At 49.2% G+C, this 71,734-nt stretch overlaps 1 protein-coding gene and 1 long non-coding RNA gene across 2 annotated transcripts; one reads left to right on the top strand and one right to left on the bottom strand.

Annotated features, from left to right (window-relative positions):
* Nucleotides 1-31,647: 31,647 nt before the first annotated feature.
* On the bottom strand, nucleotides 31,648-53,591 carry GALR1 (galanin receptor 1). The gene is made up of 3 exons (XM_060614119.3): nucleotides 52,034-53,591; nucleotides 47,113-47,178; nucleotides 31,648-39,692 (listed from the first exon to the last, which is right to left on the bottom strand). Exons 1-3 carry the CDS (start codon nucleotides 52,697-52,699, stop codon nucleotides 39,375-39,377), a joined length of 1,050 nt encoding a protein of 349 aa, XP_060470102.2. The 5' UTR covers nucleotides 52,700-53,591; the 3' UTR covers nucleotides 31,648-39,374.
* On the top strand, nucleotides 52,356-58,112 carry LOC132666137 (uncharacterized). The gene is made up of 3 exons (XR_009604517.3): nucleotides 52,356-52,447; nucleotides 53,749-53,888; nucleotides 57,794-58,112. It is a non-coding gene; the product is annotated as an uncharacterized LOC132666137 (long non-coding RNA).
* Nucleotides 58,113-71,734: the final 13,622 nt, after the last annotated feature.

Raw genomic sequence — 71,734 nt, 5'->3', positions numbered from 1 at the left:
AGGCGGAAAGCTGTTTGGAGAAGGGGCTCTGGGATCTCACGGCCGAGCAGACCACCAGGCCTGTCTCCCGGCCGCGCTGCGCTGGGCAGGTCACGGCGGGCCAGGCTGGGGTCTCCCGGCTCCCCTGGGGAAGCAGCTTGAACCCTCGGCCCTGGACGTGGCCTCTGGTCCTTGCTGGAGACTCGGGGATCCCCCATCGCCCACAGGCCACCTCCCTTGGCCCCTGACACCACTCTGAGCCCTTCTGGTCCCGCACACATTCCTCCAACCCCGGGCTGTCCTCCAGCAGGGGCCTGGCCCGTGGGCCCTGCTTGCTTCCTGTGCACCCCTGTTCCCTGGGGTCTGGAGCAGGGGCAACCCCGGGCAGAAAGCTGAGCACTAACCCAGAGCAGGGTGCAGGGGGCATGTTTGGGAATGGGAGCGTTCTGTCACGGACAGTCTGCAGCCTGCAAGTTCAAGCTCTCCAGCCAGGCAAGGCTGACTGCATGTCAAATCCCGAAGTGAGCCCTCACCTGTACCTGGTGCCGGGGAAGCGGGGGAGGCCTGGGAGAAGACCTGGGAGGCACTGGCATGGGCCGTGTGGCCCCGGAGCCTGGGCCAGGCTGAGAAGCCTCTCTCCGCCTGCCTCTCTCCAGCTAGGCCTGGGGATTCCCTGCTCTGACCCCATCCCGGGATGCAAGGTCCTCCCGGCCATCCTGTCCTTCCCTCTGGGGGGCCGCCCGTCTCCGTGGGAGCCACAGCCCCACCGGAAAACCCACTGCCCTCCCACTCTTCTCCCTGTGTGAATGCAGCCACGAATCATCTCTCATTAACAGTTCACTCGGCCAGGAAGTTCTGTTTCTGAACAAACCAGAATGCAAAAGCCCGAAGTATGTTCATGTAGTGCAATGTGCAAAAGCCCGAAGTGTGTTCATGTAGTGCACTGTGCAAGTAGAATGCCAATATTTTACTTTCTTCAAGAACAGAAACTGAAAGTGCAGAATAATGTTATGTACAGTGCTATTTTGTTATGTCCTCAGCATTATTTAAAAACTAAACAACTGGGGCGCCCGGGCGGTTCAGTCAGTTAACTGTCTGACTTTGGGTCAGGTCATGATCTCATGGCTCATCAGTTGGAGCCCTGTGTCAGGCTCTGTGCTGACAGCTCGGAGCCTGGAGCTGCTTCGGATTCTGTGTCTCCTTCTCTCTCTGCTCCTCCCCTGCTCATGCTCTGTCTCTCTCTTTGGTTTATTTATTAAAAATAAAATAAACTTCAAAAAAAATAAAAAAACAAACAATACCTTGTTTTTACTTTTCTGAGCCTTTTCCGAACTTTCCAATTTGTTTCTTATCATTTCCTCTTGTTCTACCCCTGCCTCTTTTATAAAGATTAAAAATCAATTAAATTGGGTCAAATTCCAAAAATTAGATTTCATACAAATAAAATTCCTGTCCCAGCCTTCCACGGGGACTTTTTTCTGTGCATCTGGGGACAGTTCCGGTTTCCCAGTGCACGTCCGCGGTTGGCCACAGCCTTGACACTGAGTCCATTTAATCATGTTTGTCCACAAAGGATGCACACTCCCACTGGGCAGGTGAAACGGTTTCAATCACGCCCGGTCAAACACTCAGACCTTCGCTTAAGGACACGGCGCTCTGGAGTCTGACGTCGGGGCAGTGTAAGCGACGCCCTGTGCCCGCACCGAGCGGTGGGCCGAACGTTGCTGAAATGGCCCTGTGTCTCCTCCGTAGACCTTAGACCACAGAGCACAGGTGGTGCCCCGCACGGGGCTGCAGGAGACACAGGATTTCCGGAGGCACGGACAGCGCCCAGCAGCCCTGCCCGCCTGGCCCCGGAGCGCGTCGTGCATGGAAGTCGTGGTGTCGCCTCCCGGGGCCGCGTCGGCGCCCCTCGGAGGCGCTGTGCTGCGCCCGCCTTTGAAACTCGGAGGCCTCTGCGTCCCCGCTCTTGCAGGGTAAGGCCGAGCCCAGTGTTCCGTTCAGCAGCACGTTTAGTGCGTCTGAGAGTCCCTGACGGGGTCGCTGTGTCCTGAGATGAGCAATCACAGTAGAGCGGAAGGAAAAAGCGCTCAGCAGACGAGAGCACAGGCCGAGGGGCAGCTGCCGGTCTGTCTGTGCTGTCGACTGCAGAGGCCCGGGGCCCGGCGCTGGGCAGGGGCCCTGCTCCCCACCGAGGACGGTCCCCCCAGTGTCTTGTCACGAAGGTCACCTCTCGCCGGCTCGGGGATCGAGGCCTCCGTGCCCCGCGGATGTTCTCTGGCCGCTCTCGCAGAAAACCATGCGCCTCCTCCCCCGAATCTGTGGCCAGTTGCCCCCACGACACAGGAGTGCCATGATCGCGGGCTCAAGTTTACCTCCCCCACGTTTTATATCCCCGGCCTCCAACAATCTTCAGAAGAAAGCTGCTACGGTTTAACCGGCACACGCAGGCGCTCCAGACGTGTCCGGATGGTGACATTCGGGGTCCCGTGGCCGCGGGGACGCCGTGCCCTGGATGCGTTTACACGGCGCAAGGAAATGCTTCGCTATGGGGTTTCCTTAGAGATGTCGGTGGCTTGGAGCCTGGGGACAGACCACCCCGAAGCTTACGTGAATCCAGAGAACCAAAGGACCGTGGACATGCCCTCTATGGTCAAGGTAACAAATCACCCGAAACGAGACGGCTAAGACACCACGAACGTTGCCCCTGAGGACAGTAAAGTACTGAAGTCTGACCCCAGTCCCCCTGAGCCGACGCTGCGGTGTGGACACGGCCGTTCCTGCTGGGGGCTCCAGCCTGCACTGTTTCCTCGCCCTTCCCACCAGTCGAGGGCTGCAGGCACCCGAGGCCCGTGGCTCCCACAGCCCGCGTGGCTTCTGCAAGTCTCTCCCACTCTCCCCATCACCACACCGCCTTTTCTGACTGCCCTCTGGTCCCCCCCTTGAAGTGGGTCCGCAACAGTTATCCAGGGTAATCCTCCCATTTTAAGATATTTAACAGAACCACAAATACAAAGAAACTTCTCCCAGATGAGAAATCGTATTCACAGGCTCCAGAGATTAGGACACGGTTGGATTTGAGGGATATTATCCTGTCCATCCCAGACCGCTTGAGGCAGTGGGTCAAATGAGCACAATAGGTAGAAAATGGCAGTTTGTGTTACAAGAGGCTAAGACGGGTTCAGGGAGAGGGTGCCCCGAAAAATCTCGGACCCAGAGTAGACATAAGAAAGAGGAAGCGGCCAGTGGGGAGAGACAGGAATGGGGGTCCAGGAGGGGTGACACGTGGTACAGTGACAGGCGTTAGGAAGGGGTGTGATGTCATTGACCTGGGCTCGTTAAGGTTTGGATCCAATTGTTGGAATTGGGGGCCTGGAGTCTTACTCGTCAGGGAGTCCCAGAGACCTAAGGCATTGTGGACGATAGGGGCACAAAGGACAAGCAGGGCAGATACTGTCTCAGCATCAGACACGGCTGAACCCACCCCCCCCCCCCCAGGGAGCTCCCTGCACCCAGCCCCCCATGAGGTCTTTCCCAACGTCCTGGAAATACGTTGGCAATGATTTTGGGTGGCCAGACCTGAGCAGAGGGGAACAGCTTGAGGGACATTCCCTTAGCATGTGGGCCGCCTCCTGGGCTGGGGGCTCCCCGTGAATTGAATCGCCAGCAAGGGCTGCTCCGAGCACTGAGGGAATTTTGCCACCAGGGACAGCGGTGGCCTGATGCTCCCGAGATGCCAAGATGGTGGTGGCGAAATTGTTGAAGAGCCCACGCAAAAGTGAGTGACACCACAAGCAAACAGAGAGCCCAACACGTGCGGCACTGCGGGGTGTGGGGGGGGGGGTCTGCCTTGCGGACGCAGGGGCCCAGGCCCAGACTGTTCCCCCAGGTGGACCCAACCAGCCCGTGAAGACCCAAAAGGACAAACAGGGACGTGTGTGCAGCCTGGGAACCGGGAACATCACTCCCATGGGCACCGTGTAGACAGTCGACGAGCCATGGTCCGTGTCCAGGCTGAGCCTCTGGGTGCTGACGCTGTGCCCCTCGGCCGAGCGGTGGCTGGATGCAGTCACAGGCCTGAGGGAGCCCCTGCCATGCTGTGGTCTGGACAGACTCAAGTCCGTCGTAGTGCACGGTCACACCCAGCTTGCCAGCCACGGCCAAACGGGGTTGTTTAACATTTTAAATGAAGAGTAGGTTGCCCCCAGAACCCGAAAAGGCTGAAAGGCACTGGGCCGTGTTAATGTGAGCGTTGGAGTCTCTAGGTAGTGCGGGCGGGGGGAGCAGCCCTGAGCAGACCAGGTGATAGCTGGCTTCTCTGGCAGTAGAACCCAAAGGGCAGTTAAACCCAAAGGAAATCCCATTTGGAGGGTAAGAGTCTGCGGTGTGCACAGTGAGGCCGGGGGCTCACTTCTTGTTCGTATACTTGGGCCATTGTCCGCACACACGAAAAACCGTGCAGGTAAGGACAAAAATCCTTTTCATTTATGTATAAATCATGGGAAGAAAAGCAACATAAAGTCAGATCCAAGATGCCGGTCAATCTTTCCAGATCCTCTGGGGAGAAGTCATGTTTGCTTTTATTATCCAGATGATTTATAGGTGCACGATACGTTCACCTGAGAGGTTTTCTCCTTCACTGTCCTCAAGCAACAAAGGATTTGGTGATGGTCTTTTGCTTCTCTATTGTGTGTGTGTGTGTGTGTGTGTGTGTGTGTGTGTGTGTGTTTTCCACAAAAACATATATAGCACGTTGTTGGAAAACCTATTCAATAGGGTTTGAAAAATTCATTTCTGCTTTTAAAAAATCATGTGAATGATTTTCAGATTCTCATTAAAATACACAAAGTCTTAATAATAAAATCCTTCACTGAAAATGTAACACATGATGACCTAAATATTGTGAAGGAGGCATTTTCCCCCAAAATGGTACAGTCTACAAAACTGGAGTTTTTTGTTTTGTTTTCGCCCGTGAATAACCAACATCTACTAAGATTTTATTGCAGAATGAACAGTAGACTTAGTGCTTTGAAGAGACATGAAAACGTATAAGCACTAAAATATTTAAGAGAGATGGATGGAGTCAAAGAAGAACACAACCTTCGGTGACTAGATTGTTCTTCCATTTCCTGGCAACAAAAGCAAATGGCGATTCGACACTGGTAACCAGGTAAGCGTCCTTTCGCAAATACAGTCTGGATAGCACGCTTTTTCGTGAATTTTGACTTTCACCTATTTGACATCCAACATATCGCTCGCCTGTCTATTGAAGACTGAAGTTTTAAACAAGGAATGAATGAAAACCATATCTCAGAGAAGACTTTTGCCTCCAGCCTTTTTATTTTGGATTCAGTCTTGAGCATTAAAGACACAGATGTTTGCCATCATAAAACAAAATTACCCGATTCCGTGAGTTGATTCTGTAGAACTTTTTGATCCCTAATTACAGAAGGAGACATTCTTTCTGTTCCATCAGGAATTTAAAATCCCACCTGGAGGGAGTCAGATTCTGCTATTTCCTTGAGACTCTAAGTGTGAATCTGAATATGAGATTCTGAAATATTTACTTTCTGGCTGTCAGCTTTCATTAAAAGTATGAAAAGGCACCAATTTTGTTTTGCTTTCAACAGTAATATAAGTCTGTCAGATAAAATGCCAAAGCTTATTTCTTTTGTAGAAGCAACAGTTTTAAGGTTTTCACATCATGATAATTATTTTCTGGAGACACAGCGACCGCAGAAGATATGCAGGGTTTGCCGCATGTGGGGGAATCTGTGGGCCTACTGTGTCCACACGGCGTGCTATGTCGCAGGTGCGTGTACCCAGCCCGCCTCACTGGATGTCACTGTCAGTCACCTGTGCAGGGTGGCAGACTCTATTCCATCTGGGGGCCGGTATGTCCACCGTGAGGTTGAATACCCCACCATCCATTGTCCCAGGTTGTAGGGACTCATTGCATTACTTTATTCTTCCTCGAAGAGGAAATAGGAGGTAATGTAGCTTGAAATGAGAGTTTCCGCAAGCATTTGATGAATCGACATGCTAATTTTCACATCTCATAGCCTCAAAATCTCTGACTCATCAGACAATCGGTAACAAAGTTGAACCTGCTTTAGAAAAGTGATCCCAGTCTCCGCACCAAGCTTTAATCTCCAGAAATCTGACATGAGGAGTCACATGGAAAGAACACATCTGCAATATTCCCTGAGGCATTTACGTAAAACAGCAGCTGCTGTTGGAGCGCAAGATATCCACCCCTCGCCTCTTTCTGCCACTTGAACTTCATGGGACGCATCCTATGAGGGGCTGCTTGAGATCCTGTACGGACCAGAGTGCTGTCTTCTCGGCACCGAGAGTCCCAGTATTCGATGGCAGGTGTCGGGCAGACTTTCCACTGCTGTGCTTCATCGATAATTCTGTGAGCTGTGTCAGCCGACACACCGCTTGCCTTCAAAAACCTGGAGTTACCAACAGCTGTGAATTTTAAAGTCCGTTCGCATCCAGGTTCCACTGAGACTCACAACCACCTTTAAAGATGAGGTTCACCTTGTTCACTTCCTCACGAACGAATGAGAAACGGAGCCTCTGAAGGGTCAGCGGTCCCAGGGTCAGAGCCAAATAACAACCCACATCTGACTCCAAATTCAAAATTCCTTCCACCGTTACCTCATCGAGAAGCTGGCATGCGAGTGTGTAATACAATTTAAGCCAATTGAATTGGTACCGGCCTATGGAAATGACCCAGGCAAAATATGAATCATGGGTAGATGTGAGCTCAGACACAGAATAATCACTGTTTAGAACGCAGGAGTGCCATGATTTAGCAATTGTTGCAACGTCTGTGTTTAGAAATGCGTGATATCCTCAAACTAATGTTTCCCTAGAATTTCTCAGAGCTTGCAATGGTCAGCTGAAAGCCTACTTTCTAAAGGTCAGCACTCTAGCACCACATTTCACAGGAAAATTTCCCGAGGACATAATTCTCCAAAAGAGAGAAAGAAAGAAAGAAAGAAAGAAAGAAAGAAAGAAAGAAAGAAATATAAGAAAAGAAGTTCCTGCAAATATGGTTGAAAAATGCCGAGTTACTCGACTTGCAATGAGGTTCTTAATGACAAGATGGTTCAGGGTTATTGATATTCTGATTGGTTAAGTAGGAAATATAACCAGCACTCTTTTCAAAATGTGTTGAACACAGAGCACTTCCTGGTGACACGTGCTAGGGTTTAGGGCCCACGGAGCACACCTGAGGAGCAAGCATCCAGATGATGGATGACATTGATGTCCCGGGGACAAGGAGGGGCCCAGATGGAAGGATCCTTCCTGTAGACCGGAGCGGAGTTTCCAGGGCGACATCTGAGCTCTAAATCACAATGCGGACTGTTTGTTTTGTGGGCGTCTGAGGTAGGAATGTGCTTGTATGTGCTCTGCTGGGCTGTCCTGGGAACACACCCGGAAAGGATGGGCAGGGCAGGACTGGGCAGTCACAGACGGGCTCGGTGGATCCCGTGGCAGAGCCCCGTGAGTCCAGAGAGGGGTCATCGTGCGTGGGACACAGTTCCTCAGCTGTGAGCCGTGAGCAGCCCCACTTCTGACCCAGCCCTAAACAAAGAATTTTTGTGCACTCCTCTGTGGCTTCGCTTACAAAAGGGAAGAAATCTAGATAGGAGACAACGGGCTGCATTAATTATGGTAAATCCGCATAAAGGATCACTGCAGCATACATCCATTAATGACACAGAAATATGATCGAATGTTACCATTAACTGGAACAGCAGACGGTAAGACGATGATAACGTAATTAGGGATAGTTTTTAATTTTCCCGTGTAAATGTTGCTACCTATATTTGTCTCACTTCCATGATTATGTGAAATCCATCCATACATTTTATTAAGTCAGCAGAAATAATCACAGGAGACGGTAGTATGATTTAATCCTCAGCACACAAAATAGAATGAACTCCATTTGAATAGCATATTTTCAACAGCTGAAATCTTTGAAAGTGACTCATTGACACCGAATGCTGTTTTGATGTAAGACGACGTACACTTCCAAATATAGTCTCAATGCTAAAAATATTCCCGGCAACAAAGAAAGCAATGTGGCATCTAATATGAATGTGACGATTTTCTTTAGACCTTGTCTCTCCAGAGGAATAAACGGAGCTCAGTGCAAAGCTTCAGATGCCAGTGGCCTTGCTGGGACCCACTTCCCAAAATGGCAGGACCAGTTTGTGTGGGGGCGGGAGGGGGTTCTGTGGTCACGTTGGTGGGAGAGGCTGTCACAGTGTCTCTGAGTCTCAACAGAGCGAGAACACACACGGTGGCCTCCAGGGGAGGCCGTACACGTCAGGTGCATGGAAAGTCTTCAGGCTTTGCTTGATTTTTAGTTTTGCTTTTGCTTCTAAACTTGAATGGTTTTTATGACGTAACTCTCACCATTGGTGCCCCGGCAGACGTGCTTTATCAAACTCAGCCCGAAACAAACAATTTAGTCTTCTAGAAGCGCAAAAGGATTTCTGGCAGCTTGACACCAATAAATGCCTTTCTGGGTGGGATGGGCCCGGAGGCCCCAGCCTCTGATAGTTCCATGGATGGGCCTGACGGGAAAGACAGAAAAGCACGGCCGGCAAACAGAGCTGTGGAAGCCTCCATCCCGTGGCCCAGAGCCCGCGGAGCTTTGTGAGGAAGCCAGGCCGTCCCCTCCACTTGCCCCGGAGACGTCACGTTGACTCAGACAAACCCAGTGGTCCCCCGGTTGCTGCCCTTCTGGCGGAGGCCGGGGCACGGACCGCTCCCTCACATCTGCACCGAGACCTTCCTCAGCAAAGACCTGGCACTTCGACTTTTTACGGAGAACAGTGGATGCCAGAGTCAGCAAACTTTTTCTGTAAAGAGCCAAACAGTACACAGTTTAGGTTTTGCGGGTCTTTGGGCTCCGTCACGCAACTCGGCTCTGCCTTGTGGCACCCAGGCACCGACAGACAATGCGCGTGGCCGTGCGCCACGAACACCTCGTGGCCCTGAGACTTGAATTTCACGTGATTTTCTCGCATCACAAAACACCCTTCTTCTGACTTTTCTCAACCGTTTGAAAATGCAAAAATCGTCCCCCGCCCGTGGGTTATACAAGCCAGGCAGAGGGCTCTTGGGCCACGGGCTGGGGTCTGCCAACCTCTGCTGTGTGCTTCTGATGCTGCTTGGAGGCGTCATCTGGTCTCTGATGATAACTTTCCTGCTATTAACTGTGTGTTATTAAGAATCCAACCTGGGGGCGCCTGGGTGGCTCAGTCGGTTAAGCGGCCGACTTCGGCTCAGGTCACGATCTCACAGTCCGTGAGTTTGAGCCCCGCGTCGGGCTCTGTGCTGACAGCTCAGAGCCTGGAGCCTGTTTCAGATTCTGTGTCTCCCTCTCTCTCTCTCTGACCCTCCCCCATTCATGCTTTGTCTCTCTCTGTCTCAAACATAAATAAACGTTAAAAAAAAAAAAAAAGAATCCAACCTGGAGCTCTACTGGTCACTTCTGAGATACTCTTCATGGCGCCTTCCTTGTGTCTTTAATGGATCAGTCTGGACCACAAAGAACTGTTTTCACGAAAATCGTTCCACGTCACATCCCCCGCCTATCTCGAGCTCAGTGTCCATGAAGGAAAAGGGTCATTTTCCTCAATCTCGTGGTGCTCTGCAAGCCGCATCGTGGCAACTCTGGCGGGACATCCGTACGTAAAGTGATAGGAAAATTACAAGGCACAGAAACGTAAAATAAGAAAATATAAAATGCAGTCTTTTCTGGCAGTAGTGCTCCTTTGTGCTATTTTGCCAGCTTTACCGGCTAAGTGTTTTCGGCAGGAGATGGGAAGAGAGATCGTGTTCTCCCAGGTGCTGGGGTCCCAGCCAGGTTCCCTCTGAGATCGCGAGATTCCCACCCGCTGACCTCACGTGCGTGCGGGACCTGAGATCATCGCCTGCCGTGAGCGGCAGGAATTCAGCTAAGGGCTGAATTCCATCGAGTCAGGCTGGTGCACACACTCATCCCATACTGATAAGAATCTGTGCAGTGCACGGGGGACAGGGGGACAGGGCAGTCCCAGGCTCCAGGTCCTTGTGGGAGAAAGAGAAAGCAGGGAGGTAATAAATACGAATCCTAATTCTTTGTTGAGCTTCTTCCTGTTTAGAGGACCACAGATTTGCACGCTGGTCCTGCTTCTGCTGGGAAAGCTGCAAGCTGAGCGCGTCTGAGCATGTCCCACAGACACTGACTGCATGGGGGGAAGGGATTGTCAGTCGTGACACACGCAGCTAAAAACACCCAGGGAAAATTAAAACGCTCTAAAAAGCAACTGGAGACAAACTGATAGTTTACTCACAAATACCTTTGTATTTGTATCACCTGGGTTATTGCATGTTTGTCCACAAAATAAAGCTAATATGTGACAGTGTGCAGAATTCTGAGAAATAGTAGACACAGAAAAGTAATGCCTACCCAAAGCAACAACGAAAACTTAATATGTAAAAAAAAAAAGTGGCAAAATGTATTAGAATTTCACAATTATGCAAACTAACATATCCAAGGGGATCTGGCTGGGGTTTATTTGCATTTTAATTTTGTTTTTATTCATAAAGTAATCAGGTAAGTATATGCCTTATGGGTGCAAGGACAAAGTTCTTAAATGAATAAGGATATAATAAAAAAATACAGACACTCAACAGGGGCTGCTATCAAACTTTTAAACATCTAATAGTGCTGAGTGCTATGGGGAGGCAATTTAGAAGCCCAGTCATGGTTTGTTCTCTTGGTAGAAACCAGGTCCTTCAGGTAATGATTACATGTTAACAGAGAAACTTCCTAGGTTAAAATGCAATGTCAGAAAACGAATGACATAATAAAGCAAGATTTAGGGAACTTTTCTTCTGGGAATTTTAGTTTTATTCCACTAAAAGAGAAGCCATAGAGCCTTCCAATGGTAAGCTGGAGAGAATTTAGGGAACAGCCTCCTGGTTGGCCGAGTGAATCAAAGCCTGAGAGATGCTGTGGGCCCGTGTCACACAAGGAGCTGGCTGCGGGGACAGACAGGCCTGCCTTTTCCTCTAGCTCCCGGGGAAGAGTCCCCCGAGGAAGGGTGACTTCCTGAGATCCTCCCCGACCAGAGCGGGATCTCTGGACTCAGCTTGGCCACGTGCCAAGGTGGCAGAACTCCATCACGTGGCAGTTTCGCTACTGCTCCTGCTGAGGCTGCAAACTCGACAACTTCTCACGGAGCCGTCCGTGCGTCCACGTTGGAGCAGGACGCTTTGATGAACGGATAGGACCCCGTGCGATGCAACTTAGAAAAGGAGCTGCCAGCCCGAGCTGCTCTGTGAAAGTAGTGGGGTTAAAACTAGATTTTAAAGGACGGCCCTACCGTAATTCTAGGCTTGTCACGCTCCACGACCCCACTGCCCACCAGGCAGGCTAACCGTGGAATCCACGTGGCACACGCCCCGGCTGCCCGAAGCGAGCCGGGGACCGACAAGTAGGAACCTGCTCGCAGCCCGAGTCCCACCACACCGTGCATTCTACCTCTGATCATTCCAAGAATTCGATTCAAACTCAGAAAAGTCTCAGGGCGCCTGGTGGCTCAGGCGGTCGAGCGTCCGACTTCGGCCCGGGTCATGATCTCATGGTTCATGAGTTCGAGCCCCGCGTCGGGCTCTGTGCTGACGGCTCGGAGCCTGGAGCCTGCTTCCGATTCGGTGTCTGCCTCTCTCTCTGCCCTTCCTACACTCATGCTCTGTCTGTCTCTGTCTCTCAATAATAAATTAAATGTTAAAAATAAATAAATACATAAATAAATAAATAAACCCATCTGCATAGTCCCAGCGCCATCGCCGGGAGCCATACTACCCCAGAAAAATTGGACAAAACAAGTGACTGGTTGCTGAGACACACACGTGAGGGACGAGGCACAGAGAGAAGAGGGTCGAACGCCTCCTCCTCCCTCCTGTCCACAGCCAGACTAACAGCCTCAGAAAGATGGACCGCTGGCTTAAATCGTGTTACTGTCCAAGAACACAGTGCTCTGTCAGAGACCAAACCCCAATATTGGTTCGAAAACCCTGATGGCTAAAGTTGGAGGACAGTGATTTATCCCTCCAATCAATGTTTCCGTTTTTCTTGTTGTGGAGGCTCCACATGGCCCCTTGCTGACAACGCCTTTATTTAGGGTGGAATATTTCAATGGCTCCTTTGGCAATATAGGATAAACAAAGAGCGTGTTTCGAAATAAAGAGGGCTACAGTCATGAGGGACAACAACAGCGAGATGCCCCCAGACACCTACGAGAAGAGCCAAAATCAGGACCGTGGACAGCACCCGGAGGCGGGGGGGGGGGGGGGGGGCGGGGACGGGGGAGGGTGTGGGAGGAAGTCACAGCCAGGGGACACGCACAGTGGTGCAGGCGTTGAGGAGGACAGTTGGGTGGCTTCTCACAAAATTAAACAGGCTCTTCCTGTACGATCCAGCAATCCCGCTTTCTTGGTGTTTACCCAAATGAACTGAAAACTTATGTCCACACAAAAACCCTCACACAAATGTTTATAGCAGCTTTATTCATAATGGCCCAACTTGGAGGCAAGAGACACTTCCCTCAGTAGGTGATGGATAGTAAACTGTGGTCCATTCAGAAAACGCAATATGATTCAACACTAAGAGGAAGTGAACTACTAAGCCAAGGAAAGATGTAGAAGAATTTTAATTGAATATTACAAAATGAAAGAAGCAATTCTGGAAAGACTACATATTACGATTCCAACTATATGACAGTCTGGAAAAAGCAAAAACAGAGACAGTAAAAGGATCAATGGTTGTCAGGGTTTAGGGAGAGGGAGGGATGAACAGGGGAGCACGGAGGATTTTTAGGGCAGGGAAACTATGATGCTGTAATGGTGGATACATGACTATACATTTGTCCAAACCCAAGGGTGAACCCTAATGTCAAGTATGGACTGTGGGTCATAATGATGTGTCAATGGAGGCCCAGCATAGTAACAGGTGCACAACCCTGGTGGAGATATTGATGATGGGGGGCGGGGGGGGGGGGGGAATGTGCACATGTGGGTTCAGGGGACATGTTGGAAATCTATGTATCTTCCATTCGATTTTGCTGTGAACCTAAAACCACTCTAAAAAATGAAGTTGATTTTTAAAAAGGCATGAGGCGCTAAACTGTCTAGACAATTCAATAGACGGCCATCTTCACTGTAGGGGACGTTGTATCGCTATGGATTACCTTCCACTTCAGAGGTTTTACTTGGTTTCCTGTTAGTGTGCCTCAACTCTGAATACTGGGGGCCATGAGCCAATTTCTCAGCGGGGCTGGAGCCTCAGGTTAAGGAAAGGGATCCCACGGTTCCCAGATCTACATATTCGCTAGATTATGCTCTTATGTTCCGCTCGGCACTCTTACCGTATCCCTGGTCTTCAGTCAAATCCCACTAGGCGGTACAGGCTGGGAGTGCTGTGCTCTGACATTATGAGCACAGGAGTCTCTGTGCACATTCTCTGGGTGAGATCCTGGGCCGGAGGGCAGGAGAGAGGGAATTGTTTGGGTTGGCACAGTCTGGTTGAAGACAGAAGTCATCCCATATCATCTGCCTGACACACTATAACAAAAGCAGGTTTGTGGGGCATTTAAGACTCTCTTGAGAAAATTCCCAGAATTACTTGGTGAAAGAAATCTAGCTAGAATGACAAAAAGAGAGAGAGAGAGAAAGAGAGAGAGAGAAGAAGGGAGGGGGGGAGGGATCTGAGCATCCTAGGATCCAGCAGGATAAGGTTCAACGGATTATTATTTGCTTATTAAATGAACATGTGGTATCTTTATGCTGAAGAAGCTTGGAGCATCTGGGCTACATATCAATGTACATCAATATGTATTCCTTTTCCATTTCTCAAAATTTAAGATGTAGGCAAAGTATTTGCTGACAAATAAATAAAAATTGTGAAGTAACATTATGCAACAACATGAAATTCTTCCAAATTAGCTGGTTTTATCTATCTATCTACCATCTATCTATCTATCTGTCTATCTGTCTTTAGGGAGAGAAAGAGCATGTAAGCAAGGGAAAGGGGCAGAGGGGGAGAGAGAGAGAGAGAGAGAGAGAGAGAGAGAGAGTCTTAAGGAAGCTCCACACTCAGTGCAGAACCCGATGCGGAGTCCGATCTCAATCTCACAGCTGTGAGATCATGACCGGAGTCGAAATTAAGAGTCAGATGCTTAAGCCGACTGAGGCATCCAGGTGCCCCCCACTTCCTGGTTTTAAAGAGGAGCAAATATGATTCTTTTGTCTTAGAAAATATTATTAAACTTAACTAATTTGGAAAGTATATTAAAGCACAAAGAAAAGCACAAAAATGATCCATAATCTTCCACCAGCTGGTCTGTTAAAGATACGCGTATAGAACATGTGCACAATACAGGTGTTCGTAGCATGTGCACACACACAGAAGACATGTACTTTTGTAACTTTCTATTTTGTGCAAATAGCTGTTATTGTCTGTGCAGCCGCTGCAAGGTGGGGTTCACGAAAGCTGTGTGCCCTGTCAGCCTCCTTCAGAGGCCTGTCCACAGCACCTACAGACCACACAAAGTGTTAACGCCGTTGCTGGCAATCTGCTGTTATTACACATTCTTTTGCGACTGCATACTTGAAAAGCATCTCATTTTATATGGTCTCATAACTAGTGTTCCTATTCTATGATGGTCAACATTTAGGTAGATTCTCAGTTTTGCTGTGCATAGATGTACAACAGCAGGAATGTTTGTCCATACCTGCAATTATATCTTTAGAATAACGGGTGAGTCAACAGGGAACCGAAAAAGGAGACTTCTGATACATACAATATATTGCTTTCTAGAAAGGTTACTTCCCATAACACAGCTCTCTCTCAGGTAACATACATTTCACTCAACCAATTAAACAACCCCATAGGTAGCATTTTAAATGTGATAGATGAAAAGTCTTACGTTGATTCTATTGGAAATTCTGCCATTCTGAGATTAAACATTTTTCTATTTTTATTGATCACTTTCATCCCCTCTTTTGTGTACTCACCTTGCTCCAAAATCTGTGTCTTTTCTCTTGTTGACTGACACGAGCGAACCACACGTAAGGACTTGGAAACATTGTCAAATGTGGCGCAGCTAATTTTTCAAGGTCACCGCCTGAATTTTTATGTGTGGCTTGATGGGGCTGGATGTCTTTAACTTTCAACTTTTCCTGTGATCGAATCCGTTATTCTTTTTCCGATTCCTTAAGATCAAATCTTATCTATGTGCTCATTCCATCACTTATTTTAAACTCATCCACCCAAAACAAATTTCATTTTATGATGTGAACTAGAGATCTACCTTTTTCTGATGTCTCAGCTGTCAGGCCAGTTTTATCAGTAACAATCATTGAGAAATTGATCATTTTTCTAACTAGTTTGACATTCTCCGGCAGCTAATACTAAATTATTAGCAAAATCACATTGTTTTTTTGTAGTATTCTCATTTTACCATTTTCTTAATTGGCTGTTCCTCATGGAGCACACAGTTTATTTATAACCAAGATATATAGATAGATAGATAGATAGATAGATAGATAGATATAGATACAGATACAGATACAGATACAGATATAGATATATAGATATAGATATAGATATAGATTTTTTATAAATTTTTGAAAATTACATCTTTGATTTAAAACAAAAACAATTTTAAAATAAGCAAAGGACTGAAATAGATCTTTCTCCAAAGAATATATACAAGTGGTTAGTAAGCACATGAAAGGAGGCTGAACATCAGTAGTCATTTGTGAAATGCAAATCAAAACCACAGTGAGATACCCCTTCACATCCAACAGGTGGCTAAAATGAATATAGGTAAGATTAGATAGATAGATAGATAGATAGACAGACAGAAAACCTCAAGTGTTGGTGAGGATGTGGAGAACCTTCATGCATTGTGGGTGGGAATATAAAACAGTTCAGCTGCTATGAATAAGTTTGGTGTTTCCTCACAAAGTTAAGGGTAGAATTATCATATGACCCAGCGATTCCTAAGTATATGCCCAAAAGGACTGAAACAGGTATTTACACACAGATATTCATTGAGGTATATTGGTAGCAGCCAAGAGGTGGAAACAACCCCAGTGCCCACCAGCTGATGAACGGATACACATGTCATGGAATACTATTCAGGCATCAAAAGGGACGGAGTGCTGTTCCCTGGAATCACATAGCTGAACTTTAAAAATATACGCTAGATGAAAGAAGCTGGTCACAAGGGTCACGTATTATGAGCCCACCTCTATGAAATATCAGAAAAGGTCAACGTATGGCGACAGAAGGCAGATGGTGGGGTGTGGGGGGAGGGAGGAATAGGAGTGGCCGTGTAACAGGTTAACGGGTATAAGGTTTGCTTTCCAAGAGGTGAGAATAACTTGGAGCCGGGTAGAGGGCACAGCTGTCACTTACTAAATGCCGCTTAATTGTCCATTTCTGAATGATAAGTGGTTCCTTTTATGTCAGGTGAATTTTACTGCACTCAGAATATAATAATCTCCCATCTGTGCTCCTCACGGCAATTACTTACTTGCCAAGGCAGAGGCTCACTACCAGTCTATTTCCGTCACGACTTCATCACTCTTGACTTTCATCTCTTCGTGTTTGGTGGAGCAAATGCCCAGCAGCGCTCTTGAGGAAGAGTGTACGTGTGCGGGGTTTGCTGGCTCACACACATTTCAAAAATGCCTTTCTGGAGGCTCCATGCACCCGCAAACACAACGTGGGAAGACGCCCTTGCAGTGGCCGCTAGCCTTTCCTACTTGAGGGCGGTCGGGGTGGACGGCTCTGGTCCGGGCCACATCCGTGCCGTAGGAGGAGTGGGCTGAGGCCGGATGATCTGTGTTCCTCAGCGAGTAACCTGCCTTCCGGCCTGGAGGTTTATACAAAATGTCCTTCTTTATTTTCTAATTCAAAACATGTGCAGAGTTTGTCTAGATGTCAGTTTCTTTTTTTACCAATATTTCCTAGAGTGTGCAAAACGCATTCCGTTCTCAGGTTTCCTTCGGATCCGAAAATTTTTCTTCTGTCATTTCTCTGATAACTGTCTCTGTTCCATGTCTTCCGGCTCCTGTTGGGGGAGCTGGAGATTTCGACGCTCTGGTCTCCACTTCTGTCAGCTTGCTTTCATGGTTTTTCTCTATTGTTTCGTGAGAGCTTCTCAAACTTCTTTCCCGCATCCGATTTTCAGCACATTCATGCACCCAATAATGTTTTAATTCTTACAACAATATTTTAATTTTCTTCCAGTCTTTGCCACATTCACGTTCCTCTGTAATGTGTAGTAAGGTCTTTTTAACTCTGTCACCACTTCTAATGTTTTCCTACTTTGATGAAGTCTCCTACCATTGTATTAGAGATAACAGTCTTCCAAAATATTCAAGACAAGGACTTGAGGTTTCTTCCTTTTGTCCTGTCTGATTGTTTTACTGGATTTACCATCTCTGAAAGGGTATAGATGGCTGCATAATTTAGGCTGGGGAGAGAAGGACTTCACCCCAGTTGATGAGCCCTGGGTCTCCAGAGACCATGGCAGAGGACAAAGCCCATGTGCATTTCTTACCAACCTAGCTGTTTTTAGATAGTAAATTTCCTCCCCGGCCTCGGGGATGTCTAGGGACACTAGGATGTCTATTGTTCTCAGCAGCATTTCAAATTTCCAGCTTTTTCTGTGAAGCAATAGTAATTTCACAGAGAAAATGAAAGATATCACAATCAGAATTGACTCTCAAACCAGTAATCCTACTTTCTAAATTGTCCAATTTGTCTGAGTTGGTGCAACATATACTGCCGATAATTTAAAATATTTAAATAATTCATCTAAAAATTAAGAATACTCTGTCGAAGAAGGATTTACTGACACTCTAATTTTATCAATGCTTTGGGTTACATTCATAGAGGGTGAATACGCTATCCATGAGTAAAGTCATTTTTCCTTCCATTAGTAGACTTTGGTAAGTTGATTTCCCCCCCCAAAAAAATCCTATGGAGGACCAGCATGGGACAGAAACTGGTCGAGCCCAGCCCTGCCAACAAGCTGCGGGCCTGGATGGTCCTAGGCAAATTTCCCGACTTGCGAGCCCCGTTTTCGTCATCTTAACGCACACAAACCTTTAACTGTAGGATCTCCAAAGTCTTACTTGGCTAACCTCCCCTGATTCTTCCCCACGTTTGTCTCATTTTATTTCTGCGAACAAGTCAAGTATCTGTAATGATAAACATCTGCTGTAAAAATAGAGAGTCTCATTTCTATTCTGTTTTCATTCAAAGCCACACAAGAGAATATTTCTCTTTTTCAGGCAAACGGCCCTGGATTGCAGCCTTGTGATGGTAGCTTGTAGGTCCTCAGAAGCAGTGCCGTTTGGATGTGGCTGGGGCAGTTTCAAAGGCCACCTGTTTGGTAACAGCTGTCCCTCCACGCTCCTTCTCCCGGTCAGTGACCCGAAGAGCTCCTCCGCAGGGTCCCGGGAGGTGTTGGGGCTCCAGTTTGCCACACCACAGAGCCTGGACCGGGAATGCTGACCACACAAGACAGATGACTAAGGTAGAGTGGTAGCAATTTTTCCCTTATTTTTTGGAAATAAATGTAATACTCAACCTTCCCCACATGGCATAATTATATTAGCATAATTAGTTATATTAGTAGCACGTGGTGGCATTGAGTGCTACGACACTTCACAGTTTTCAAAAACTATTTTTTCCCGGGAGCTCTAAGGGAGTGAAATCCACATGAGAAACAGCGAAAACTTGCCGATGTAATAATAAAAAATCTTTTCAAACACTCCACTTGGAATTATAAAATTTAATTCAGACCTCATGAAAAACCGCCCCTGCGAACCAAAGTGGATTATACAAGAAGCAAATGACCTCATTTCAATCAATTCTTAATAATGTACAGGGAACATTGTAAGACTGTACTAATGCCTCAGGTCCTGGAGCTCCAATTATCTGTTTCTCAGATGGTGCTGTGTGTGCTTGTTTACATGTCCGTCTCCAACGTGCAGGCACAAACCCTGGGGTCCTATACATCCTCGTGTCTTCCGTGAGCATGGCGGCTTCCGCAGGTACAAAGCCTTCCCACACATTGTTGCATAGATAGAGGAATGCAAAGTAGGGAAAAGTCTACGTAGGGAACACCGTGGAGCTTGCACCGAGACTGTTTCTCGTGTTCACAAAACAACAGGGTTCTTGAGTACACGACAGCCAGAGTCATTAGCCAATTTAAGAGGCGCGCACCAGGCCGGAATATTCCAATTATGTCCAAGTTACAGCATGTTGACGAAGTTCAGGCGATCGCAGTCGTGTTCCTACTCCATCCTGTGTGTTCTTGATTTTTCCTTCTCTAAAACTCCATAACTACTGGGAGGTCAGCCAGAGGAAGGGATTCGAATGGTGACATTGCTTGGAGAATACGGCGAAGTAAGACAAGGGCACGTGGAAAGCTGGCTGGAAATTCAAACCGATCTATCAGTGCCAGTGTGGGACCCGGATGTTGGATGAGGTTCCAACAAAGGAGCTGGGGGAGGGGAGCTGGGAACTGTAGGAAGTGGTGTAGAGGAGGGGGATGGAGTGACTGCATGTGACACTCTCCTCTTGGCTTAAAGCTCTCATCCAGGGGCGCCTGGGTGGCTCAGTTGGGTAAGCCTCTGACTTCAGCTCAGGTCATGGTCTCTCGGTTCATGAGTTCGAGCCCCGTGTCGGTTTCTGTGCTGGCAGCTTGGAGCCTGGAACCTGCTTTGGATTCTCTCTCTCTCTCTGTCTCTCTTTCTTTTTTTTTTTTTTTAATTTTTTTTAATATTTTATTTAGTTTTGACTGAGAGAGAGAGAGACAGAGCATGAGCGGGGGAGGGGCAGAAAGAGAGGGAGACACAGAATCCGAAGCAGGCTCCAGGCTCTGAGCTGTCAGCACAGAGCCCGATGCGGGGCTCGAACTCACAGACCACGAGATCATGACCTGAGCCGAAGTCGGACGCTCAACCGACTGAGCCACCCAGGCGCCCCTCTGTCTCTCTTTCAAAAATAAATAAACATGAAAAAAAATTAAAGCTCTCATCCAGACTTCCATTCTCCAAAGAGTTTGATCTGATTACCTGTGGCCCACGGTGGCCATCTGCATGAGCACCTTCAATTGCAGAGAACCAAGAAATGTTTAGGAAATGAATGCTTCATTACAAATCGCTGGTGGTAGATTGTTCAGTAAATAACGTTAGGACAATAACTTTAAAAACTACTAAGTTACATGACTACATCTCATTATTAAAATAAATTCCAGGGGTGCCTGGCTGGCTCAGTCGGTAGAGCACGTGACTCTTGATCCCAGAGTCATGAGTTCGAGTCCCAGCGTGGGGAGGCGTGCTGGTGACAGAGCAGCGCAGAAGCCAGCATCATGGCGACTCAGAGCACAACCTCATTCTGTTCCACGACCCTCCTCCTGGATGCGGGGCGTCCTCGGTCCATTCCCGGCTTCAGACATCCGAGCTCCAGTGTCGTTGTAGATTCTGAACAGTCACCTTATTTCCAGTCCTGGCTCCTGCCTCTCAGGCAGGGTGGCAACCTCAAACCTTTTAGGCTTCTTACTCATTTTGTTCAGTCGGTTCTATGCGCCGGGATACCCTACCCATCATGCGCGGGGCTGCGGACAGGACAGACTTGATGGCTCTGGCCTCAGAGCCGTCCCTTGGCAGGCGGGACGCACACGGCCTGGGCTGCCCGGCTCCTGTAGGAGGCTTCACCTGACCTCCCTGCTCCCACCCTGTGCCCCGAGCCAATTCCATGTGATTGACAGGGTTTTCTGTGTATGGCATCCTGTGTCTCCTGTGTCTCATCTTTGCCCTGAGATAATTTAACAAGGTGGCACATTTTGTTGGGCATCCGTCCCTCCAAATATATCCTGGCAAATCTGTACTGTTTGGGAACCAGAAGCCATTGCTTCCTCCCGACAATAAAGGCCTAGTATCACGGCAGTCTGCTTGCGACTGACAATGCACTCCGACGCGTGTGACGTGCTCACACCAGCCCAGCACAAACGGGTCGGTGTCCCAGGACCGGGTCAGTGTCCTCCACGGCACACGCTGTCTCCAAGCTGTCCCAGGCCTCAGGTCACCGGTGCTTTGGGTCCTGGGACACCCCTGTCCTTCCAGCGCCCCAGACGGCCTCCCTGCCTGCTGGGCTCTAACCTGTGGGGCGGATTTCCCAAGGGTTCATTCATGTCTCTACCTGCAGCAACCAGCATTTGGGTGACAACTTCCCAAACAGCTGAAAACAAATTGGCTGATAGCTTTGGAAAAGATTTTTGACCCTCTGTGTTTCAATATTCAAATTCCAAGATATGAAGGAACGTGACCAGACAATGCTGACGTCCAGCCCTAAGATTTTACGGTTGGTTATTAGCTTTCTTCAGGTGGAGTTAACACTGAGACGAAGTCTCATCTGCCTTACGTGGTCTACTTGTGGAAGTGGGTACCCGCATAAACTAGTTCTCAAGGATGATTTTTAGCCTCTTTCTTTGGTTTCACAAAGCTGCAGGATGTCTGCTAATGACCCACCAGATTCAGGCTCCAAATCTACTTTATTGACTGTAAGAATACACCTTAGTGGGGTGTTGAAAACGATGTGCTATTACTGCTTTTAAGCCCATTTATTCAGTAGGGAGAGAAAAACCCCACAGCCGGAAGTCATAGTGTCCCCAGGTCCCTTCTGACAGTCATGTGCAGTGCTCCACAGCTGGTGCCCCTCCCCACGTGCAGTTTCCAACGGGAAGACCCATCGCGGTGTCCCTGGGCTGCAGGGACCAAGGGGGGCCCAAACACGTGCCCCAAACTGAGCCACCGTGTGTGCCCTCTCCCGACGTATCTGCCCGGCTGCTGGTCAAATGTGCGAAGTACACATCTATGATCAAGGCAACCGTCACGCTTGTCACAGAGACAGGACCCCCAAGGAGGAAGCAAAGCAGAGAAGCAGCATAAAGAGAAAATTAGGGCGCTTGGGTGGTCTAGTTGGTTGAGCTTCCAACCCTTGATTTCAGCTCAGGTCGCGATCGCACGGTTCGTGGGATCGAGTCCGGAGTTGGGCTCCTCACTGAGTGTGGAGCCTGCTTGGGATTCTCTCTCTCCCTCTGCCCCTCCCCTGCTTGGGGGTGTGCACTCTCTCTCTCTCTCTCTCTCTAAAAAAAAGAAAAAGGAATGGGAAGGAAAAGGAAAGGAAGGGAAGGGAGGGGAGGGGAGGGGAGGGGAAGGGAAGGGAAGGGAAGGGAAGGGAAGGGAAGGGAAGGGAAGAAGAAAAGAGGGAGGACAGATCAAGCAACATCAGCCATAACCCTCTGCATGCAGCATCTTCTTGCCTGGAGCTGCCTTGATAACCTGGTGGCAAAATGCCTATATTTCAGTATCTTACTTTACTACCGTCATCATCACCACCCTCCGCTTAAGGAGTCTGAGCCGGTTTCTATCTCTTGAAACTAAAAGAATCCTCTAAATAATGGGGGTTTAGCTGCACGCAATTTCCTCTTTGATTTCTACCATTTGCTTCCAGTTCCTCCAGCCGTGTGTCTGCTTCCCTGTGCCGATGCGCGCATAGACTTCAGGACCGCTTATCAACAACTGTCCTAGCACAATAGCCAGGAGACCTGGAACACAGCTCTGGGCCTGCCGCTGTCTTCATGTGTCCTTGACGGAATCATTTACATCGTTCTCTGAAATAGGGGAGGCCAGACCGTGCGGCCCAGACATAGGACACTGCATGTGATCTCAGACAGACTCGCTCAAGCCTAACGTTGACTGAATAGCTTTGCTTGGGCCTCATGCGTTTGCCCTGCACTCCCTACAACAGCCATGGAATGTAGCTACCCGTATCCCCACGTCACACACAAGGAAAGCTAAGCTCACACAGGTCACCGGGGACTGGATGAAAAGCCAAGGGTCCGAGTCTACAGTGCGTGTCCTCTCTGTGGCACACCAGAGCCGTGGTTCTCACTTGTGGACCAACCACACACCAACTCCCCAGAGTGCTTGTGAGTGGGATATCACTTGGAAAACTGCAAACTCCATGGATGAGTCACACACCTGCCATGCCAAATAAGACACAGCTCTGATGAAGTGAGCTGTATGCCAGTCTCAGGGCACGACCCACGAGAGTGTCCTAACCTTGAAGCATGACCCTTGAGAGCGTCTTAAACTCCAAGTACAACCCACAAAGTGTCCTGACCTCCAAGCACGACCCACGAAGTCCTAGCCTTGAAACATGACCCACAAGAGTGTCCTAATCTCCAAGAACAACCCACGAAGTACCCTAACCTCCAAGTACGACCCACAAAGTGTCCTAACCTTAAAGCACAACCCACAAGAGTGTTCTAACCTCCAAGTATGACCCACGAGTGTCCTAATCTTGAAGCATGACCCACGAGAGTGTCCTAACCTCCAAGCATGACCCACGAAGAGTCCTAACATTGAAGCACGACCCATAAAAGTGTCTTAACATCCAAGCATGACCCACAAAGTGTCCTAACCTTGAAGCACGACTCACGAAGTGTCCTAACCTCCAAACACAACCCACAAGAGTGTCCTAACCTCCAAGCATGACCCATGAGTGTTCTAACCTCCAAGTAGAACCCACAAGAGTGTCCTAACCTTGAAGCATGACCCATGCGAGTGTCCTAACCTCCAAACACAACCCAAGAGAATGTCCTACCCTCCAGACCCGACCCACAAGAGTATCCTGACTTCGCACAGCAACTGTCTGCCAGGGCTGTGAAGAGAAGCTTTGGAAAGGCGAGGGTCAATGGTCCTTCAAACCCCACAACAAGTGAATCAAGTCTGTGGCCAGAACAAACTGTGTGGAACACAAGTTAGTAAGAGAACCATTGATTTTTAAGCTCCTGGAGCCTAGAGGAGCATTCAGTTGTAATCGCTGTCAGTTGATGAAAATGCATGGATTTTTCCATTTACAAAATAACAAAAACGTGGCATTGAAAATGTCATCAAAATAAAAGTCCCAAAACCTTTGAAGAACTCAGTGAGTTGACTGCAGGTTTGGAACAAAAGTCTGACTCAACACAACATATGAGAGAATTACAGTTCCCTAAATAATAGGACATTAATCGTGGCAGCCTTCGATAAAAATAATGTATGCCTGATGACTTCCCAGATAAATATTTGTCTTGTGTCCTTCACTGTTTTAAATTTAAAATCTGTGAGTTTTGGGGCTCCTGGGTGGCTCAGTCGGTTAAGCGTCCAACTTCAGTTCAGGTCATGATCCCACAGTTCATGAGTTCCAGCCCCGCATCGGGCTCTGTGCTGACAGCTCGGAGCCTGGAGCCTGCTTTGGATTCTGTGTCTCCCTCTCTCTCTGCCCCTAACCCACTCGCATTCTGTCTCTGTCTCTCTCAAAAATAAATAAAAACATTAAAAAAAATTAAAAAATAAAAATCAATGAGTTTTTTTGGAAGAAGTCATAGAAGAACTATTTATGATAACCAGTAAAAATGAGTCCAGTGAATTAACAAGCGTATACAGTATACGTACATATAACCTGTACTTACAGCCTCTAACTATGATTAAAATAAGATGCTATACAAGCTAAGTGCATAAGATAGAAGCGGCTCACAACCGCCACCACAGCCACACTGTCAGTCTGCGTTCTGCAGGCTTTGCTAACGGCCATCACAGCTGAAAGGCGGAGGGTTACCTGCCGCCACTGTTACTGCCCCCACTTTAAAGACGGGAAAACTGAGCCAAGCAGAGGCGAGGAAGCCATCTAAGGACCCACAGCATCAAGCCCCGTGCTGCTGGAACACTGCACTGCTCTACCTGCCTTTCCTGAACATTCGAATGTACTCCTACGGGGGGGTTTTAACGAGGTTCCGCAAATGTGCAGCAGGTGTTTATGGGGTGGCCCCATACTGTGTCGGGGGCCGTGCAGAGCGGCCGGCAGGACTCACAGAACCGGAGGCACGGCCCAGCGCAGCTGGGAGGAGGGCGGCGGCCAGCAAGGTCGTGCCCTGGGAAGGAGCGAGCCAGCTGTGCTGTGCGGGGTGAGGGCTGCGGGGCACGGCCTTGAACTCGCCGGAGTCAGGCTTCCTCAGCGCAGGGCGGACACCTGCACGAGGAAGGCAAAGCCCTACCTGGAGGCCTCAGAGGGCAGATTTCGGGAGAAGGGCGTCGCGTCTAGCACAGGGCGCAGGCTCATGATGCAGTAACCCACCCTCAGGGGGCGCCTCTAACCCGCCTTGGTTCCCGTGGTCCTCACAGCGCCCCCCAGAGACAGGTGTCTGGACGCTCAGAGGGTGACACAGCAGAAACCGGCCGCGTCCCCACTCAGAGCACACGGCGGGCGTCTAAACCACCCGGGGGAAGGGAGCCCCTGGCTGGGCGCCTGCGCTCTGTGGGTTTGGTGCACCTCGTGTTAGTGTCAGATTCGTGATAGCGTCAGAGTGGAGCCGGACGCTGGACCTCGTGTGATGAGCTGAATGTCCAGGCTTCCGGCTTATTCTGAAATATTGTCTGCAGGGGCACCTGGGACGCTTAGTTGGTTAAGCCTCGGACTCTTGGTTTCAGCTGAGGTCATGATCTCAAACTTTGTGGGTGCAAACTAACAGAGGACATCCGCTGCAGAGGCCTTGACCACGTGCAAAGTGCCCCCCTTCCTAAACCACCCTCAGCACCTTGGTGCCAAAATGAGGACGGTGGGGACAAGGATTCCCACTGGGCAGTGTGGGCAGTGACCTAATAAACCAGGCAGGGTGTGCGAGAGCCCTGCCTTTCCTCCCGCGGTCTGTCCCTCTGTCGCATCCTGTTCTCCTCTGCCTTCCCACCTCAGGGTCTCCGCAGACGAGCCTTCTGACTCAAGCCTCACGTCCCTGCGACTCTCCGGGCACAGCAGCCCTACCACCTTTTCTCCCCTGAAGAGGTGCGTCTGGCCTCCTGTTCCCACATTCAAAGGCCCTTGATGGCTTCATTGACTGCGTCATCAGGCACCCAGCCCTGCTCCAGGCACTGCCAGCTCACGGAGATGCAACACAGACTGGTCCATGACGGGTCAGTACCCGTGAGGAGGAGCTACCCACCGACCCCAGGCACCCTGGGAAATCACGGCATCACACAGATTTAGACCCAATCCAGCTACACGTTTCCGCTCTGTGAATGAGCACGTCACCTGATCTCTGTGAACATCCCTTTCCCTAGCTATAACATGCGAGCATGGAACTTATTTCATAGATTTATTATGCTGTGAAACAGTCAATGCAAAGGATCTTGAACAATACTCATCTTGGGCGTTTGTGACAGTTAATTTTACATATTGACCTGAGGGGCCCTGGGATGCCCAGATGTTTGGTTAAACAGGCCCCGGGCATGACAGGATAAGATTAAGGCTGGAATTTGTAGACTGAGTCAAGCACATGGCTCTTCTGTGTGGTTGTACCTCATCCAATCCACTGAGAGCCTGGAGGGAACAAGAGGGACAAGTAAGAGACTGCTCTCTCTTCCTGCCTGTCTTCGAGCTGGGACAAAGGTCCCAGCCTGGATCCCACACCATCGTCTCTCCTGACTCTCAGGCCTCTGGACTCAGACTACAACCATCACTGGCTCTCCTGAGTCTGGACTTGTCAGCCTCCATGACCATGGGAGCCAGCTCCTGATAATAAGTCTCTTCGTGCACACAAACGGTTCTGTTTCTCATGGGAACCCTGGCAATTCTGTGTTACGAGCAATACGGTACTCAATAAATGTTGACTCCTTGGGCCACAAAGGAATGACCTATGGAGAGGGGAGGAGATACTTTGGGTAAAGGAGCTTGAAAATGCGAACGTTCGAATCAGACCACAGAGCATTATCACCTGGAACCTCTCTGTCTTTCCCTGAAAACTTTCCTGAACCCTCCTGAAACTTCTCAGGCTCTCAGAGCTCACCCACAATGGACGCCCACTGTGCGTAGTGACCAGCTTTGAGTCACCGTTTAGTGTCTCCCACTTCAGCCCAAGGGACTCCCTTTACTATTTCTTGTAGGACAGTTGACAACAAACTATCTCAATTTTTGTTTATCAGGGAGTGTCTTAATTTCGCCTTCATTTTTAAAGTATAGTTTAGCCAGATATAGAACTCTTGGTTGACAGGGTTTCTTAAATGTCAACATTCTGAACAGGGCATCCCACTGCCTCCCGACTTTGATGGTTTTGACCAGAAATCAGCTACTAACCATGTTGAGGATCAATTCCATCTCTCTTGCTGCTTTAAAGAGTATCTCTGTTTTGACTTTCAATAGTTTGATTCTGAAAAACTTGATTCTGACTGTTTTTGCCAGATTTTTCATTGCTTTTAAGGAGGCGTGGATTTGGGGGGTTCCCAACTCTGCCATTTTCAGAGATGTCACACATGATGTCTGGATGACAGATGGTGATACACACCCTCTAATTAAGTTAGGCTGCAGAGGACAGAGAGAGGCATGTGCATGTCAAAGCAACTTTATTTCAAGTGTCAACAAGCATTTTCTCTTCTCACAATTCTCAAACATACTCAAATCATATTTACATAACACTGTAAGAGAAAATGAGAAGTTTAAGCATAATGAGAACTTTAAAACTCAGTAACGTGCTCCTCAGGAGAGATGTAACCGTAGAAAAAGACAACCGCCTGCAAAAGATTAACTGTGAACATATCTCTGGCCTGGACTTCGAAAAGCAGAATTATAATCTTAGAGCTGGAAGTTAATTTAGCGTGCATGGGCTATAGCATCTCTCCAAGGAACAATGTCCTAGACTCACGGGCTCCCGGACTGGAGAACTCACCTCCCCTTCACTGCCCCGGGGAAACCCTGGTGTTATGGTTACCAAAGGGGTAGGAGCGAAGAAAAGAGTGTTAGCCACTGGCATCCACCCAAAATCTACCAATTGCAGAAAAGAGGTCATAGGTGTCAAGGGTGGGAGGTATGGGCAGAGATTCCCTTCTCTCTTGTCTTATCGTTGCATCCGAGAGGGTCTTGGATGAGCATAGGGATGGTTCTGAGTTCACCCAGATGCTGTGCTGGATCACAAGCTTGGGGATGCAGGACAGAAGAGCAGGCAAATTACATCTGGACAACAGCAGGGTGGGGGCAGGGAGTGCAGAGCCATGGCAGGTCAGGCCCTGGTCATCGAGGAGGATGTCATAGACTGAATGTGTGCGCCCTGCAAACTGATTTGTTGAACCCTAATCCCCAATGTGCTGGTGTCAGGAGGTGGGGCATTTGGGAGATGGCGAGGTCATGAGAATGAACCTCTTATATATGGGATTAGCATCCTTGTGAAAGAGGCTCCAAGGAGTTCCCTTGCCCCTTCTGCCGTGTGAGGACAAGGTAAGAAGACAGCAGTCGTGAGCCGGGAAGCGGGTCCTCAGCAGACACCAAATCTACCAGTGACTCGATCTTGGATTCCCATCCTTTAGAACGATGCGAAATGAATCTCTGCTGTGTAGAAGCCACCCAGTCTGTGGTATTTTATTACAGTGACCTGAATGACCTAAGAGAATAACTGACCCAGAGAACCTGCAAAGTCCTGGGAGACCCCGATGATAATTGTCGAGAGGAGTGAAATGTTGTGATGTCAGAGAAATGGAACAGAGACGGTCCCTTGCTGCAGGGCAGCCTCGTGGAAGGATGTGCCTAGATACACTATGTCACCTCCCGTGTCTCACGCCTAAGTATTTGCAGGAGCTCATTAGCACTGGAAGTTTTCCCAGTTTTTAATGAAATTTTACAATGTCATAAAGTAGTACCTATACCTAAGGAAAAATGCTCATTCCAATATGCATTTTAAAATGGTTTTTATTGAGGACACTTTTCTTTTAACTACCAAGACTATTAACTTTTATAATATTTTTTGCATAAATGACCCACTAATGTTATTTATACCACATATAATTACAGTAATTTTTCTGTTTGTTGTAAAAATTGTCTTGACAATGGAAATGGTGCCTAGGAACCAAGATCTCTCTCCTGTATTTTAGGGAAAATCATATCAAATTTGTGTATGTAACCCAAAAGAAAATATGGAGTGTCTTCTTGCTAAATAAAATAATTAACATTTCTCAAGGAGAAAGGAAAATGAAGGCTCTATGCAACCCTCCCAGATTTGGCCATAAGGATTTACTACAGAAAAAACAATATTGAAAAGCATTATTGGCCTCAGGATAGATTTCACTTCAGTGTCCCACAAAATTATACTTATGACAAGACAGTGCAAAGGAAACATGACGGAATGGGGAGACTAAACTGGATGAATCTGAGGGCCATGCTTGGACATTTAAAAGCTCTTGACCATGGCCAAGGCTCTCATTTTAGGGATACAAACAAGTTCCATAATTTGATGTAGGGAGCTCTGAAGTTTCTCCAATGATCAAGTTAAGTCTGAAAGGTCCTTGTCAGTAGAATTGTATCTCACTCTGTGGATTGCATGTAAATGCATGTAAATTGTACTGGGATTAATAAAATATAAACCATTGAAATGTACAACTGATTCACTGTAGCATTTTTTCATTTTGTCTTTTGTGTGTTTATCTTGTATCCTGTGACCTTGCTGACATCACTCATTAGTTCAAATAGTTTCTGGTAGATTCTTTGGGATTTTTCTAGGTAGACAATCATATCTGCTGCAAATACAGTTTGATCCTTTCTGATGTTATGCCTTTTTTTGCTTTTATTGCAGTGGCTAGAATTGCTATGCTATGTTGAATAAGAACAGATATCCTTGTGTTTCTCCTGATTTGATGGGGAAAGCATTCAGTCTTTCACTATTAAGTATGAGGGAAGCTGTAAGGTTTAATGTAAATATTATTTACCATGTTGAGGAAGTTACCCTCTGTTCTTAGTTTGCTGAGAATTTTTAATTATAAATGGGTGTTAGATTTTGTCAAATGCTTTTTCTATGTCAGTTATGATCCTACGATTTTTTTCTTTACTTAGCCTGCTAATATGATAGATTATGGTGACTGATTTTTGAGTGCTGATCCAGCCTTGCATTTCTGGAATAAACCTTACTTGGTCATGGTGTATAATTTCTTTTAAACACTGCTGGATATTTGCCTATATTTTGTTGAGGATTGTGTGTCTATGTTCATGAGAGATATTAGTCTGTAGCTTTTTCTCTCCCTTTTTTTTTTCACTTTGCCTTTTCTCTATCAATATATATTAAAAGCATAATTGGTCTTACAGTAGTTGAGTCTGGCAGTTGTTTGTTTCAAAAATCCTTACACTCCAAAATGTTGGAAGTCACTGGATAGGAAAGTATGAATATCCTTCTCAGTTCTGTGGAATCTTAATTCAATTTGTGAAGAATACTCAGGCATCAGAGAGTGATGAAAACACCCATCCATGTGAAAATACCAGGCATCAATAATTTTAAAAGGCAAGTGGGCATCCAAAGGGGAAAAAAAGCTAGTTATCTAAAATGGGGAAAATCACTTTAGTTTCCAACTTGTTCGCAGTATGATCAAAATTCTGAGCTGCATCTAAAGATACACATGAAAATTAAGTCCAATGAAATAATTTCATATTTGATTTTTTTCCTGGGTATTAAAGTCAACAAATGAATCTTTTACAACATGTAATAACTCAGGAATACAGCACCTTTGAGATCTGTTGAGGAACAAACTATTACTTGACAAGATGAATCCACACCAAGAGCTCATAAGAGAGCTTACAAAAACCCTACTGATAAACAATATATCAACTGAAATACAGAATTAAGATTTTAAAAAAAGCATTTTCTATGAGAAACTCAGATACTATCTAAAGTCAAGTGTACTTATAAAGTTAGCTCCAATTCCCGTTAACGTGACATAATCTTTGTTTTTAACTTACGGCGATCAACCGTTTAAAATTTCTTCCTATTCCACTTTATTTTACACGTTGCCAATTAAATTAATGTTAAAGTCAATAAATGTATTCATAAATAGTATGCATATTATGATCTAACTTTTCTGAGATTCCTTCTCCCTCCCTCCACCCCTTCTTTTCATCCTTTGTTCTTATGTATACTCATTGTATACACTTAGAAGATGTTAATGATGGTTCTTTAGTCTTTATAATTTCTTGTCGTAATCTTGTCTCATTTCTACAAAAACAATAGACATGTATTCTTTTTGAAAACAGAGAAACGGGGTTGGCGCCTGGGTGGTTCAGTCAACTCTTGATTTCGGCTCAGATCATGATTTCACAGTACATGAGTTCAAGCCTCACATCAGGCTCCATGCTGGCAGCATGGATCCTTCTTGGGATTCTCTCTCTCTCTCTCTTTCTCTCTCTCCCTCTCTCTCTCTTTCTCTCTGACCCTCCCCCCTCCAAATGAAAAAAAAATAATAAACTTAAAAAAAGAGAGAGAAAGGGAAAGAGAAGAAGAGGAAAGAAAGACCAAAGGATGAGGGAAAGAGGGAAGAAAACATTTACCCACATATTTGTCAGTTTTCCTACGTGATTCCCCTGTATTCTCCACGGCAGGTCTCCATAAGAATGAAACTAATATAATTAGACAACGTTGTATTATGTTCCTGTACTTATAGAAATGCCTTATAAAACAGTGCAATTACTTTGTGTGAAAATAGCATACTCGTAAGTAAGGATACTTTAAGGAACATAATTTTATTTTCAATTCAAGAAATTGGTTCAAATCACACATCCACCAGACTTCATGCAGAACACAGAGTGATTTAGGATGTCTACATTTGGCACTACATCAATTAATACAACTCTTAATTTTTGGCATTCGGCTTTGTGAGTTTACCGGTATTCATGCTAAATTTATAGATGGTAAGACAAATTTTAGAGAAACAAACTCCAGAGAGTAGTTGTAACAGCATCTGGTGTAGGAAGATCCACGTTCATTATTATTTCTACAGCAGTGTTTAAGCCATCACGTTGGTAAAATTAAAAAAAATCAATATTCACGTATTTTCTTCGTTATACATACTACTATGTTATCGGGAGATAATTAACTGAAAACCTTACACACAGAAGTTACATTTATCTCTTAGAGATAATAATGCTGTTAAAAATCGGCAGCTGCACAGAAAGACATGTATATATTTCATTTCAACATTGAGTTAAAAAATTCACACGTAACAACTGGAATGCAGTATTCACTTCTCTATATTGGGGGAGACGACAAAATTAATGTACAAGTGCTCTTTTCCACCAAGCTATTTTTTTTGATGGGAAAAATATGATAATCTCTGAAATCCTTACATGTAAGTTATCCAACTCTCTCACGCTTTGAAAATATGTGAATTTCTGCAGATAGGCTAATATAATAGTTGAACAAATATTTTATGAATCAGATCAATGTAAACAATGAAATCTGATCGATTTAGATCTCACATAAGCAATTACTTTTTCATAGAACCACTCAAGTTTTGGCTTACGGAGGACCATCCACTCAGCTTGAATGGTTCTTAACTCTGGCGGTGTGCCTGAGGCCTTGAAAAATGCTTGGGCTCCACCTCCAACCCAGTCAAATCGGGAAGGAGGTCTGAAAATGCGGTCCCTGGACCCGCAGCATCAATATCACCAAAGAGCCTGTTAGAAATACAAATCTTGGGGCTTTACCCCAAATGTACTGAATTGGAAATTCTGAAGGTGAGGCCCGGTAATCTGGGTTAACAAACTCTTCAGGTAATTCAGATACTTGGTAAAGGCTGAGAACCATGGTCCTAAGGTGAGCCCAGAGCCTCACGGCCATAAGGTGAGCCCAGAGTATCATTCGTACCTTCTGCAGAATTCCCCACTCATTCAAATGTGTTTCCCTTTAGAGACTTGTTCATCCCGTTCAGCTTTTCTTTCGTATGTGAGAATACCAAAGACAGCATTTCCATCAGCAACCTTAGCCACAGGATCAAACCAAACCTAATGTCCCTTACCTTTTCTGCAATGCACAGCTCTCCTGTGCAGCTATAACTTGAGAAATTACAAGAGTCACCAACAAGGTTCAAGAAAACTTGGCATTTCTATCCCTCAGTGTCACATCTTCAGTCTTTACGAAATACATGGCCACGAAGCATGACTCTCAGAAAATCAATATATGGTAAATAATATTTATGTATCCATTTCTGGTTTGTAAATATTCCCAAATTATAATCTGATTTAATAACAAGAGGATTATTAAATTTAATTCTTTATCCAGGCTATCCAGGCTAGCTGGCCCTATGCTGAAAATATCACAAACTAGGCGTCTGCTCACTCACTCAGTAAGTATAGTCCATGTAAAGTTCCTCATGGGACCTCAGGGCTCTGAGGATAAATAGGACTCATGCGCCTACCGACGCTCCCCACCTCCCTGTGTGCTGCCTGATCCTGAGCTGCATTATTGCAACACACTTCTTACCTATGTCTACACCCCAGCAACCGGCTCTTTAATGGGAAATTGACGTGGTTTCTATTGTTATCAACAGTTTCTCTGAGAGCTAGACTGAAATGTGCCACAATTGCATGTTTACATTGAGTTTTTCTTCCTAAGGAGATGGGAAGGTTTCCACCTCCCCACGTGCTTCTGCTTTCTTGGACTTTTGTGGTTTTCAAATGGAGACTGTTTAACTAGCGGTACCTATGATAGCAGGTTAAATGGCAAGACACCCATTCTGACCCTTTCATTTTGGCTGCTCTGGGCCCCAAGGTGCTCACCTATATTTTGCCTTCACTCCTGACACGTCAGAAAGAGCTCTTTCTGGCCCAGGGATCATAGGCCATTTGCCTGGTCCAATCTCTTGGCAAAGTGGATGCAGGGAGGGGCAGGGTAGGTCAGGACGACTCATCCTGCAGAAGCAGAGGGAGCACGCCCGGAGACCTGCTGCAGCCACAGCCAGGTGCCCACCTCCTGACTCCCATCTGCTGTGACGGTCACTCACAGGACACGAGCTCTTGTGGGTGTGACATCACCAGAGCCAGCACCCCAAAGAGGGCGCTCAGGACAGATGTGCCCATGGGCCTTTTCTACTGCTTTTCGATTCTCTGAAGACACTGGTCATCTGTGATCCTTACAAAAGGAACTTTTCTCTTAAAGCTTGTGTTTCCGACACTTCACTGTTAAAGGGAGGGATATGGATAGGGTAACCAGGAAAATGTCATGAGCCCAGCCGAACAATGAAGATATGAAAAGTGTTGGACTTGGGTCATTCAGGGATCCCTCAACGATGACAAAATCTGGAGGATCTCAAGCACAGAAATACGACTGACCTTAAGAAAGGAGCAGGGAAGAACAGATAAGGTCACAAGCATAAGTAATACAAACAGCGAGTGGAGGCGTGACCAGAAAAATCCAGTACAAACAATGGGTAACGTGTGCCTTGGATTAATTGTTTCTAACTTTCAGCGAAACCTGACATGGAAATCCAAGGGCAGAGGAAGCAGATGCCCTCTGGTTGAACAGCAGAGGACGCAGCTAGTGCCTGTCCCCCGAGTTCCCACTCTCCTGCCTCCGTGCACGGTCGAAGATCTACACCATCCGGAGTCCCCAAGGAGCAGGGTCTACAACCAACGCCCAGGTGATGCTCTGCCATGTTGTGAACATTCAAGACACAGCCGTTACATCCCAAAGGCTCCCATTCCATCACTGGTACCCCGCTCCACAAGTGGGTATGTCCCGTCACGGCCAAACTTCCTACTTCATCTGCCACATCAACAATGCTGGCAACATGGGCACCTTGCCACACACACACACAAATCGCTCCGGACAAGATTGGCCCCCACCGTCTTTCCGGTGCCTGGAGGCGTGCTTACACTCGCACTGATGCTCACCACAGCGTAAAATGCTGCCAGTCACTTCCTTTCTTCACCGTCCCCTCCCGGGACCACCCCGTTTTACCCACTGGATGGCATGTTACCTTGACTGCCCGGAACAAGCCCACCACAGGAGAAAAAGGAGCTTAACAGATCCACAGTGGTCTTGAGAACAAGCACACAACAGTAGGTTCCGTTCTAACAGTCACTATTCAATCTTTTGAAGTAAGGCTCCAGATATAGTGCGTGGTGACCCATAGAAAACCCAGAGTGGACCACAAGGTTCATCCCAGTTTATAGGTGACCTTAATGACCATCACCGCCTGAGAGTAAAGACTCTGAACGGTGGATCCCGGTTCCAGTCGATGCCAGCAGCTGGTGATCTTTGTTCTGACTTCCCTAATGCTGAAAATCTGGACTGGCACAACGTACCTAGAGATGTCCAGAGATCTGTTCCCCAGCAGAAAGGATGAGGCTTTCCACCCCCAAAGTGACATCAAAACCCTTCTCTGTGAAGTCAGTTCTCCATGCAGTTGTTTAAATAGAGAAAACTCAGCCAAGGTCAGAACAGACAGAGCGAGTCCAGCTGAGGTCGTCTCCACAGTGTATTCAGAGCTGAGACCTTCCTCCTCACCCCCTAGAAAGGCCCCTCCCGCCGCAGCTGCGCCCAGGACACAACCTGAGTTCTGGCAGAGGGGTGTGCTGAGCGCGAGCTCAGGAGCCGGCGGCGAGCGGTGCTGAGCCCAGCAGAGGTGCAAATGCACCGGCCTGCTGATATTCCTAAAGATCACGCCCATTCAAGCAGATGTGCCTGTCCCAGAGGCCCAGCAGGGCAGCCAGAGTGACAAAGGTGACTGTGAGTGAATCTGCCACGCCTAAGACACTAAACACACATCCGACACCCTCCCCAGACATGCTGGCCTTCCGCAGACACAGCCCACACCAAAGACGTGGTCGGTGCGTTCAGTTGTCCCTCAGCCCCAACTTTCCTCTTCTAAAAGAGAAAAATCAAAGTACGTTATAAATTGAAATACAATTGCCATCCTGTCATTTTTTCTTCCTAAGACAATAGGTGGCCATCAGCATTTGGGGACACCTACTCCTCGTATAGATGGCTTTTTTATAATACACAAGTCAGTAACATCCACTTCACAAACAGCCTAATAGGGAGCACTTTCTAACGGCCAAGAACAGGATCGCCTTAGGAAGAAAGCTGGTTACAAATTTCAAACGTGGGAGATACCTGCACTTAGTGTCGATCACAATTTACAAATTTCAGAAGAGAAGGGTCCGGTGGAAGCAGCCACGTTGGTATATTCACCCCAATTACAGGACTATGTGGTTTACATACACGCATTTAAAATATCCTTTTAGGCAAGAACAGGGGGAAGCTGTACATGGTTTTATTTAACGCAGTGCTGCTTCAACGTGGGCATTTGGGGACCCGCAAGCATCTGCAGCATCTGTGGAGAGGAAATGAATGTCTCGCTAAGTTATCCTCTCCTGCTCAGAAGAAGCCTGGCCCCGGGTTTCCGCTAACACTCGGGGACTACGACTGCACCGTCTCCACGCATCTGAGGCGCTGAGCAAATGCAATCAATCTCGAGGCCGCAAGTTAAAGTTGACTCACGAGTGACTCACGTGGTTCAGCAGGCGCCTTCTCTGTTCACTGTAACTCATCACATCTGAGTCGAAGGCCGGATTTCACCAGGGTAGATACGAGAGTGAGAAACTCGGGATAGAAGCACATTTCGAGAAAAGCACAAGAGGGTGGGGGAGGAGGAAGAGAAGGAAATGACTGTTTCACTCCTAAGGTGTGCATTGAACGATTTCATTAAAGGCGAAAATATTTACCTAAAATATTCAGAAAATGGCCTCTGTCCCCACATTGCTGAGGACACACGTGGTCAGAACGCAGACAGCGTCTACTTAAGGTATCTCCTGGGGTCGCGGGGTGAGAAAGTCGTTCCAACCACATCACTATATTCATCAGTAGGAGACTGAAATCCGTCCTCATCCGTGTGAAGCAGCCAGCATTTCGGCCATTTAAATATTCCAGAGCTAGTGTCCAAATGTGAAAAACTAAAAGCCCAGAAAAAATCACAACCGCCTTCTGGTACTGAGGCAGCCAAATCTAAGGAGACGACATCAATTCTCTTTGAAGTTCACTGAAAAACATGGTTTGCAAGCCGCCCAACTTCAAAGGCAAATGCAGCATTTGTCCGTTAGTCTGGCTGCTGCAAGAAAAAGCGTGTCCTAGGGAGGCCTTCTTTATTTAAAGGAGGAAGCAAAGGTGCTTCTGAATTGGTTGTGTTAATTATACGTTAGAAAAACCACCACCTAGGAAGCACGCGCTTGGTCAATGCAAGACACTCCGACACCTCTCTGGGCAACTGAAGTCTGTTCCAGTCCTTCTGGAACTCCTCACGCAGACAGCTTCACAGAGGTTTAGATCTTCGCAGGACCCGAGTCATCATCGGTCTCAAAGTTTCTTATACCAGTGGACCACCTAGGCTCTGAATAAGAGGAATTGACTTAAATGCCGATGGACAGGAAAAATACCCTATCTAACGGGTCTGCATTTGCACTCAGCAAATGGGAGGTTTTGCAGGTGCCGGCTACGACTCTGGCGCTGTGCTTCTGGCTTCCGTCACACCAGCCACAAATGGGATGGACCAAGGGGACACGGGTGGGTACGTAAATACATCTTCCACGTGCTTCTTAGAAAACAGAAATATTGGGTCCCGCATTTCTTCTAATACTTCCGTGTGTGGAGGAATCACAAGAGAAAAACAAAGGAACAGCCAGGGTGCAGGAAGCCTTTGTCAACCATGCAAGTCCAAAGGCAACCAGGAGGCACCTCTTTGTACAGCTGTGGGGGTTCACACACACACACACGACCTGTTCTGGCATCTGCAATGGCGACTTCAAGTTCCACAAAACACATGAGGTATCACTGTCAGGGTCCAATGTTTCTGCTGCTGTATTTGAATAGAGTGCAAAGAATTTTCCATGCAAAGGACTTAGGCTGTCCTCTAAAACACTGGCATCACACATACATGCGACTTCTTTCCCTAGCCACCAAACATGAGAGTTCATGATTTCCCATCCTTTCGAAGAATTTTCTCCTATTCTGGCTAGAGTGTGATTAGTGACAATGAATTCATCAGCTGGAAAATTTAACATGCAAAGACTTATATCGAGTTTTTTCATCTAAAATTTGATATTTCCTATGGAATCCTGATTTGACACAGGTGTGCATTACACGAAATCCTTTTTCAAAAAGTCTTCCTGATGTTGGATTCTCACGAAATATAGCAAAGTCCTGGAGTCTGAAAACTACTGTTCTAAGGTAGAATAATTTAATCTCTTCATCCCGTGTTTTTCATTCGACACATGAATAAACACGAAATTGTCATGAAAAGTACATTTGAAATTCAGCCTATGATCATTTCCGAGGAAGTAATATTGGGGGTAAATGTGCATTTAACATTACTACGAATTTAATGAAACAAAGCATGTGTTTGTACAACATATATCCTTGGGTATACCTACTCAGAAGATTCCTTTTCTTCTAATGTTATCTGAATCGCGTGTTGCGTACGCTTTCCACATGTGGCACGACCACTACCATGTGTCTTAATGGATTCTGACTTCTCCCCAGCCCCATAGAAACTATTACCCACATATCATCCTCACTGGCATTTTTTTTTTTACTCCCTTTTGGCTCAGTTCCACTCAAGGCACACAAAATACCCTGGGCGATATCTTTGTAAAACTTTAATGACCACGTTCCCTCTTGGATCTCACTGGAAGCTTCCACTATTAGAATAGTTGCCCTTGGCATTTTCCCTGATTTTTTTTTTTAGGTAACTCTACAAAGCCTACATCGCAGAATAGTTTTAAGTGACCGGGCCAATGTCTGTCACCCTGAGTCACCGCTGTGCCGCTGTGCTCGTCTCCAGAGATGAAGTTAATGGGCCCTCATGACCACAGACAGGTGAAGCTCATCTCCGGAAACCGTGTTCACTATTGACAGTTGGGGGCAAATGAGGCCGGTGCAAATCGACTTGGCAAAGTCTCACTGCCATTTAACAGATGCGCCTCTATATAAATGGCCACAAAAAAAATGAAATCCAGGTAAAACTTTGATCGTGTATCCATGATCACATTTTGAAACACATACCTCGCAATATTACCTCGTTTCTTAAAATTGAAGAATTAACACATACATGTGTTTTTTTCTAAATAAACTGGCTCCACAATGTAGATCGCCAGTATTCCTGACCATCTTTATAGGCTGTCCGATGAAGAACTGAACATGTCGACGGAATTCTATTAACCTTTCGTTTCTGTAAAGGTATAAAAAACTATGTAGCGTTTCCTTTTGTTTTTGAAATAAAATTTAGAAACAATCTTTACTAGACCTCGAGATTTCCTAAATGGATCAAAGTACTGTTTTCAAAAACAGGTAGAACTAAAATGATGCGACTTGTCATGAGCATAAGAAGTTGCAGGCTTGCTAACCCCTCGTCGTACCGTGTTCTGTCTGAGACTCCACACCAGCGCTCTAACGATCTCACACGTGAGTGCAATTGGTGGACGGCGGGGTATCTATTCGACTTTTATTTTCTTTCGTATCATTAAGAGGTGACTCATTGCGCATGTGGCACTTGAACACTTGCTTATAGGCCTTCCTAAAATTTTCCGAGAGAAAAGCGTATATGATAGGATTCACCGAGGAATTACTGTAGGCCAGGCAGTGAGCGGCGATTCTGAAGAGGAAGGAGACGGGGGTCAGCGGGAAAACCCCAAACTCGGCCCAGAGATTGATGACATGATGTGGCAGCCAGGAGATCCCAAAAACCACAACCACCACCAGAACCGTCTGTGCGGTCTAGAAGAAGAAGAAGAAAATACAGGAAGTGCGTCAATTACAGCAGGCAAAGAATGTTCCAGAGTTTCAAAACATGCGCTAAGAAAATGTTATGTGTATCACCACGCAATCAAACGGATGCTAAATCTGAACTGTCACTTCATATAACGGTTCTGTTCAAAACTTGTCCAGGACCTGCCACGGGGTAACTTTACCACGTACGTGAGATGCGTGTGGATTACGGGCTGTGTCTTTGGACCGTGGAACTATAAATATGCAGAGATTAAACACTGTCATCTTAAAGCCTGCAGAGCTCTGAAGCCAGCAGCACACGCAGAGACAGGTTCACCAGCGGGCAGCTCGGATGGGCGCTCGAACCCTCTCTGAGCGGCTGCCTCAACAGACGGTGTATTTCTTTATTTCTCCTCTTTCACCTTTGGCCAGTGAAAGACCCCAACGCACTGATGCATTCCGGAAAGCCATCTCTGTTTCTGTCTGTGGGCTGATGAGCCCCATTTTTAGCTTGCACCTACCGTAACCCTTCCCTTGCTCTCCCTAAATCTGAAAACACCTGGAGGCCGGGGCAGGACACCCACGTGTTTCCTTGGAGATTTGTGCCAAGCAGGTGATGGAAGAAAGCCGCACCTGATCGAAGACCTCAGCACAAGAGGAGCCCTCCCTCCTGCTTCCCGTCTGCACCCCGCTTCGTGTGGGAGCCCATCACCTTCCCCGTGGGCGCACACCTAAAGGGCTGGGGTCGAGCCCGAGAACCACTTCTCCTGCGTTTCAGGGCAGCTGGTTTGGTACATGTCGGAAAGGCAACAACTAGATAATTCACCTTGTGATTAGCTGGAAACTCTATGTCTACGGCTCCAAACAGAAGATGCTGGTCTCAACGTTTTGGAAACGAAAATCTGACGCAATCAGCTGGCTCCTTCCTTGAAAGGTCTCCCCTCCTGGGACACCTCCCCTCTTCCCCCCCAGGAACCGAGCAGGGCCCTGACTGCCAGATGGGCACAGCGGCCCCCGGGCAGTGGAGTGTGGCTGATTGTCACTGCCTGACCGCCGGCGGTGGGCACGAAGCGGGGCCTGCCGGGATCACGGCTCCTAGATGAGGATGCTGAGGTGCAGAACGGTCGAGACAGGTGCCTGGCGTTCCAGAGCCGGAGGCCAAGTCAGAGCCCGAAGCCGGGTCAGGTGACCCCAAGCGCATGCTCCGAACGCTCAGACACGGGGAAAGAAAAGCTTACGAAGTCTGCCTGGTCACCACCAGCCCCATCTCCGGGGACTGCCTGTGCAGCACTTGGGCGGGCGATCAGGGACCCACAGGACAACGGTCGCTCAGCCCTCCAGACAAACCAGGTGAGGACACGTGCCCAGCCCCCACACGCAGCACTGCCAGCTCCTAGGTCACCTCACCAGTAGGTCCACCCCTCGCAGAGGATGTGAGAGATAGGGACTTGGAGCCCCTCGACTGGGGATTAGGAATCTTCTTCCTCAGACTGTGAGTCCGGGCCGCCTGAATTTGTGGAGGGGACACGTGGACACGTGGAAGTCTGCAGCACCCGCCGCCCCACCTCACCCCACCCCGACGGGAAAAGGCAACGACGCACCTTCCCCCACCTCCCTGCCGGGGCACCGAGGTGGAGCCCAAGATTCCCTGACGGTGCCCCTCTGCCTTCCCTTCTGCACAGAACCAGTCCCGACCGAACGGACGGATAAGGGGAAGGAGGGTTGGGAGGACAGAGGCAGAAGGAAGATGACAGAACCCAGGGGTGCTCATTGTCACGTCCTCACACAGGACGAGGGCTGGACACGGGGGAGGTGGTTCCAAGACGAGGACATCACTGTCACAGCACAACTGAACCTGCCGCCTCGCGCCCGGTGCCCCCATCCCCTTGGCACTGCCCTGAGGGCTGTGTCCCCACCAGGATGTTCCCTCCACCCACGCCGTGAATTAGCGGCCAGACCAGCCAGGACGGCAGCAGGGAGCCGCCCACTCCGAGGGCAGCAAGTGCACACGCAGACACAAGCGTCAGAGACACGGGTCAGAAGCCGGGCGTTCTGCGACCAGGTGGAGGCAGGGATGCGGCAGGAGGGTGGGATTGCAGGGCAAGGCCAGGGCAAATGCAGCGTCAGGAGGGCAGGAGACGACAGCTAAGCTCACCATCATGGGGCTCCGTGGATTGTGCAGAAGCCCGGGACGGACAGTGGCCACGACCAGGCTGTGCAGCCTCATGAAAACTGACGTAGCCTCCCGGGGCCTCAACTCCGTGCCCCAGTGACGTGGCTCTGGCTGTACCTGGTCCATTCAGACACTTAAAAGAACTCAGGTAAAACCTGACAACAGGTTTTTATAGGGGGCAGGATTGCATATTAAAGCTGCTTCCTGCAGGGTGCACAGAGCAAACAAGAGATTTGCCCACACGTATTAACAGATTGTCTGCCATCGATGCTCTTATCCATTAGCGCATGAGAAGTTCCATCCCCAGATGATTTAATCAAAAACAATCTAGGCGTAATTATACCTACAAATAGAACAGAACACATCGTCTTTTCTTTCTAAGACAATAAGAACATCTCTCTGCTTCCCCAAACAAATACCCTCTGGATATCCCCTTTCAGTGCCTCTTTCAGGAAGTTTCTACTAAGTGCCACACTTAGGACAGAAATCGACCCCCAGCAGCTTACTGACAGGATCCATAATGTATCAAAGTCCATAGGGCAAGGGCAATACGCATGAATATGGTATATTTTCTGTTTGCAGTTCATTCAAAATGTACTTTTTTGTTTTTAGTAATTTCACTGGCCTCCTCAGAACCACGGACAAGGCTCTCTGGTAGCTTTGAATACGAGGGGATTGCAATTTAGTAGTTCTTGGGGGAAAAGTACTTAGTGGGCACTTACATAAACTCGATCATCCATCTAAGGCTCTTCCCAAAGAATTAAATGGCACGGCCGTCAGCACTGACTGCTGCCAGCTGCACATCTTCGGGGATTTGCTATTTTCTCCCAGCCTCATCAGGCATCTCAGTCCCTCGGACTGATGTTCTCTTAGCTGATGGCGACTCCGCGCCCTGCACGCGGGTTGACTCCAAATCAGCCTCGGCGACGCTTGGGCGAACGCGTCCAGGTTAGTGTAGCTGGGGACAGGAAATGTCCGTCTTCTTCTGTCTCCCTGCGGGTCCCGACCCAGCCGAGGAGACGGCGGCCACAGGACAGGAGTCCACACGGGCAGAATCGCGACCGACTGCAACCTAAAGAGCTGGTCAGAGTAACACATGGGACAAGTCCCAAACCTGAGACGGAAGTGCCTCCCTGTGCTGATCACTCCCCAGGACACTGCTTGTTAAAATCCAAACATCTAGGCCTCGTGCCCCACATCGCAGTGCAGGGGTGGGGGCTGTTGGGGACTTACCCAGGAACCTGCCTTTCTTTCTAAAAAGCTCAGTGGCCTTTGAAAAACCCCTGGTGAATTCCAGAAAAGCCACAGCAAAAGCAAATTATCGTCCCCGTCTCCAATTAAAGGCAAAGCCGCTTCCTCAACACTGACAGCCGCCAAGGCTGAACCATGACTTTTCCCCAGGAAGCCTGGAAAAGGCTCCTTGCTCTCCTTCTAGGTGAGACGTCAGGATGCAACGAGAGCGTTCCCGTCTGTGGAGAATGAGGCTGATTGCTCTTGATTTCTTACGTGACTTTTTTGCATTTCTTCTGACACCACTTGCCTTAGTCCGAGATGGAGTTGAACCCCGTGCCTCTACGGCTTGCCTCATCTGTCCGTGTCGTGTCTAGACTCCCGACACTATCTTCTGACACAGAAAAAGTCCTCCTTTAGAGTTATGTACAAAATCTCCAGATGCTTTACTGTCCTTGAGACTGGGCCCTCGATTAGCGTGCTTTTTTGCTCCTTCTACTGAAAGTATCTGAAAAACATGAATCTCTCTTCCTCCTGTAAGATGTTCTTTTGCAACGTCTTCTGAGACATCTGTTCTTTCTTCAAAGGACCGTACTTGCAACATGTCTAATGGAGCTTGGCTGAGAAGAAAAAGGTGACCGAAAGAAGAAAATGATGAAAACATTCCCTAGATCGCATCAATGGCAGCCAAAGAGCTTGCCGGGTTACTTCAGGTGCCGAGGGAGCCCAGGTTGTCAGGGGGGTCAACGCAGCCTCTAGTCCAGTGTCCCCTGCGAGGGACCCGCCCACTATGACGTCTGTCCCATTCTGAAGTCTTCCAGAGATGATCTGGGAGCCTCGTTTCAGTATCCCATCAGCCTTGCACCAGGAAACCCGTCTTCATGTGTGGCGGGGCTCGGGCAGAGCGTGGAACCGACCGCTGGGCTCTCCTAGTATTTTCTGTATTTATTTCTAGTATTTTCTAGTATTTTCTGCCGTGGAGATGTCGCCCTATGTATGTTCCTCCAAACGTGAAGGGTAAGTGCTGAGCATGTTCATCATGGAAGGCCTCTCTGCCCCACGCCCCTCATGCACCTGAAGCGGAGCCCCTGTGTGGGTGGACAGGGCGTGGAGGAAGGGAGCCTACCCACCATGGGGGGAGGGGCCGCGACACGAGCGACGCTGAGCTGAGCGAACTACGAAAACCAGTACCGAGTGGATCCCTGTCCACCAGCCCCGAGCGTGCACCTGCCCAGCGCCTCCCTGTGCTGAGCCCTGCGGGAGGGAGTGTCCGCCAGGAGTCGACCCGACCCGTCTCTGCCTCCGGGAAGGAGCGGCCCACCCCGGCTTCTCTACCAGAACCCTCTCCCCTCGTCTTCCTCCACCTCTCCGCCCTTTGCCCTCTTCTCACCCCACCCCCAACCCCACCCCTCCTCTTGCTCAGACGCAGGCGCGCGCACCACCCCCAGCACTGCACCTTATTTGTTCTATGCAAACAAGGAGGCGATTAAATGTATCAGAAGAGAACTGACATCTGTTCAGGGCTGGTGAGGGTCAGAGGCTCTGAAAATGGAAGAGAAGATCTGCCCACCTCTCAATGCTACACCTTCTCCTATGGTAGGAATTACATTTACACGTGCATATATGATAGGCAGCGTTTAAATATGTACCCAGTGCACATATACACAGGTACAGTATACGCTGCGCACATGTACAAGATATACACGTGTATATGTACCCACTCACATACATATGCACACATTTATGTTATGTATGCATACATAATATATGCACACACATGCATACACACACATACACACTCACATACATAATCTATAAGACATGTAATATATGTGTGCACATGTAATACATGCATGTAACACGTATATTTTATGCACACACACAATACACACATGCACACATACATACACATGCACATGTGTAATCTATAACACAGTATATGCATATATGTGTGCCTATACACGTATACATACATGCACACACACACACATAAAACTAAACACAACTTTTAAACTAATTGCTAATCAGTATTCTTGGCTATAAAGCAGAAACTTTTCTAATTACTTCTTACAGGATCTATTTTCATTCTTTCCACTGTGAGACTGCGGCGATTTCTCTGCAACACTTTGCAAACACAGACACGGACAGTAGCCAAGCCCGCAAACACGCGCGGCCAATGTCAAGGAAGCGTTTGACTTCCGTCCTTTGCGAAGCGTGAACCTCTTACCCCAGGAAGGAGCGTGCACACGGCGCAGGGGCTTCTCCTCGGTGGAGGTGCCCCAGTCCAGTTCCTCCCAAAGACACTCCCCCGCCTACCCGGCCTCACTCCGCACAGCTAAAAGTATGTCTCTCTCCCTGCAGAGTTGTGACCACAGGGAACCAGGGCCCCTTCCAGCCCCAGGGGCTGGCTCTGGCCCTGGAGGGCGAGGACTCCATGAGGAACTATCCCAGAGGAAATTACGGTCCTTAATTGTTTGCAGTCGATAATCTTCCTGGAGGTGAGTGGCTCAGAGGACAGACTGAGAGGCAGACTACAAAAATGGAAACAGTCCAGCACAACATCACGGAGAACAGAGAAAGGAACGACCAGCTTTAGGGTTCACTCCATTCACACAACTGAACGGCGGTGGCCGCTTAAAGGGATCCAGAAGCAAAATAAAGCCTACGGACGCATCGGTGGCCGGAAGAGGCAAGACAGCCTCGTTACATATGCTCCATCGTTTACTCTTAGGGGGATATTCGGAAGGCCACACGATCGAACTTGGAAACCAGGCCGAACTTCACGCTTTCTAAGCAGCTCCTACCCCTTCTCGTCATCGAGTCCGAGAGCAGGTGCGTTTTGAGCCGTATTATAAACAAGGAAAGTCAAGAAGAGCTGTGCTTTATGTAAGCAGAATTTTTAAAAATAAATATAATTATCCTGTAAATCCTGTGAGTTCTGTATTATTGGCCAGAAAAAAGTAGTTGTGAGGACAAGCAAGGTGCTTTCAGATGTTATGACTAATATTTGCAGGTAAAAAATGCCTGGCTATAATCCCCTCCCTAAACATCTCGTCCAATACTCTTATACCACTTTCTAAAGTCAAAGATGTGTAGGAGTTAGATTAATCCTGACTTGTAACTTAGTTTTTTCTCAAAATGTGAACCGTAACAAATACCAGGATGTTAAATGCTTTACTATTACTCAGGAGAAGCTTATTTAAACCAGGATTCACCGGAGGAGAAAGACAATTAAAAGTGGGAAAAATTCCCCTTGGGGACCCTTTCATATTTAATTCTCCCCCCACCCCTGCTGGGGAACCAGCATCAGTCAGGACAAGTCAGGGAGGAAGAGAGGACAATACATCTGATCTTGGGGCTTGGGGGACATATTACAACAATATTCTCTGTGGGGCGCCTGGGGAGCTCAGTCGGTTAAGCGTCCAACTTCAGTTCAGGTCATGATCCCACAGTTCATGAGTTCCAGCCCCGCATCGGGCTCTGTGCTGACAGTTCGGAGCCTGGAGCCTGCTTTGGATTCTGTGTCTCCATTTCTCTCTCTCTGCCCCTCCCCGGCTTGTGTTGGCTCTCTCTCTCTCAAAAATAAATAAACATTTTTAAAACTTCTTAAATAATAATAATGTTCCCTGAAAAGACAGTTAAGCCAAAACCTTCTGATAATCACATCAGCTATGGTAGATGCACAATAAAATGGTTTTGTGCAAATTAAGGATGTCAGCAACTCTACCTTCTTCTGTCCTAATCAACTTAGAACACGCCTCCTAAAGAGGCTCAGAATCCAAAAAATAAATGTTTCCTCATCTCTCCAAACCTCCGTCTAAGTTTTAATGCAGCCTCTGGTCACTGTGACGCCCGGGGGAGCTGACTTCCTATTCCTATCCCCACCTAATGGTAAGAGGTTCATTTCAAGGTCTGCACCAAGGATCCTAAATTTCGTAGGCAATGGGTGGATATTAGGAAAATTAGGAATAAAAATGAACTAGGCTCTAACATGCGACATATACAATATATATTTGGGAATATTACCTTTTTCTTCGATGCTTCTGACTTCTTTGACATGTTCTTCAACTTTTTATGCAGATGATTGAGGACCTGGAAAACACAGACTGATTAAATCGATTGCCTCCTGCCCACAGTTCACCGTCTGATTGGCACTGATAATTCTCGACCTTCTGGCATGGGAATCACACTGCAAAGTCATTCACATGGAAATTCCCTTAAGGTGGCAAAGTCTCACCGAACGTGAACCGCCAAACACGTCTGTTCCTCTAACATTCAGGAGCATCCAGGGGAAGTTTGTGCTCCTAGCATCTGTTTGCAGAGAGCCCTGCGTTGTGTGGCTCTGGGGTTTTGTCCAGAAAAACGCATATATGCATGGATGCATCCTTACTGGTCTGCCTTTCACCTCAGATTTCCCCGAGCTTCCACGTTGTAACAATCGCTAGGCCCCTATTACATGTCAGACGCAATGCTAAATCCTAGATAAGTGGAAACACTAGAAGTCTCCTTCCAGTGAACCGTCCAATGCAGGAAGCCAGCAAGCGAGCAAATCACGATGATGTCAGCAGAGAATTCTTCCGTGCAGGCCATGTTTGCTGCAACTTATTCCTTCTGTTTTCCTGTTGTGGGCTCCTTAAAGCAAATTACCACCCATCCAATCTCCTTACGTTCTTTATTCTAATTCTACCCACCTCGCCGTGCTTTTAGAATACTCACAGAAATTCAGCTTCTCGGGGGATTTACAGACTATTTAGCAAGGTTTTACAATTAACATCCCTGTCAGAGGATCTCCTGACAGACACTGGCTTCGTTCATTAGAGAAACTATTTTTGTCTCCTCTTGTCGACGTAATAGTCGGGAGAAGTGACGTGAAACATTTGGGTTATATGTAGGAATTTGCAGCGTAAGCTTGCTCTCACACACCTGAGCCAAGCCTGCAGATTCATACTTGAGTTGATTTTTATATCCCATCTGAGTGACATCTAAGGAAAATTAGCCTCTGGATGACTCAGGGCTTGGACTTCTCCATCATTTCCCAGATGAGTCTCTGAGAGAACTAGAAACCACATTCCAGACATTTTCTTGCTTCCCTCTAGCACCTCGGCCTGGAAATAATGCAATCCATTTGGAACACTGAACAAGCCTGCAGCACTCAGCTGGATGTGGCACTTCTGGAATGATCAGTTATACCCTAAATTAAGAAACTACAGGATTTCTTTACCAACTCCGTGGGCTCCACGCAAGTTAAGCAGACATCTTTGGGGTTTGAACTTCTGACTCCAAATTCGCAGCCCTACTGAACTACTTCTCTTCCAACAGTGGGGTGTCATCACCTCCAACGTGACAAGTCTTACAGTGACATGTAGGATCGTTTCCGATACGTTGACAGTGGCTGAGTTAACTGTTCTCCCAACAGAACCTGGGGTCCCAGAAACGGAATGTAAGAGAAAAACAGAAGAAGAACTTTTGTGAGATCTTTCCTGGAAAGGACGGGCCTAGTGAGTTTCCTTGCTGGCAGCCTTCCCAGCAAGAGACCACGGGAGGACACTGGTCATGGAGGACGAGGGACAAGAAGAGCGAACAGAGGACAGGTGGCAAAACAAAATCCTCCTGGAGAGGAGGCCGAACACAAAAGTCAAGGGTTATCTGCTTCCTGATGCTGCCCAAGGGTCTATTGACTCCTTCAGTAAACTCGGTCGGATCACATCTCAGTGACTTCAAGACTCCCGTGGGATGTTGAGTGGTCATGGAGAAAACACTCAAGTATAGTTTTCTTCAGTAGCTGTATTTCCGTCCATGGACCCACACTATGAGCATATATTGGTCTATTATAATGCATATAGTGACATACATTTGATGAGGTCGTCATCAAAGGTATCATGATGGGTCATAATCGCATTTCTTTAAAAGACGATGGCAGCATGGTGGCATCACTCCATTTTTCTATACGCTTAGGAGCGTGTGTAGGAAGGCGCGCGTTCAAACCTGAGCCAAGGTCATCCCGGGCGACATATGTCTCTGGGGACGTGGCAGAACCTGGCAGGTGGGTATGTGAAGAGTTTGCCCTCATGTCAGATGGTGGAGGGTCCCAGACAAGAACTCCCTCTAAGGCAAGACGGGGAGGGGCCACCCCTGTGCAGGAGGGAGCACGGCAGGCACAGTCCAGCCCGGGCCTTCTACGTGTTTCTCGGGGACTATTGGCATAAACTGTTCTACCAAAGCCATAAGGTTTGGGGAGTAGAAGGCAACACTGGAATGCAACTCCCTTTTTGAGTTAAAAAAGAAGAAGAAGAAGAAGAAGAAGAAGAAGAAGAAGAAGGAGGAGGAGGAGGAGGAGGAGGAGAAGGAGAAAAGAAGAAGGGAAAAAATGTAATTCTTGGCCACTCGTGATTTTTCATGGTGGCCATTGGTCCGGGGCCTTAGAGAAACAGCCAGTCCTGATCCTAACATTCGAGAAGAAGAACCATTAGCTGGACAGTGTTCTCTAACAATGGGGCCAAAGAAAATCAGCTAGAAAAAAACAACCAAGGTCTTGTTTAAACCCTGGAGTGAATCTGCAAATATCAGCTTGAATTCGAGAGAAATTCCCAGTTACGCTTCAAAGCAAACCATTTCCCTATAAAAAAAAAAAAAAAGTATCCCAGTGATTATGTATTTGTTGAATTGTTTTAAAACTCTTTTGAAACTTTGCCCTTTTTTGAACTTTGCTCTTTTTGAAACTTTCCTTTCATAAATAAATAAACTTTCATAAATAAATAAACTTTGCTTTCATAAACTCTCACGCGATGGAAATGTAGCCTAATTTTTCCTAAAAATCTGCCTTGTCATTTCCATTAAGAAGACCTGTGGACTTTGGAGAAATGAAGGAAAGGTCTGCTTCAGCCTACTTTAGGTGATTATCAATCCATCACGGAATATTCTAAGGACACTTCTAGTCCCGAGCTTCCTCCTGCCAAGGCCCTCCCTCGGGGACCGGTAGCTCTGCGTTAAAACCCTTCCTGAACCGTTTACCGGCTTCATAATCTGGGTCAGTTGCCTTCCTCCTCCAAAACCCTTTTCTCAGATAGCTCCCACCCCCATGGTTGTGCAGACTGAGTGAGACAGTGCACGCAGTGGATCGCTGCGCTGGTACAACCACCTGCTTTTTTGTTTTGTTTTGTTTTTGTTTTGTTTTGGTTTTGTTTTGTTTTGGTTGTTTGTTGGGTTTGGGTCTTTTGTGTATTTTTTATGAGGTCTTTTTGTTTGTTTGTTGTTGTGGTTGTTTTGTTTTTGCATTTACAAAAGAGCTAAGCTATACAGCTATCTTCCAAAAGCTCTATCCTGTCCTATCTCCTCAGTATATCTTTATATGTAACCCTTCGAGGCAGGCCATTCTTCCAGACAATATCCCAGACTATGACCATTCAAGTAGATATGACTCTACCTACAGAATATGGGGCAGGAGAAAACAAAGGCCAGGGGGCTGTAGTAAACATTTTTGCTGGAATAAAAGAAATTATTGCTCTCTGTCATCTGGTTATTCCTGGCCCTACAGTCACAGCCTTATCAGAAACCGAATCAGAGACACAAGAAGATGAAAATCAAATGGTAAGAATTTCAAATTTTGGCTACAAAGCTGTTTTCCTAGTGGTAATAATACTCCCACAGTACATCAGAGAACTGGAGTTTTTACCCCCACGAATGACTGTCATGTGATGAAGCAGATACTCTTACTCAAACACAAATGAGTTTATCAAAAAAGTTGAAGACTTTTGGTAGGTAAGACCTCTTCAAGTCCCGGTGTGGGTTTGCTGAGCTCCAAGGAGCAGAGGACAGAGGGAGGGGGGAGCTGGGCCACGGAGGGAGGGGGAGCTGGGCCACAGAGGGAGGGGGGAGCTGGGCCACGGAGGGAGGGGGGAGCTGGGCCACGGAGGGAGGGGGGACCTGGGCCACAGAGGGAGGGGGGAGCTGGGCCACGGAGGGAAGGAGGGAGCTGGGCCATGGAGGGAGGGGGGAGCTGGGCCACGGAGGGAGGGGGGAGCTGGGCCACGGAGGGAGGGGGGAGCTGGGCCACGGAGGGAAGGAGGGAGCTGGGCCACGGAGGGAGGGGGGAGCTGGGCCACGGAGGGAGGGGGGAGCTGGGCCACGGAGGGAGGGGGGAGCTGGGCCACGGAGGGAAGGAGGGAGCTGGGCCACGGAGGGAGGGGGGAGCTGGGCCACGGAGGGAGGGAGAGCTGGGCCACATGGGTAGTAATGCATCTCTTGAGGACAGTTAGGGATTCAGGCCTGAATCACCTAATATTGTCTACACAACCCTTCTAATTGGAAACCCACCCACTCCTGACTAGGGTCAAGATTCTGTGAAGAAATATTCTCTTAGCACCTGGCTTATAAAGCTTAAACTTGGGGTAAAATAAAATCTGAAATACCGTCTCCAGGAGCAAGGCTTCACAGAGCAGGAAGGGGACCAGGGCCACCACGCAGGGCGTCCCAGCAGAGCGCTGCGGAGGGAACATGGGGCCGCGCTCCTGCTGGGGGCGCTCAGAGCATGGGGGCGCTCCCTATCCGCACTCGGGCCGTGGAGATTTCATCCTGGAGACTGGGTCTGAGTGCCTAAAACTGAGCCCAATTCCTCTTCTGAGAGGTGGGCGTTGACCGCTCAGCTGCCCACCCGCTGCGGCAAAGACAAATTCGGGGTCAAGGGCTGCGGTGGCAGGAGGCCGAGGGGAGGCGGGACCTCTGGGAAATCTCACACTTTGTTCTGCGTCTCCCGGACTCCAAGTAACTTTCTCGAGCACCACCAGACCGGCGAGGGCAAAGTGCATTGGGGACCGTTCTCAACCCGAACCGCCCAAGACAGCGAGGTCCAAGGGGCTCCCAGAGGGGCACGGGGACCCAGGAGCTACTCCCAGGCCGGTAGCCGCCCGCCCGCGCCCCGCGCCCCGCGCCCCGCGCCCCGCGTGCCCACCTTGGCGTAGCAGAAGCAAATGAGCAGAAGCGGCAGCAGGTAGCCGAAGACGAAGGTGCACACCACGTAGGCCTTCTTGTGGCGCTGGTTGGGCCACTGCTCCCAGCAGAAGGTCTGGTTGCTGACCTCCCAGTGGAAGAGGCGCTGGTGGTAGGCCACGGGCGAGGCCATGGCGATGGACAGCGCCCAGATGAAGCCCACGCCCAGCAGCGCGTTGCGGGACACCCGCAGGGAGGAGGAGCGCCGGGAGTGCACGATGGCCACGTAGCGGTCCACGGACATCGCGGCCAGCGTGAAGATGCTGACCAGCATGGAGACGGTGAAGAAGTAGTGGATGAACTTGCAGACGAAGGCGCCCAGCACCCAGGAGGGCAGCGCGTAGACCGTGGCCTGGAAGGGGACGCAGAAGAGCAGGTAGGCTAGGTCGGCGATGCTCAGGTTGAGGATGAACAGGTTGGTGGTGCTGCGCGGCCGGCCAGGCTTGCTGCGCGCCAGCACGGTGATCACCAGGCTGTTGCCCAGCACGCCGAGCGCGAAGATCAGGCCGAACAGCACCAGGGTGACGACGTTCTCGACGCCGATGCCGAAGAGCGGCCTGGGCTCCGGGGCTGGGGGCTCGGGGCCGCTCGCGTTCCCGTCGCTGAGGTTCCCGGCTGCCGGCTCCATGGCCCGCGCGGGGCGCCCGGGCGCGCTGGCGACGGCGCCTGCTGGGGAAGAAGGCTCCGAGGACGGCCGGGGGTCCCGGCCCCCAGCACGCAGGGCGCGCGGGTTCCCGAGCCCGAGGCCCCGGCGGCTGCGCCTACTGGGACCGTCTCTGTGCCGGGAGCCCCGCTCTGGACCCTCCCGGGCGGGGGTCCCTCTGCGCGGCACCTGCCCCACCCCTCCCCGCCCCGAGCCGGGGAGGAGGGACGCGCCAGGGCAGCCGCACCGAGAGACCCCTCGGCGCCTTACCGGGTCCTGGTTCCTGGCCGGCTGCCTCGTTCCGGGAGCGGCTTCGGGCTGCACCTGTTGCTACGAGCCGCTCCCTTCCCGCGTCGCCCCGAGCACGACCGGCGCACCGCGCTGTCGGTGGAGACGGCTGCCCGCGCCCCCACGCCGGCGGCGCCGCGTCTCCGCTCCCGGCTTTTGCAGGGGTTCCAGGCGATCGACAGGGCGAGCGCTTTCCCGAGGGTTCGCAGGGGAAGACGGGGGGCGGGGGGGGGGGGTGCTCCGGGGCCTCCGTTGTGCACCCGAGACGTAGGAAACACAGCGCCCTGAGATCCGCGCCCCTGGGGGCCTCTCCGCTCCCCCCGGAGGTCACAGCGCGCGCAGAGACGGGACGGGTCCTACCGGATGGGTCGCCGCCCACCTCGTCGCCCGGACTGGGGCGCGCGCGCTCGCCTGTGCGAGGTGCGGACCTGCGTGCGGCCCGGGAGGGCGGCAACTGCGGGGAGCCGCACCCCCGCGGCGGAGGGGAGCCGAGCGGGCTGCCGCGGGGCGGGGAGGCGGCCGGGGCGCAGCCCGCTCCTCTCTCCCCCTCCCGGGGTGGCCGTCAGCGGGAGCGCTCCCGCCCCGGGAATGGGCGCCGCAACCGAGTTTTGTCACATCCCTACTCCCGCCCCCACCCTTCCCACCGCTAGGGAGGAAACAAGCAGGGGAAAAAGGAAACGCCTCTGAGTTTTCTTTACAAACGTGCCCGGAATTCGCGGTGTCGTGTTCCCACCATCCACCTTTAGGTCACTTTTGCCCTACGTTTCTCATGCGAGTGGCACACACACAGGCAGCGACGAGACGTGTTTAGGAGGTGGAAAGAGCGCGCCTGGTGTTGCATCCCTGTTGTGAACCGTGGCTACACCAGAAGCTGAGCGAGCTAGTGGTGAGTAAGCATTATCCTTGTGTGTAATCTTGCGGGTTCCCAACTGGAGAGCTGAGCCGAACCCATTTGTTTGCAGCGTTGACAGGATGCGTCTGTATTCACTTCCAAGACGGCCCTGTGTTTGCAGCGCTCCCCAAATAATGACTGAGTGTCCCTTATGCGCCAGACGCAGCCAGGTCACACAGAGCTGAGCGGGGTGCACTGTATCCTGCGGATGTGAGACAAAGAATCCACAGGGACCCCGGCAAGGGCCCACAGGTGGCAGAGGCAGGGGAGGGGGGTGCGGGGCTCGCCCCATGGCATTTGCCCTTCTGCCTCCCCTGTTCCCTTCTGCCTCATTTCCAGGAAGATTTTGACGCAGTTCCTTGACTGACCATGTGCCGGGTACTTCACCTATTTCTCTTAATGTCCACACACATTTCCCTGAGGACGAAATTGAGTTTAAGTAACTTGTTTCGCAGAGTATCTTGCTAAATCAAGAAGGGCCTCACCTTCCCTGGAAGCTGCCTCCAAGCCTTGTCAGTCAGTATTGCTTTTCTTCCCAAAGGGCTCTCTGACCTCCACGTTCATGGATCTTGGGTTGGAAGTCATTTATCATCAGATATGGGAAACAGGGTTTTTTAATTATTATTATGAACCATTTTCAACATGGAACAGATTTGATGAAATTAAGTTAACTACCCGTGCGTCCATCATCCAGCTTAGAATAAAAAAAAAATTATCAATAGAGTCGGAGGCCCTTTTATGTACTTTGCAAATCACAACCTCCATTGCCGCCCTCCCACCTGCAGGTAACCTAACGTCTTGTCTTTTCATCATTTACTGACGTATTTATGGCATCTGCATATGTTCTTATATAAGATGCTGTGAGTTTCTGCTTTATTTTAATGTTATATGGTTGGTATGGTGATACTTTTCCCTTAAAGTGTAAATTGTCCTGTATTGTGGTAGATACACCAACAGGCTTTGCTATTTATTGGTCTTCTGTATTTTTTGCAATCTTCCTATGTCCTGTGATTTAGGGGGTATCTCTTAGAAGGAGCACATAACTGGATTGTTTTAAAATCCAATTTGACAATCTCTGTTTTTTTAACTGGTGAGTTTTAGTCTGTTTACATTTATTGTTATCACTCATCTGTGTGAACTTACTTTTATTTATTTTTATTTTTTAATGTTTATTTATTTATTTTGAGAAAGACAGAGATAGAGACAGAGCAAGCAGGGTAGGGGCAGAGAGAGAGAGGGAGACAGAGAATCCCAAGCAGGCTCTACACCGACAGCTGAGAGCCCGATGCGGGGCTCGAACTCACAAACTGTGAGATCATGAGTCGAAACCAAGAGTCAGACACTTAACCGACTGAGCTGCCTGGGCGTCCGGACGTGGACTTGTTTTAACATTTTATTTTATACTTTCCTCTGTTTTCTGTTTCCATGCTGCTGCTACTCTCCTTCGTTTTGACATTGTTTGGATTTTACATTTTAACCCGGTTTTTCCCCACTTCAAAATGGGAAAAGGGAAGGAATATGATCCATTTTTATTCTTTTACCGCTTACCCTTGAGTGCCTGCTACATGCTAGGAACTATTTTAGGTCCTGGAGATCTAGCAGTGAACAAAGCCGAGCCCCTTCCTCCATGGATTTTGTGTCTTATTTTGGAGACAAGACACTTAAACAGAAACAAAACCATAATATGCCGTATAGTAAATACTATCAAGGAGAAGAAAACAGGATGAAGGAAAGAGAGTGGTTGGAGGGTGGCATCATAGAGAGTAATCGGGAGGTAGGTCTGGGAGAAGCTGACTTGTGAGCGGGAACCAGGAGACAGGGAAGCAGAAAGCCTTTGTCTCAGCCAGTGCAGGACGCTGTAAGGAAATGCTGTAGACCAGGTAACCCATAAACAACGGACATTTATTTCTGAGCTGTGAGGGCCGCGGTCCATGAGCAAGGCCAGACTTGGAGGGCCTGCTTTTTGTTTCACAGCTAGGACCTTCTCGCTGTGTCCTCGGGGCAGAATGGGATCAGTTACAAGGGCACCGATCCCATTCTTGGGGCTCCCCCTCGTGACCTGATCACCCCCCAAAGGCCCACCTCCCAATGCCATGACGTTGGGGGCTAGGTTTCAGTATGGGACTTTGGGGGGGGACACCAGCAGCTTGTGAATACCAAGCATAGAACATTCTAGCGAGAAAGACCGGCCTTCAGGCAGTAAGACGCTCGTCCCGTTTGAGGAACGAGGAGGCCTGCGTTGCTAGGGTGTCGCTCTCTGGAGAGATTTGTGGGCTGTGAGGTCAGAAGAGATTGGGGGTGGGGCAAGTGGGGTTGGTGACACTGGAGCTGGGAGAGCGAGGACAGAACGTTGGTTTTATTCAGAGCCAGATGGAAACCCCCGGGGCGTGTCAACCTGTAGAAGGATTCCAATGCTCTCCGGAACAGGCCGTAAGAACAATAAAGGAAGGAGAAGGAAGACCAGGAAGAAGGCTTACAGGGATCTAGACGGCAGAGAATACCGGGATGGCATGAGGACAGGAGAGAGGCCGAGAAGGATGATGCCCCCCGGGTTTTAAAAAAAATTTTTTTTTACATTTATTTATTTTTGAGAAACAGAGTGAGACAAAGCATGAGCGGGGGAGGGGCAGAGAGAGAAGGAGACACAGAATCCGAAGCAGGCTCCAGGCTCCGAGCCGTCAGCCCAGAGCCCGACGCGGGGCTCGAACCCACGAACCGCGAGATCGTGACCCGAGCCGAAGTCGGACGCTCAACCGACTGAGCCGCCCAGGCGCCCCCGTTCAAATACTCTAAGCCTGCTGAGGTTATCTTCTGCACATCCTAACATCGGAGCTCCTGTTCACGATGTTCACGGAGCCCTTTTCTGGTGGCTTGTGGCCCGCGGTGGTTGCTGTCCTCTGGTCTTGTCCTTTAGATTTCCATGTGGCCGGGACACGCCTGTGGGAATCTCCTGACCCCTGTGCTAAGAGCACGTTCTTACCGAAGGATTTTCCTTTGCTTCTGCCACTCGCCCCCGTGGCTCCGTCACCTCAGAGCTCTTTAGGTGAATTTCCCAGCTCGACGCATCTCAGGACACGCGAACGCGAATTCAGACCACAAAGTTTATTTGAGGCAGGCGAGGTGGCATAAATTCTCCGAGAGGCCTTTTTCTCCGCCCAGTTCTGGAGCAGGCACGGCGGTTCCTAGAAGCTCACCCCCAGCCCCCTGCTGCCCTCTCTGCTGGACCATGACCCTGCCCTGCCGTGACTACGTGGCCATCTGTGCTCACTCCCGCCGCTGAGACGAGTGCACCCGGGGACGCCGTGGCGTTGCACGGCATTAGCACAGGCGGCCCACCCGGGACAGGGTCTCCTTCTTGAGGCTGTCTCCTGGGCAGGAGGGTTCGGACAGCTGCCTCTCTGGCTGCAGGGCTCCTGGTGGGGTTTTGCAAGGGTTCCGGTTCCCGTTCCTCGTCTTGTGTGGCTCCGAGACCCCGTCTAACCTAATGGAAATTAAATAATAACCACACACATGCAGGTTTTCGGCAAAGGCTCAGCTCCCGTGTCCAGGCTCACGTAAGACAGCATTCCTCAGCCCCACAGGGCACAGCCACATGCTGTGTTAAGTCCAGTTACATATGAGAGGAGGAGACGTGTGAGTCGCCGGGCCGCACAGGGGGACGCCTGTATGCGGCGAGGGGGTCCTCTCCCCCGCTGGGGTGATGGTGACGGGCAGCTGCTGCGGGGCCAGCCACAGACGGGAGCCGGCCAGATGCCGAGTCACGGATGGGGACAGCCCCCGGGTGCGGCTGCACCGTTCATAGAGCTGAGGTGCCTCCCTTTCGTGGGCCAAATCCCCGTGGGGTTAGGGACCGGTTTCTTTCATTACTGGGATCCCACTGACGTGTGACATGATCTTAGTTGCAGGTGTACAACGTGACGACTGGACACGTGTGACAGGATCGCTTGTCGGCCGCAGCAAAGCACAGCCTGTCCCTAGCGGTTGCCCAAAATCCTGGTTACTGAATTGGGCCGCGTCCTCCTGGCTGTCCATCCACCACTGTGATATTCTCCTCCTGCTTTATTTTTGGACCCTAGGCATTGCCCTGCTTCTTGAAAGCTTCTTTATGGGCTCAAGTTGCTTAAAAAAAACAAAAAACAAAACAAAACCCAGTAAGGCTTTTCAGTATGGAGTCCATAATAGCGATGGAAAATTATGTCCGAAGTGAGATTTTAAAAAGCAGACTTTAGGGGCGCCTGGGTGGCGCAGTCGGTTAAGCGTCCGACTTCAGCCAGGCCACGATCTCGCGGTCCGTGAGTTCGAGCCCCGCGTCGGGCTCTGGGCTGATGGCTCGGAGCCTGGAGCCTGTTTCCGATTCTGTGTCTCCCTCTCTCTCTGACCCTCCCCCGTTCATGCTCTGTCTCTCTCTGTCCCAAAAATAAAATAAAAAACGTTGAAAAAAAAATTAAAAAAAAAAAAAAAGCAGACTTTAATGCCGTAGGTGTAATAAATATATCGGCGGAGAGAAAATTATAAAAATGTCCCTGAAGAAAGAACGTGAAAAGTTCCATGGGAATATGAAGAAACAAATATCCCATATCCCATATCCAGGTTCCCATATCCAGGTACCTACTCTTACATCTTCCTCTATTTGGGGGCAGGCGGTGAGGTCTAGAAATCAAGGTGAGGGGCACCCAGGGGGCTCGGTCGGTTAAGCATCTGACTCTTGATTTCGGCTCAGGTCATGATCTCACGGTTCATGAGTTCAAGCCCTGAGTCAGGCTCTGTGCTGACAATGCGGAGCCTGCCTGGGATTCTCTCTCTCTCTGTCTCTCTCTCTCTCCCTCCCTGCTCATGCTTTCTCTCTCTCAAAATAAATAAATAAACATCTTTTCAAAAGATGCGTTTTCACAGCTTTTTCACTGTTTTGTCCTGTGTCATCGAAGGCCAGTCTGAAAATACATGGGGTTTGGATTTAGCAGCAGTAGACAGAATTATCGCCAGGGTCTGTGAAGCAGGACGTGAAGGCAGGTATGTGAAGGTGTCTCTCGGCTCTGCAGAGGCTGTGGGACCACCGTCCTGCACCCCCGCTGGTTTCCCACTGGTTTCCTACCAGCTGGCCGCCCGGCCCCACACAGGCAGTCAATCCACCGCTCGGCCCGTGCGCCCAGCACGCCGGCCCTGCGGCTGGCGGGCAGCTCCCGCCGAGGTGCCGACCCTCCCGCGACACACGGTGTTTCTTCGTCATCGTGTGCCTTTGTCCATCTCTCTGAACATCGTTCCCTTTCTGTCACACTGGGGAAATTCTCGCTTGTTGTTCACGCCCTGGCGACCACGCTCCTCCTCTCTGGGCCCTTGTTGGCCTTCCCTGTTCGGGCGGGTCACCCCTCCTGCCAGAATCACAGAAACCCTGCCTGTTGGCTCTCTCCAATCACTCAACACAATGCGTGGTAATTTTGTGAGTCGAAGGCAAGCATTTCCCGGGCTAAAAACCCCCGAGTCTCCTCTGGGTAAATATTCAGGTCAGTTCCAGACTATTCCCTCTCTCCTCCCGGCGTTACTCTCAGCTTCTGGAAGGTTCCACGCCCTGCATGCTGAGAGGCAGCTGCTGTCCCCCTCTGGCCACTGCGGAAGGCTGTCACCGCCCTCCTGTGCCCTGGGCACCATTTCTGCTCACCCCGTGGGCCTCCCCAGGATGGCTTCTGTCTGTTCACATCAGCATCCTTGTGCGGAGGCTGCGAGCCAGCCTGGGAAACCTTCCCTGTCCTCCCTCCCCAGACCCAGGAGGGCGTGCCTTGCTCTCCTTGATCTCCCCCTGCAAGAGCCAGCAAGACTTTCCTCTGGGGTTCTGAGAGAACAGAGGCTGGTCCCAGGCCTATCTGCTCCTGAGCCCCAGCCCAACCCACTGCGGGCTCTCAGCGGGACCAGTTCCCACAGTGATTTCCTTAATCTTTGTACTGCTGGCCATATTTGGGATCTGCCTGGGCCAGTGTGGGCATATGGGGGTAACATTCCCTAGCGTGAATGTACTGGGACCCCACCATGTAGGGCCTTCCTGACATGAGTACATGTTTGTCTGCCCAGCATCCCTGACACCTGCTGGAGACACTGTCTTCACCGTTCTGCAGTAATCCTCATTGACCCCCCGATGTCCTCACCCTGCTCGAGAATGAGCATCTGTCCATGGACCTATATAAGGTGACAACTGCCTTTCTTGCCATGTGAAGTGAACCCCTCGAGACCACAGGTAATGTGGAGGAACACCAAGCCCAGGGATGGAGAGGAGCTCGGACCACATCTCTACAGCTGCTGGATCCAGCCATGCCTGAAGACTTATCAGTCGTATGAGATAATACACTCCTTTTTTTAAAGTAAATGAGTTCAGTTTCTGCAACTGGAAAAGGCTGAATATAGTGCTGCTTCGAAAGATGTATATAATACCCCTTAGCTGTTTAGATATTTAGGCTCCGTTTGAAAACTGAGCTATATACAGATGTGAAGAAAATATGAAAGATGGCATAAATTTAGTGGATAGATACTTGAAACTAGTTATTTTGGTCTGTTCTCCAGATTAAAGTTTTCCATTACTTAACTTTTTTATCTTATTTCTCTTTATTCACTTTTAAGGGAATCATTATATTTACCCTACATCTCTAAGAAAATACGGTTCAAAGACTAGTGAGGGCCACACCACATTTCGTTTAAGAAACCATCTACTTGCAAATAATTTTTCTCCCCGTAATACACTTGTTCGTCCCCTCCATTCATTCCTTCGCTGCAGGAAATCAGGTGGATCATCACAGTCCTGCACAGGATTACTGTCTGTGCAGTATTTTCCTAAAGAAACATTCCTCGCTGAATTGGAATAAATATACAAAACCCTGTGCCGATCATTCGTTTACAGGCTGACGAAGTTTCAAAGGTCGCTTCGCGCTCAGTAGAAGCTGCACCTGTCTGCCTCCCGTGAAATGCAAGCCAGAGAGCTGAACGCGGCATGGACGTCACGGATGAGAGGGGCCTGGGCCCTGGGCCGGCTGCACGTGTGTGTGTCCCCTGACGCAGAGAATACATCACGCAGGAATCAGGACGTCCTCCGACTCCCCCTCAAAACTGAGCAAGACGGCGTCACCATGATGGACCCCCTGGGAGCACGTGCGCAGCCGGCTCCCAACTTCCGAGTGCGTCCAGGTCACTGCGGCCACACCCCTGGTCACCTGCTATGACGCCCGTTCTCTGGCCAGTCACGCTGAGCGAATGGCCCGTCTTCCTACTTGTGTGACTCTGTAGGTATCTTTGTGACACCTGCCCTTGTTCTGTCTGCACAACACGTTTGCCTTCTTTATTTTCCTCTGAGTTCCGGCACCTAAGGGGTGTCAGTCATGTCGTCTGTATGATTTCATTCACAATTTCCTCCCTTACTCCCTCAATTCCATCCTAAGCTTTGCATTAAAACAACTGGGGAAATGCCGTCCTTCATGTCGGGAAACGCAGGCCAGTCAAGCACGAGCAGAAGCCTCCTTCTCCCACCTGGATTCCCCCACATTTCTCAGCTGGAGAGCTGAACTCCTAACCCTTCCAGGGTCCGGGCTGCGGGCGGCTCCTGTCTGCCCACCACTGCTGACTGGCCCACCGAGGCCCGTATTGGGGGTCCTGTGTGGCCACAGTGTCCGAGGAGACCCGAGACAGGGGGTAGACGGGGCAGGACGTGAGGACACCTCTGAACCCGGCACGGGCACACCCACACCAGCAGGTGCACAAGCCTGGAGAGATCACGTCGCCGTGAGCCTTGACCTCCTCACCCAAGGAGGAAACCACCATTTCAGGGCTGAGTTTCCTTGAAATCGTCTGTCTGTCGCTATGTCACCCAACCCACCTGAATGTTTAATGCGTGTATAAAACTATGTAAATAGTGAAATGTACAAACTACATACAGAGTTCCCTATCTTCCCATTTGTTTTCCGTGAGGAGAGAGCAAATGCTACTTACGGAAAGTGATGTGCAATGTAGGATTTAGCACAATGACATGAGTAACAAAACTCTTTCTGCATTTTTAGAAACTTACAGAATGACAGAGCTGGGGAAACTTAATAAGCTCCCCCTTCCGTTCTCCCTGTCCTGCTTTAGTCTCTCTAACACGCACACCCACACATGCACACTCACGGGCAGGCGAGGGACCAGCCAGAAAGGTGTGATCTCCACGTGTCTACGCCTACAAGCTTATCATAGAATATCAGCCTCAGAGTACAGACACTCTCTTGTATCCCTATTCTCTTATTTTCACCTGCAACTTGACAAAAGAACCACTGTCCAAGTGATCGAGCTTGCTCTGAGTGATGGCAGAGAGCCAAGACGCCTTTCTGTCTCACAGTCAGCACATGGAGAGTCACCTCCAGACTGAAGGTCTCAAAAACCCTTTCAAGAAAGTCTAAGCCCTAAAGAAAATCAACCCAGCTCCATAACAACAGCAAAATCACTGAGAAGTGTGTGTAATGACATAAAGGTTAAGTTGTCCTCAATGTAAAGTCATAGTCGTTGGGGCTTTTCCCTCTTTGGTGACTAATCGAATGAGGCAACAGGGCAGCTCTGAGCGGAAAGGGGCTGGGGTCAGGGACCATCCACACCTCTGGACACGGCCGGGCTGGAGAACAGCGGCGACACCCTGGTTGGGACAGACCCCCTGTCCTGTGGGATGGTTCAGGGTAACGATTTCTGGAGACACCCAAGCGTCAGTACTTGGCCAAACGCACAGAGCATGTCACACGGACAGTCCCGCTGAGGGGCAACAAAGGCTTAGCATCGTTCTGATCACATACACGGACACTCTTGCATGCACAGGGCCTTGCTGACCCTGTGCTCTCGTGATCGTTTGCTGGGTGGCTGAAGAAAAGCTTTCAAACAGCCCAAGTTGGGTTCATGTGCCTTGACCTTGTTTTCTTAAAGGACAGCGTGGATGTCAAGGATTATGGGGGACAGAAGCTACCAGGAAATGGTTTTCTGGCAAGAAGTTTGGGTTGGGAAGTTTATGGACAGCCATCTGTTTAGTTAGGGAAACTTGTTCCCATCTGTTGTTCCTCTGTATAAATGTTTACCTAGGACAGTTGAGTGTTGCGAATAAGTCCAACTCTGGTCTCACAGAAAGACTCCGCGACCCTTCTCAGAAGTTAAGGCTGGGGGCTTCAGAGAAATGGGGTCTGGGGTGGAAGGGGAGCCAGGAAGGGTCTGCGGTCTCCTCTTCCATCTCGCCCCACGGAACCAGAGATCTCCTCCGCTTCCTGCGTTCCTGGCCCTGCCCTGGCCACAGCACCCATGTCCACAGCTGCCTCGCCCCAGGCCTGGGCAGTGGGAAGGGGTGATGGGTGAACATCCCTGCATCGTGGCTCATCTAAGCCCCAGATGAGCTGACTCACTTGCTCCGGGGCCCCACTCGCTGCCTCCTTCCTCAGTAGAACAGCAGTCACAGAAGCGACAGTAGCCGTCACATGTGGTGTTGTTGTGAAAAGCCAATGAACCGTAGGCGGGTCCAAGGTAGACCAAGAACAGTGCTTGCTTATCGTAAGTGCGGAATGAACGCTCAGGTCTCAGGTTGCCTATCAATTCATGCTCTGGATGCTGCATTTTGAGATACCCATCATCAGAGTAGTTATCACCTCTCACCCTATTTACGATATAATCAGCTCTCGGTGTAACCGGCCGAGAGTAGCGACGACACCAAATCACAGATGATTCAAAGATTTCTTACACGGCTTTCTCTAGAACACGCCAAGCTTTACTATCGCTGCAAATTCATGCACCTAGATTTGTTAAAGGGGATTTCCATCCCCTAGGCTGGTACCCCCTGGTATCCCAGGGAGGAACAGCCTGGGAACACGCGCGGCCGCCAGGAGAAGGTGGGGCCTGCCGAGCCGTGTTCAGAGGCACCCGGAGTGGCGGGGGCCGGCTGGCCTGGACGAAGACGGCGATGGAGTGGCCGTGCCCCCATCTTCTCAGTTTCGCGGCGTGGAGCTCCGGGTCTTTCTAGGAGCAAAGGGGACAGCTGGAGAAGCAGCTGAGGGAGAGACGGGGGCCTGGGAACGAGCCCGGGGCACTGGCTATGCAGCTTCACAAATCCACCCAGATGCCACCAAGCTTCAAAACGGTTCACGTTGTCTCATGTGAATTTCAGCTCAAATTTTTTTTTAATCTTTTTCTACGTTTATTTACTTAGTTTGAGAGATATGGGGAAAGAAAGCACAAGCAGGGAAGGGGCAGAGAGAGAGAGTGAGAGACAGAGAGTCCCAAGCAGGCTTCGCACTGTCAGCGCAGACCCTGACGTGGGGCTCGAACTCAGGAACCGCGAGATCACGACTCGAGCCAAAACCAAGAGCTGGACCTTTAACTGACTGAGCCACCCAGGCACCCCTCAGCCCAATTTTTTTTTTCTGTAATAATTGCCAGTTTTATTCCTCTGGCTAAGAGATCCAGAGGTAATGTGAGGTTTACATATTTCTTTTAGTTATTCCATCAAGAATTTAGGTGCCCCCATTGCCCTTATGAGCTGGTTGCAAATTATTTGACTCTTCCTTATAAAACTTGAATTCTTGGGGCGCCTGGGTGGCGCAGTCGGTTAAGCGTCCGACTTCAGCCAGGTCACGATCTCACGGTCCGTGAGTTCGAGCCCCGCGTCAGGCTCTGGGCTGATGGCTCAGAGCCTGGAGCCTGTTTCCGATTCTGTGTCTCCCTCTCTCTCTGTCCCTCCCCCGTTCATGCTCTGTCTCTCTCTGTCCCACAAATAAATAAAAAAAAAAAAAAAAAAAAAAAAAAAAAAACGTTGAAAAAAAAAAAAAATAAAACTTGAATTCTTTGTGTGTGTGTGACATGTGTTCATGAAAAAATACAACGTACCCACACCAAAAGTATATAAACAAATGCAGGATCCCGGGTCTCCGTCTTTATTACGGGTTATGATGGTGCGCCTCGGTTTCCTGTCGCAGAAAGGAAAGCGGCCTGACCTTGCAGAATATGGCCCAAATCTGTGCCCACCAACTGTCATCCGCTCTGGGAGGATGTGACTTCTCATGTCCCCCTGACTTCAGAATGTGTTTTATCCGTCATTCTCACTGGGAAAGGGGTAATTTCGTGGCAAAGACTTAACAGTGTGTCAGAAGCAAGTAGCTGTCCGTGGCCACACTTCACCCTCGCTACTGACCCGCAGGATCCCCAAGGGGGGACGCTGTGGGGGGAGGGGGGAACAAGAGCTGCCCGGACCCTCCAGGCCGCCTCGGAGCCCAGGTGCCTCCTCCCCCTTCCGTGCCACCACCAGCTGTCACTCAGGGCACGTCGAACGTGTCTCATCCCACCCGCCCAATTCCAATACTGACACGGTTTATCAGCTCACGCCCCTTTGTGCCTCTCCAGCTTCAAAGGCATCCTCTGAGGACGGGCACCTGCTTGGGGAAGCGGCCCTCCGTCACTGCCCTCTCTGTGCCTGGCAACAGCTCGTGGCTCCGAGGGGCGGGTCACAGCACCCAGAGGGACCGCACCTGTCGGGGACCCCCATCTCTAGGCCGCTTTTAAGTATGAGGAAAACGAAGGGCCACCTTGCCCACGCCCGCGTCCGTGCACGGAATCGTCAGCACGCACGGTTACCTCTTTGAACACATTGTGGACATTCCTTCTTTACAACCAATGTTTGTGTCTTCCTTCCTGATTCTGCTGGTATTGCCTCTGCGTTTGTGGTTTATTTAAGTTCCAAACTCAATAAAAAAAATCAAGAGGCAGTTAGGCCGAAGCGTTTACATCTTAACAAGGCTACGATTTGAGTGAAATGTGTTGAATAGCGAATCCTGGGGAGTGAAACACAGGCAAAGGGCCTATGACAGCGCTGAATAGTTATGTCACTGAAAACATGTTTTCTTGGATCTAAATAAACCACACTTAAGAATGTATGAAAAATCTCCGATTAAATACTTAGGAGATTTTACAAACCACTGCAGTTTAGTAAAAAAAAAGATTATGAATCATGAAACCAGAAGAATCCAGGTTAGACTTTATTTGGTCACATCGTGACCCTATAACTTTGAGCTAGTCAATTCGTAGAAACATGAATGATCATTTTACCCTTTATATAGCTTATCTGCGTTATCCTAAATGATCATTTTAGGTACCATAAATGATCATTTTAACCCTTTATATATCTTATCTGCGTTATCCTATGAATCTTCAAAACCGTTTTATGAAGCCTTCTCCTCTTCAGGTAGCAAAAATCTCCCTAACTCCTGTTTCTCTGTCTATAAAATGGCGGTAGTAACAATGGAAACCACCAGCCTGTAAGTAAGAGACTTACCCCAGAGCTGGTCAGAACGCCTGTGTGATAATGCCTATAAAAATTAGCAATCAATCTTTCTGATAATTGTGGATAGATCGCATGTCCATGTGGGAATGTGGTCGGCAAGAACAAAGTCACTGCGTGTAACACTACGCCCATACGCCTGTTTGCACGAACACCTGTAGGAGAGTTGAACGCAAACCCCAGCAATAGTGACTGATTCGTTATCGACCCATATTAAGGATGTCGGCTTCAGACCTACAAGCTTTAAGTTCGTTGATGCTCTTTCCAAAACTCCGTCTTTCCCTAAGCCCCGCCCAGTATTTCACAGTGGCGGAAGGTGCGTTCTTCCCTGGGGTGGGGCTATCATTCTTTCTTGGGGTGTGCGCACCCTGTTTAAGGGTGGGAGAGACAGGAGAGAAAGATCACAGCCACGGGCGTGCCGCCCTCTTGGAACACCACGGAACCTGAACTCGCACGCGCACCCCGCCACGCGCGTGCTTGGACCCGTGAGCGTTACCATCGCGTGCACACCCGGCAGGAGCCTCCAGGAGCGATGGTGGGAAACGTCACCGCACGTCAGCGTGATGACGGCACGCAGCACAGCAGGAAAGGGCACGAACTTTGCATTAAGCGGAACTGGAACGCATCCCGGCTTGCTTTCCGTGTGGCCCAGGGCAACCGACTGGGTTTTTCTAGGCTTCGGTTAGTTAACCTGTAAAAAGGTCTCTTTTCATGATTACAGGAGACAACGCGTGTAGAACCCTTTGTGCCTGGCACGCGGTAACACTCAGAAGTTAGCAGCAGGCTAGATTCTCAGGAGCAGGTGCCGCGAAGCTCCAGCCGGAAGCGGCTGCCCCCCAGACGGTGCTCACCAGTCAGTCAAGTGTGTGGATGCTGGCGCCATGAGGGGGCGCCACGCGGGGGGGGGGGGGGGGGGGGCGGAGATGGGGGTGGGAGAGGGGGCACCATTATGCGATCACTGCCTCAGCCGGAGGAAGACAGAACCACCACCCACGGGTCTCCCCACGGAGGACACACACCTGCAAACAAGTTCAATGTCATGACCAAAATAGAAGATTCTTGCTTCCAAAGAGAGGGACTGAAACCAGAACTTGCATGCATGTAAAAAGTCGTAAGTTTACCTAAGATTGTAGGACAGCCAGACATACACCCCTAATTGAGGTCAGACAGGTTCTGGCCAGATGTCACCTGATGACGTCAATGACCCGGAAAACAAGTGTATGTGGAGTCCTCGGCAAGCCCTTGAACTGTGCGCACAGGGTCCGTAGAAACTGAACTTCACCAAGGTAACCCTCAGATCAGACTTTCGCCAAGGTCATCGCCGAACGCGACCACGTCAGGTATTTCCTGTTTTATCGGTCCCAGCTGCTCACGCAAGATAAATTCTGGCATTAATCAGAAAGAGTCTGCACCATCGCTAAAACTCGCGGGAAGCAGCGGCTGGAAAGCCAGACCCCAGCACAACACGGCCTGTGCCACGCACGAGAAAGGACGGCTGCTGCCACGGCTCAAATTTCCTGTCAAGCCAGAGAGGTTTCCTGGTTCTGAGAACGTGCGTGCCGTTCAGTATCGCCCAGCAATTTTACTCTTTTCGTGTGAGGCCTTGATCGGTGTTAAAATGCAGCTTTTCTGGGACAGAGGGAGGGAGGGAGAGGGAGGGAGAGGGAGGGAGAGGGAAAAGAGGGAGGAGAGGGAGGGGGAGGAGGGGGAACATAATTTCTTGAGAATACACAGGGATGAGAAAACAGCCGTATGAGAAAAAGGAGGAAGGAGGAAAGAGGAGGTAAAGAAAAAACATCATTAAAAACCCAAGAGAAGCGTAAGGGGGGGGGGGGCGCGATTTCGGGGCAAATGACAGAGCCAGGAACTCCACACCACATTCACCCACAAAGGTAACCAATAAGCTGACAAAAAACTGTCAGAGTCAACTCTTTTGGAACTCTGGAGTCTAATCGAGGGTCTAAAGCAACCAGAGTTGGCTCCAGATGGAAAGCCGCCGGGTTTCAGCGAGACAGCCCTGTGGTATTTTACGGCCCCCGCTGCCAACCGGGCAGCCAGGAAGCCAGCTGGGGAGCCAGCAGGGTCTGGCCCTGAGGACCACGGTGGCCGCCGCAAGTGGCCGGTGGCACAGGAAGCGGCCCACGCCTTACTCTGGAGGACAACGGTTTTGCATTTGTAATGTCTCTGGCTCCCTCAGCATCAGCCCCAGGGCTGTCATGGCCTCCCCTGCCTTGGCGGTCCCCACGGCAGAGGGGGGTTCCCGGGTAGTGTGTATGGAGAGCATTGAAAGGCAAATGTGTTATGTTAGCCATTGCCACGTGGGGCGAAGGATAACACTGGACGCAAGCAAGAGGCAGACTGAACGCCCTGAGACGGAAGATGCTGGAAAACAGATCCACGGGAGGAGTGAGGACTTTGAAGGTGTCCATGCATATCAGGGCACACGCATGCCCAGGGCTGGGGGGGTGGCGCTCAGAAAAGAACTGAGGGGACCCTGAGCTCTAGCGAAGCACGGCTGACACGGAGCGGTGGCCAGCCCGGCTGCTCGGGGGAGGGCCGTCCAGCACAGACCCCATCTGTGAGGACTGGGACAGCCATGTGGTTGCGGAAGTCGCGGCCCGAATACCCGCTGTCTGCCCGTTAACGAAGCACAGACGGCAGTGGCCAGATGCAGCCGAGAAGACGGGGTTTACCAAACTGCTGCAGAGGCCACTCGACAAACCAACGACGTCAGAAGATGCACAGCCAACGGCGACAACAAATCCTGGAGAGGGGAGAATCTTATTTCCCCAGTCGCCTCATTATAGAAGTCAAACTGTCCAGTTTCCAGCAGATAATGACAAGACATGCAAAGAAACAAAAAGTATGGTCTATTCGCAGGAAAAAAGTAATTAATGGAAACCTCGACAGCCAAGACATTGGACTCACTAGAAAAAGACTTGACATCAGCTTCTTAATTATACCCAAGACTGAGAGGAAACAAAGAGGGCAAGGTCTCCCCAAGTAGAGATATCGATAACGCCAAGGAAGGCATAAAAATGAGCCACGGAGACAGGATGGACCTGAAAAGTACCACGACTCGAATGAAAAATTCTCTAGTGATGTACAAAGATATAAAGATTGAAAAGCAAAAATAAAGCTGACTTTATTCACAGATGACATGATTGTCTGTATAGAAAACCCACACGCACCCAAGGAATTCACAGAAAATCTCCAGAGACAATGTTTGGCCAGATCATAGAATTCAAGGCAAATGTACAAATGTCCATCATTGTCCTTTATATCAGAAGGGAACGATTGAGACTTTAAACTAAAAAAAATAAAACAAAATAGCGTTTACATCGGCACTTGAACACTAACGAATGCAGGGCACCGGGGTGGCTCCGAGGGTTGAGTGTCGGACTTCGGCTCAGGTCATGATCTCTTGGCTTGTGAGTTCGAACCCTACGTCGGGCTCTGTGACTTGGGCTCTGTTTGCAAATAGCGGGGCTTACAGAGAGCTGTCCCTGGGACAAAGAGCAGAGTGGGCAAAATGGATACAGAAAATGATTTAGCGCTCGGGCAAAGTTCAGGTCCTAACAGCAAGCTTTCTGGAAACGTGCCACAGCAAACCTACCGGCTGGGGCAGATGGCTCCTGTGCCACACTCTGCCAGCCGATTTTTATTTCGTGTCCTCTGTGGGAAAGAGGTATGGAACACACCCACCCCCCGGCCCCCGCCAGAGCTAGCCTGGTGCCTTGGATCCTGGAGACCCTTCATTCTAGAAGCAGATACATCGCAGTTGTGCTAAGTGGTCTCAGAGCTTCCCACCTCTACTTGGCTGTTTCCTCAGCCCCCAGATATGCTAAGACCAAGTCACCCTAAAAGAAACTCTACCTTAAATCTGCCTCCCTTCGAGCTGCCGTCCAACTTCTCCTCCCCGCTGCGTGACTTCTCAGACTTTAACGTGAGCTGCACATCTGTTTTCTTCAGCCATCAACCCATCAGAAGTGTGCCCTGCTTCTCCATGGAAATAGGTGCCTGGATCCCCGATGACCTCCAGGAGCACAGACTCAGAATGTTGCACGAACAATAAACAAATCTGCATTTGATAGTGCCATTGAAATATCAGTCCTCACACCTCTGGGAGAGGTTAGACCATGCTGTGCGTGTAGGGTGACAAGAAATGATGACTAATGACAAAACTTTGAGGAATATTTAGATGTAAGGGAGAAGAATATGAGAAACCAAGAAAGTGACTTGATTCATAGGTGTAGAAGGAGAATGGGCAGGGGCACAGAGAGAGAGAGAAAGAGAAAGAGAGAGGTGCAACATCACTGGGAATTATTCAGAGATGAGTATCTTCCTGTACTTTGAGCGAAATGTATGTGGATGTGTTCTCTGACCCGGGGATGTTCCGTTACCTTGATCTGCACGAGGTCGTGTAAAAGAACATTGGTGGGGATGACTTAAAACAGAAAAGTATACAGATTCCTGCAAAATGAAAACTAGATGAGCTTTTGTTTTGATGTTTTATAAAATGGTGTGTTTTTACTTCCAATTCTGAGTTTCACTCTGGATTTCTAGGTGACTCTAATAATATTTCACTTAATTTTTTCTCAATAGTGGAACGAACTATTATTTATAACCTATAAAACCACACCGCTAAAGAAAAAAAAAAAAACAAAACAGGAAAGCACTAGTAGGAAATGAGCGTGGCCCCTTTCCTTTTGCCCTGACAGCCCCTGGGACACTTGGTGGGAAAAGAAAGTAACACACGCCCACATTCCAATGAAGGACCTTCAGTGGGAGGTACTTATGCTGGTGAATCCCTAGAGACAGAAAGCAGATCAGAGACGGTTCAGCCAGTGCCCAACAAACAGGCAGATTGCTTGGGGGGACAGATGCTCAGTCTGGGCACTGAAGCTATTCTGGGAGCGAAAGTGGATATGACCACATACACTGCCTGCGTGCCGCGCGCCAGGAACAGTGTGCTCGAGACGGTTGGAAGGGCAAATGTGATGTGCGCTCCACCAAAATAAAATACACTCAAAATACTGGCAACACAGGGCGCCTGGGGGCTCAGTGGATGAAGTGTCAGACTCTTGGTTTCAGCTCGGGTCACGATCTGACAGTTTGTGAATCTGAGCCCCGCACCGGGCTCCACGCTGACAGCCCAGAGCCTGCTCGGGATTCTCTCTCTCTCTCTCTCTCTCTCTCTCTCTCTCCCTCTGTCTCTGCACCTCCCCCCCCTTCTCACTCTCTCCCTTTCTTCCCCCCTCTCTCAAAATAAATAAATAAACTTAAAAAAATATTGGCAACATATAAAAAGAACCCAAAAAAGGGTATAAACGCCTCCTTCCCCTTAGTCCATGCCCGGAAACAATCACTAAAATGGTTTCTCAAGTATTCTCTGAGGAAAATATTATATGCCTATAGTCCCTTACATATAAATATATAGTATAAACATATTTTTTTTTTTGCATGGAGAGGAAGCCATCACATACAAGGCTCTGGATTTTGCTTCTCTTTCACTGAACGTTCCTTGAAAATC

The sequence above is a fragment of the Panthera onca genome, chromosome D3 (genome assembly GCF_046562875.1).
Source record: "Panthera onca isolate mPanOnc1 chromosome D3, mPanOnc1 haplotype 2, whole genome shotgun sequence".
NCBI lineage: Eukaryota > Metazoa > Chordata > Mammalia > Carnivora > Felidae > Panthera > Panthera onca.
The sequence above is the reverse complement of the archived record's forward strand: the minus strand, read 5'-3'. Positions and strand labels throughout refer to the sequence as shown.

Excerpts from the sequence above, each read along its gene's own strand:
- GALR1 (XM_060614119.3), bottom strand. The coding sequence starts at position 52,699 with ATGGAGCCGGCAGCCGGGAACCTCAGCGACGGGAACGCGAGCGGCCCC. Across the intron at positions 47,179-52,033 it reads TTTGCTTCTGCTACGCCAAG|GTCCTCAATCATCTGCATAA; the intron begins GTGGGCACGCGG and ends TGTGTTTTCCAG. Across the intron at positions 39,693-47,112 it reads CAGAAGCATCGAAGAAAAAG|ACCGCACAGACGGTTCTGGT; the intron begins GTAATATTCCCA and ends TTCTTCTTCTAG.